This window comes from Dipodomys merriami, unplaced genomic scaffold, assembly GCF_024711535.1.
Source record: "Dipodomys merriami isolate MVZ:Mamm:240054 unplaced genomic scaffold, mDipMer1.0.p SCAF_57, whole genome shotgun sequence".
Taxonomy (NCBI): Eukaryota; Metazoa; Chordata; class Mammalia; order Rodentia; family Heteromyidae; genus Dipodomys; species Dipodomys merriami.
Genome location: NW_027206146.1, coordinates 6,774,614 through 6,846,702, shown reverse-complemented (window position 1 = coordinate 6,846,702; position 72,089 = coordinate 6,774,614). Strand labels below are relative to the sequence as shown.

Sequence of the window (72,089 nt, the reverse complement as noted above, 5' to 3'; positions counted from 1 at the left end):
TATTAACATGCCAAAACTAAACCAAGATGAGTTAAACCAGCATTGAAATAGAAACAGCAATAAGAGACCTCCCAGCTAAGAAAAGTCCAGGACCAGATGGTTTTACAGCGGAATTCTACAAGGCCTTCAAAGCAAAGCCCACACCAATACTCCTCCAACTCTTCAATGAAATTGAAAGAGAAAGTTCACTACCAAACGCATTCTATGAAGCCATCATAACCCTCATCCTAAACCAGGCAGGTACTCATCAAAGAAAGAAAACTATAGACCCATTTCTTTGATGAACATTGATTCAAAACTTCTCAACAAAATTTTGGCCAATCTGTTATTCAATATACTATGAACATAGAATAGATAATCCGGGCATGGTAGAAGATTTTTGTTGTATAGGAAGATACAAGCTGAGACTTATGTCTATTTGTAAAATACAAGATAGTCACTCCACTTCCAGGCTCTTCCTTCTACTCCATGTTTACTTTCATTGGTCTTCCCTTCCCTTTAGTAAAACGATATATTCTAGCATTCAAAGACATTATGCCAGTCAAATCAAGAAAAATTTGTTTTGATTGTAATTCATATTGAGAAGGCACTGTCTCTGATATTTGTAATTGTATAAAATAAAGACAATTTTCAGGGCTGGAATATGACTTATTGTTACAGTGATTGCCTAACACTGCATGAAGCTCTGGGTTCTATTCCTCAGTACCACATAAACAGAAAACGCACAATGTGGCACTGTGGCTCAAGTGGTACATGGCTAGCCTTGAGCAAATGAAGCTCAGGGACAGTGCCCAGGCCCTGAGTTCAAGCCCCAGGTCTGGAAAATAAAAGAATATTTGCAGAATTTAAAGAAATCAGTCTGCTTTTAAAGGTAACCTAGAAGTTGATAGGCAGGAAAGACAAAGTACTTCCTCTATGCCACAAATGTTATTCTAGGCTTGAGACTGGCACACTAGAAGAATGAGTCTGTTTCATCATTTAAACCCTGAAAGGAGAATGGTTCAAAAATTGAGTGTGCATCTGGTTTTCTTTTCAATTCCCTTACCTTGATATTTATTACTGGGTTAATAAATATTTTTCAAACTCATTTGAAAAAAAAAATTTTTGGTCAATCGACATCAACAATTCATCCAAAAAAATCATACACCAGGATCAAACAGGATTCATTTCAGGGATGCAAAACTGGTTCAATATACGCAAATCAATTAATATTATTCATCACATCAACAGGAGCAAGAATAAGAACCACATGGTTATCTCAATAGATGCACATAAAACATTCGACAAGATCCAACACCCCTTTATGATGAAGGTTTTGGAAAAATTAGGAATCCATGGAACATGCCTCAATACAACAAAGGCTGAATATGACAAAACTACAGCCAGCATTATACTTAATGGTGAAAAACTAAAGCCATTTCCTCTTAACTCAGGAACAAGACAAGGATGTCCACTCTCTCCACTTCTCTTCAATCTAGTATTAGAATGACTAGCTACAGTAATAAGACAAGATGCAGACATAAAGGCGATCCAAATAGGGAAAGAAGAAATAAAACTCTCCCTCTTTGCAGATGACATGATCTTGTATTTAAAGAATCCCATAGACTCCGCTCCCAATTTACTCAAGCTGATTCAAAACTTTGGCAATGTAGCAGGGTATAAAATTAACCCCCCCAAACCAATGGCTTTTCTGTATGCCAAAAATGAGAAAAGTGTGGCTGAAATTAGGAAAACAACTCCAGTTGTAATAGCCCCCCCAAAAATACCTAGGAATTAACTTAACCAAAGTGAAGGACCTCTATGATGAAAACTTTAAAAACTTGAAAAAGGAAATCAAAACAGAACTTAGAAAATGGCAAAACCTCCCATGCTCCTGGATTGGAAAGATTAACATCGTGCACATGGCAATACTTCCCAAGGCTATCTAAAAATTCAATGTGATACCTATCAAAATTCCAACCTCACTTCAAGGAAATAGAAGAGGCAATCCAAAAATCCATATTGAACAATAAAAACCCTGAATAGCAAAAACGCTCCTCAACAGAAAGAACACTGCTGGAGGAATATCAATACCAAATTTCAAATTCAACTATAAAGCCATAGTAATCAAAACAGATTGGTACTGGCACAAGAACAGACCTCAGGATCAATGGAATATAATTGAAAACCCAGAAATGAACCTACAGAACTCTAGCCATCTAATCTTCGATAAGGGAGCAAAAAAAATAGAATGGAAGAAAGGCAGCCTCTTCAGTAAATGGTGATGGTAAAATTGGTTAAGTACTTGTAGAAAACTAAAACTAGATCCTTATATATCACCCTGCACCGGAATCAACTCCAAATGCTTCAAAGACCTCGGAGTAAAAGCAGACACTCTGAAAACATTACAGGATGGAGTAGGAGAAACCCTAGGTCTCCTTGGCACGGGCCGAAATTTTCTTAATAGAGACCCAGAAACATAACAAATCAAAGAAAGATTGGACAAATGGGATTGCATGAAGTTGCAGAGCTTCTGCATGGCAATGGACATAGCTAGTAAGATCAATAGAAAGCCTATGGATTGGGAGAAGATCTTCACTAGCCATACAACGGACAAGGGTCTCATATCTAAAATATAATTGGAAATCAAAAAATTAAATGCCCCAACAACAAATCCTCAAAGAAACAACTGCCCAATAAATAAGTGGGATAAAGACTTAAAGAGAAACTTCTCTGAAGAAGAAAGAAGGATGGCCATTACACACATGAAGAAACGCTCAACCTCCATAGCCATAAAAGAAATGCAAATCAAAACAACATTAAGATACCACCTCACCCCAGTTAGAATGACAAATATCAAGAACTCTAATAACAACAGATGCTGGAGGGGATGTGGACAGAAGGGAACCTTACTTCATTGTGGGTGGGAGTGTAATCTTGTTCAACCACTTTGGAAAGTAGTATGGAGGTCCCTGAAAAGACTTCACATAGAGCTCCCCTATGACCCAGCAATCCCACTTTTGGGCATATACCCAAATGTTTACAAACAAGACCACACTAAACCTACCAGCACAACTATGTTTATTGCAGCATTATTTACCATAGCTAAGATATGGAACACACCCAGATGGCCCTCAGTAGATGAATGGATCAAGAAAATTTAGTATATATACACAGTGGAATTCTATGCCTCCATCAGAACAAATGACATTGCCCCATTTGTTAGGAATTGGAAAGACTTGGAAAAAATTATATTAAGTGAAGTAACCCAAGCCCAAAGAAACATAGGTCCCATGGTTTCCCTTATTCGCAATATCTAGTATATGTATGAGTCAAGCAGATAAGCAAGATAAGGTGAGGTTAGGAAAATGTATTTAAATGTTTTTTTTCTTTCATGCATTTGTTTCTAACACATTTATAAGATTATTTTTTTGTTGCTTTGTATATCCCTCCTCCATAGTATAACCCCTGCTTTCACTGTTTTTGATGTTGGTATAATTTGTGGAGGGGAAGGGGAAAAACAAGTCGTTTAAATAAGGATACAGGTGGACCCGTTGTAACAATGAGAAGTACAAGTTGCCATGTCAAAAACTAACTTTACAATTTTGGAGGGGGGGAGAATTGGGTGGGGAGGGCGGGGTGAGGTTGGGAAGGGATGCGAAGGGTAAACAAAGGAGGAGGCTAAAATGCTTGATAAGAAATGTACTCATTATCTTGCCCATGTAATTGTAACCCCTCTGTACAGTATGTTCACAACTTAAAAAAAAAGAAAAGAAAAAAAACATTGAAGTTTATACGTTCTATTCAGGAAACATTATTGCAACCGGTTTCAAATCACATGTACAGCAGGCAATGTTGTAAGGTTGGGGAAGAGGATAATGAAGTCTTCTTACTTTTTCCTACCTCATGTTCTTCTCAAGGCTGAGAGCTTCACAATGCTCATTCACAGGGCACAGCTTCCTGGAGGCAGTCTGGCATTGTGGATAGGCTGCCTGTGCTCAGCCTTGACTATGTACCATATCGGGGTGATGAGACTTCTCCCAGTGGTTGTCAATCAGTGTCACTTGCTGTCTGGACAGCCTTGTTTACAGGGCATCAATCTGATGTCCCCACAGGAGAGGCAATCAGTCTCCCAGGTGCTGAAGGAATGGTTTAGAGAACACATTATGTTTATGGATTAGGATAATACAAGTCAAACTCATCAGAAAGTAAACTTCAGGACGTAGCTGGTTATTAAAATTGGTTCCTACAGCCATGGGTGTATCCTGAGCTTGGAGCAGAACCCAGAATGCTCTCTGCCTTTCCCACTGGGCTTTGCCACCATGGATGACCCTGTGCCCTGGCTCTGCAGAGTACAGCACTTGGGACACCAGGGCTTCTGGGACTCCAGGACCCCACAGCACAGGGGTCATAAACTAGCACACAGGATATGCTAGAAAGTTTTCCTTTCTCAAAGTATCTGGATACACATTGAAAAACTAGTAACAAAATAAGAACAGAAAATATCTCCTGTCTCAACAGACAGAATCTCACCCACCTAACAGAGACTTGTAGAACTTGTAGCAGTCAGGATCCCAGAAGAATATCTCTAGACACATCAAAGTGAAACTTTTGCACTTGAAGAACAAGAAAATATTTTTGAAGAATTTTCTTACAATGAAAAGAAGATAGTATTACTGTAGATTTGTCCATACCAACTCTGAATACAATGAGTCCCTAACAGTATTGAAGGACAGTTATGGAAACCCAAACTGGGGCAACCAAGGAATGTAATAGTCACAATGGATGGTGTAAGGAAACTTTTCCATGAAAAACATAGACCAAGAATCCATGAACATCAAGCCAGCACTACAAACCGTAATAAAGAGAAGCTGACAATCTGAAAAGAATATTCAAAGGCAAGGAAACAAAGCACTGAGGAAAAAGCTCTTGAAGACGAATAAATACAAGAAAAAGAAGGAAGCATACTGCAGGAAAACAACAAAATCTCAGATGAGACTTTTTTTTTTGCCAGTCGTGGGGCTTGAACTCTGGGCTTGAGTGCTGTCCCTCAGCTCTTCAGCTCAAAGCTATCGGTCTACCCCTTGAGCAATAGCATCACTTCCGGTTTTCTGTTGGTTTATTGGAGATAAGAGTTTCATGGACTTTCATGAAAATGCATCTTGCAAGAACGGCCATGTAGCCATATTTTTTTTCTGACAAAATAGACTTCCCATTAAAATCCAGTATGAAGAGACATGGAAGGCCTTTACATATTAACAAAGGACATAATCCACAAAGAGGTAATCATAGTGTTTAATATTTCTATGCACTAAACAATGGAGGACATAAATACATTGGGGAAATACTCTTAGACTTACAGAACATGATAGACCCCAACACAACAATAATGGGAGTCTTTAACATCCCATTCTCACCAAAGGATATGTCAACCAAACAAAAGATTAGCAAAGAAGCTTCTGAATTAAATGACCACAGTACCCAAATAGACATCTACAGAGTATTTCAACCAACAACCACATAACTCACATTCTCAGTGGTGCATGGAACAATCTCCAAAACTGACCATATCCTAGGACACACAGCAAGCCTGATCAAAACCAAAAAGATGGAGATAACTCTTGGTATCCTATCTGATCACAGTGGAATGAAACTGCTCCTCAATAACAAAACACTGCGGAAACCTCTCACACATATGAACAACAGGTGGGTCACTGAAGAAATAAAAGAGGAAATCAGAAAGGTCTTAAGACTCAATGAAAATGAAAACATATCACAGCAGGGCCTTAAGGATACTACAAAAGCAGCATTGAGAGGAAACTTCATAGCACAAATTGTGCAAATAAAGAACAGAGAAACAGTACAAATGAATAACCTCATGAAGCAGCTAATGGTGCTTAAAAAACAGGAACAAACCAAACACCAAACTACCAGATGGAGAGAGACAGTAAAGAATAAGGGGTCTGGGAAGGTGGCTCAGTGGTAGAGGGCTTGCCTTGCTTGCATGAGGCCCTGGGTTGGATTCTCAGTACCATATAAGCAGAAAACGCCAAAACTGGTATTGTGACTCAAGTGATAGTGCCCCAACCTTGAGCTGAAGAGCTGAAGGACAGCACCCAGGCCCAGAGTTCAGACCCCATGATAAAAAAAAAAGAATAGAGGAGAACTAAATAAATTAGAGACTGAAAGGACTGTACATAGGGGCTGGGAATGTCACTTAGTGGTGGAGTGCTTGCCTAGCATGCATAAAACCCTGGGTTCAATTCCTCAGCACCACATAAACAAAGTGGGAAGTAGTGCTGTGGCTCAAGTGGTAGAGTGCTAGCATTGAGCAAAAAAAGCTTAGAGACAGTGCTCAGGCCCTGAGTACAAGCCCCAGGACTGGCAAATAAAGAACTCTTGTATAAATCAACAAACTAAAAGGTGACATTTGAAAAAAATCAATGAACTTAACAGACCACTACCGAAATAGTGAAGACGAGTTTCAAATTAACTAAATTAGAAATGCTAGTAGAAACATTGCAAAAAAACCCCAAAGTCCAAAAGATTATGAGGGAATACTTTCAAAACTTATATTCAAATAAGATGGAAAATCAAGTAGAAATGTATACAAATTGCTAAAGCTGAATCAGAAAATTATAAACCAGTCAAACAGGCCCATAATATGCAATGAGACTGAAGAAATAATGGGCAGTTTTCCAAAGAGGAAAATCCCAGGAATGAGGGGATTCATGGGTGAAATCTGCAAGAATTTTCAAGATTAATACTGGTACTCATCAAACTTCTCAGTGAAATAGAGGGAGAAAATCAAGTCCATATTCATAGCATCAGAGAGTGGAGATCGTTGAGTTCCCTTACCTTCCTTCCTTATGCAGACTCCTTTCAATTTTCCCCATTTAGGTCAGTGTGAACTATATATTTATTATACTTAATCTTTGTGAAGTTGAGGCATGTCCCACTCTCTTCCTAATCCCTTCAGAGCTCTTTAAATGAAGTCTTGTTGGACTGGGAAAGTGGCTGTGTGGTAGAGTGCTTGCCTCACATGCATGAGGCCCTGGTGTTTGATTCCTCAGCACTACATAAGGAGAAAAAACTGGAAGTGGCACAATGGCTCAAATTGAAGAGCTGAGGGACAGCGCCTCAGCCTAGGGTTCAGTCCCATGATGACAAAAGAAAAATGAAGTCTTGCTGAATTTTGCTAAAGGTTTTTTGTGCATGTATTGATATGATCATGTTCCTTCTGTTCTTTTTCAAAAGTGTTTTTGAGAGGTGTTGTTAATGTTAAGTTTTGATTTCAGATCTTATCTCTTTATGTGAAGTATTGTTGATTTGTACATATTTGTTTTATTTATTTAGTTTTATTTTTTAAATCTTTAAGTAGTTGTACAGAGGAGTTGCCTTTCCACAAAGCAGTATAAGAATACGTTGACACTTGATCAATGTCATCTTTCTTCCCCTTGTTTTGTAACATACTTGTCCCCTTTGTAGTTTGAGAAGCATTGCTGTTTGTTCCTTCTGAATGCTGGACAGTCTTCAGTTATGAATGTGTCTGACTTGTTTTTTGTTATGGGAAAGACTATTTTATTATTTTTAAAATTTTGCCTGTCCTAAGTCTTGAACTGAGGGCTTGGGCACTGTCCCTGAGCCTCTGTATGCCTAAGGCTCGAGCTGTACTACTTAAACCACAGTGCCACTTGCAGCTTTTTCTGTGTATGTGGTACTGAGGAATGGAACCCAGGGCTTCATGCATGCCAGGCAAGCACTCTATTACTAAGCAACATTCCCAGCATGTTTATTTTATTTTTTAAGTGACTGTAATTTAAAATAATTATTACAACAATGCTCAACAACAAATTTACATTACCTGACTCATGTAACCGTAACCCCTGTGTACAATAACTTTACAATAAAAAAATTTTTAAATTTTTATATAGGTCATGTGCAAAAGCTCAGGCACACAAACTTGGTCTCCCTTTCCAGTCCCAGGACCAACAGCACAACAAAGAAAACTCAAACAAAAACCCTCAAAACCTTAATGAAGTGGCTCCTCCAACAATTTCATAACAGAGAGGAGACTCTTGAGAACTCAGGTGATGAAAACAGAATTTCCCTAATATCCAAACATGGTAAGAACACTGTCAGTGTAAAAAATAATATAGAAAACAGTAAGGAAATGTAAAGATCACACATGATAATCAAATGGATTTCACTCCAAAGATGCAAATTGCCTAAACACACACAAACAGTAAATATTAAGGACTAAACTATAATCAAGGATTAATACATACTATCAGGAGGGCCAACTGTGTATAGCGACCGTGAACAGAAAGGATAACAGGGGGAGTAGACTTCAAACTATTTTGGGTGGCCGGGGGCAGGATAGGGGACTTGTGGAGCATCAGATGATGACTGAAAGCATCAGATACTGAGTTCCAGTCCTGGTCTCTGACCAAAAAATAGAATAGAATAAAATACCCAACGTCCATTGGGCCCCAGCCTGAACAGCACCCCTTTTCCTCATAACACTTCTCCAGAAAATCCAGTGGTGATGGACGATGGGACCGTCAGGGACTCACTCTCTCCACAGCCCTATCTTGGATGGTTTCCTTTGTTGTCTAAATCAGAACACTGATCTCCATTTTGCTTTTGCCACACTGTTTGTCACAGAGTAGAGTCATGGAGATCACAAGACGGAAGAATATGTGTCATTGCATAAACGCATCTCTGCGATAACTGCATCCTGATTATCATTGGTTGCCTCCTGCTTTGTTACTGGCTACAATTTTCTTTGTCATTGGCTGCAAGATCCACTTTTTTTTTGCCTGACCTGGGGCTTGAACTCAGGGCCTGGGCATTGTTCCTGGGCTTCTTTTGCTCAAGGCTAGCACTCTACCACTTGAGCCGTAGCACTATTTCTGGCTTTTCCTGTGATTAGTAGATGTAAGGGTCTCACTAAGTTTTCTTCCCAGAGTGTTTAAGAACCGAGGTGGCTTCTGACTAGCTAGGATTATGGGCATGAGCCACCTTTGTCTGGCTCTGGCTGTGTCCTTTGGTCACATGCTGTTTCCTCGGTGGCTAGATGCTGCTCTGTCATTGGAGAATCAGCATTCTTAGAGTGATTTAATAAAATTTCATATAACAAACAGCACTGTTATTAGGAAGGGAAAGCAAGGTAGACATAGACTGTCTAGCTGCTGTCTTTATTAAAAACTGAAATTATTTTTAATTTTAATAGTGTACAGGAAATGTATTTCTTTTATCCCACCAATAATCTTTTTTTTGTGGGGGGGGTAGTTCTGTGTCTTGGACTCAGGGCCTGGACACTGTTCCTAAGCTCTTCAGCTCACAGCAAGCACTCTACCACTTGAGCCACAGTGCCACTGATGATTTTCTGAGTGTTTTATTGGAGGTGAGTCTCATGGAGTTTCCTGCCTGGGCTGGCTTTGAACTTCGATCCCTAGATCTCAGTCTCTACAGTAGGAAGGATTATAGGTGTGTGGCACCAACCCCTGGCTTGTTCCTGAGCTTCTTTGGCTTAAGGCTAGCACTGTACCACTTTAGCCACTACACCACTTCTGGCTTTTTCTATGTATGTGGTTCTGAGGAAATGAGCCTGGCTTACCTGATCAAGAAATGGAGCACCATGAATATTCCTGCCTGTGGGACTCACAGTATTGTCTAGAGCTTTCTCACCTTCCTGACTGTGCAGCACTCTTGCTTTGATTCTCAGCAACACACACATATACACACACACACACACACACACTCTCTCTCTCTCTCTCACACACACACACACACACATACATGTGCACACACAACCACATGCTGAAGCACATTAATACAGTATTGTACACATTCTCACAATAAAACTCACACACTCACACACACACACACACACACACACACACACACACACACACACACAATGACAGCCATGGCAGGCGACACCGTGTTCAGGCTCCTCCTTGTGTCTACGGTGTGTCTGGGCATCCGGGGGAACTGTATCCTCTTCCTGCTTTATGCGTTAAGCTCCATGTGCAAGCCCCGGCTCTGGAAGCCCATTGCCTTGGTTTTCATGCACCTGACCATTGATCAACGTCTTGACCATCACACTCCAGTCCATGCCCTACATCATCACCAGCGCCTGGCTTAGTTTCTGTAGGTTTGACAGTTTTCCCCCTGTATCATTCTCACTCATTAGTATTCTTGTGCTTTCTCTCACATCACATAGAATCCTTTGTTCCTTAATAAACTTGCACTGAATTAAATTAGTATCCCATTTTTCCTGACCAAGTCTGTAAGAACATTCTCCTGAACAATCTGTATGGGTAGCATGCTGATAGAATACAAACCATCATCTCCAGGGTAGGGATTTTCTCTGCTGTGTAAAAGTAATAGAAGTTGGTGATGTTGTTGAAGCAATAGAAACACATGAAACAGCTGATCAACAGCAGGTTGGTGTGGGTGGCCTTGCTCTTGGGTGCTGGCTGGGTGGCAAGACTAAAACTATGTAGGTGCTGAGCTATCTGGTGGTGTTGGTAGAGAAACCTCACCTTTTAGAGGCTGGTGATGATCATGAGGATTACAAACACAAGATCTTGAAATAATAAGATAGAGATATAATACCCTGATCTATTGTCTTCAAGCTGTGGAGTATAACAATATACATTGGAAAACCCAAAACCAACAAGAGTAAAATTGATTTTGGCTTTCATAACTTTAATGACTGGGACATAGATGAGCATATTGCCAACCCAAAATAACAAGAAAGAAGGGAAAATCCACACTGAAGACTTAAATTTAAACCACACGCACTGGGCAAAAATCTCCATGAGAAAGGGCAAAATGTTACACAATCTTGCTGCAAGGCTTCGTTCTTGGGTGGTCACCAGCTGGTCGCCTGATCTTGTTTTTGGATGACGAGTTATGATGATAGGCACTTGTTTTCGGCTTTACCTCTATTTTTAACCATTAACCAGGGCATATGGGCAAGGTGTTGAACAGAAAGGCATGAACTCTAGTACTTTATAGTTACTTTTGTTTAGTTTTGTACTTTATACATTTCAATCTTTTCTCAGCAATTGTGCTTCTTTGCTATTCTTTAGAGGGTCCCCAATTTGTGGCCCCAAATTATGATATTCAGTATACTTAGTTAAATCTGGCCATATATCATATTTAAGCTCATAATGTCTTTTTTGTAACCCTTTCACAAAATCGTTTACTCTTTTCCATAGAGGTCTTAACTGTCTCATAAGATGTTTTTTGTTCTTTCTTTGATAGTAAGCACCAAGGAGGCCTAGATCTAGCAAGTCTCTCAGTAAGTGGAAGAGTGTAATTGGAAGTTCTTTTAATTGGAAGTTCTATTTCCTAAGTAGTTTACCCAACGGTTGCCATCCTTATTATACATGCCTGTAAAAGGCTATGGATCTGGGGGAAGTCTTTGGGGTCCTCTAGATAATGGAGGATCCCACCATTTTCCTCTGATAAGCCATTGCCACCTTCCATCTACCAACTTTTTTAGGAATCGTATTTAACTTTTGGTGTAAATTTCCCTCTACGTCTTTCTTATCTACAGGATATCTATATGAGTCTATTGTATATGCTTTAGGATTAAAGGGAAGTCTCCAATAGCCATACACTCTTTCTGCTCTAGCCGTGTCTACAGCTTCTTGTAAATCTCTTACAAACAATTCCTTCTGCTGAAGTGACGTCATGAAACCCCCAATACTTTTATATTTACTTATGACTTGTCTACTAGTGTCCATAAGAGGGGCTTTTAGGGTAGCTCTTAACTCTGGTGAGTTAGTCATATTGTCAGGACACTTTTCAGATGTTGGAGTCGTCAACACTTCCAAGAAAGAGCCCTGAATAAGGGAATGTTGAGCATGAGTAAGTAGAACAAGCAGCAGGAGCACCAAAAGATTAATAGGCACTCCTATACAGCGAAGAAAAGAAAAACAGGAACAGAAACACATCTTTCCCAGGGGCTTGCCAGCCTTTCCAGGAGGTAGGCCTCTTTGAAGCCCCATTCTCTGAGGTAGACTTCGGTGAAGTCCCATTCTCAGAGACAGGCTTCTTTGAAGCCCCATTCTCAGGTCTGAAAGTTCCATGCTAAGGTTCCATGCTAAGCATACTCCAACAGAGTAGGTGTGGCAGAGTTCCCTCTCTTTTATGAAATCGTTGCAGGAGCATTTTCATTAAGGATTTGTTTTTAGTTGTTGTTGCTTTTGTTTCTTTGGTTTTGTGCTGGTTCAGGGGCTTGAACTCAGGACATGGACACATTTCCTGAACTGTTCTTGCCATGGCTGGAACCACAGCTCCTATCTGGGATTTTTGTTGGTTAATTGGAGATGAGAGTCTCACAGTCTTTCCTGCCCAGGCTGGCTTTGAACTGTGATCCTTCTATTTCATACTTCAAATTATCTGGGACTGCAGGCCTGAGTCACCAGTGTCCAGCTCCAATAAATTTTGTAGACATACTAGAATCTACCAAAAATGAGCAAGGGGTATACAAGTGACTTATGCAGAAGTGTAATGTGTGAGAAGACAGAGGAAGTGATAGTCTCCCCAAAGTGCAGAATGAATTATGAACAAAAACAGCAGTGATATTCACTGCTATGTGGTGCTTCAAGACTCATTTTCATCATGTACAATTTTTGTTTGGTCAGTCGTGGGTCTTGAACTTTGGGCCTGGGTGATGTCCCTCAGCTTTTCAGCTCAAGGCGAGCACTCTGCCACTTGAGCCACAGTGCCACTTCAGGTTTTCTAGTGGTTACCTGGAGATAAGAGTCTCATGACTTTCCTTGCCTGGCTGTCTTTGAACTGTGATACTCAGATCTCAGCCTCCTGAGTAGCTGGGATTACAGGCCTGAGCCACTGGTGCTCAGCCATGTACAACTTTTTTGAACAACAACTCCTCTGCACAACCACTTAAGGGTTGAAAAATAAATAAGATAAAACAAAATAAATATACACAAAACTATAATATAGCTCTAAAAGAGACATATTCTGAAATCAAGCCTTAGCATCAACTGCACATCTCAAGAGCATTTATAAAAGAGAACAGAAATAACATCATCATATCAATGCATGCACAAAAGCCTTTGGACAAGAAACTAGGAACAGAAGGGAGGGCATGCTTCAACATCACAAAGGCTCTGTGTGATCATCTATAGTTCACCCTGTACTAAATGAGGAAAACTGAAAACATCTGTATAAGGGAGAAAGGAGGCCATGTAGGCTCTCCATCTCTGATGCTATTTACTTAGTGCCTGGACCTTTAACCAAAGCAATGTCAAAAAAACCGAAAGGACCAAAATAGACTAAAAAGAGAAATTAATCCTATTTGCAGATGCTATGATCCTGTACATAAAATGTGAAAAACTCCAGTTGAATGACGCTTTTGTGCTACATGAATTCTAATGGCAAAGCAGCAGGAAACAAGCTAAATATATACTTATTGGAAGCTTTTCTATGCACAAAGAACAAACACTGAGTAGCAGTGATTATAACAATGTCACTGAAACTGCTTTCCAAGCTGATATCATGATCATCAGCACCGTGCCAGTGGCTCACACTAGTCACCCTAGCTATTCAGGTTTCTGAGATCTAAGAATCAAGGTTCAAAGGCAGCCCATGCAGGCTTATATCCAATAAGCCACCAAAAAGCCAGAATTGGAACTGTTGCTCAAGTGGTAGGAGACCAGCTTTGAGCACAAATACTCAGAGAGAGCACACACACACACAGACACACACACACACAGACACACACACACACACATACATAGGTTTCATACAAATGCATGTTAATTACATCTCTCTCTAAGTCTCTCTCTCTCTCTCTCTCTCTCTCTCTCTCTCTCTCTCTCTCTCTCTCTCTCTCTCTCTCTCTCTCTCTCTCTCTCTCTCTCTCTCTCTCTCTCGTCAGTCATGGGTCTTGAACCCTGACCCTGGGTACTCTTCCTCAGCTCTTCAGCTCAAGGCGAGAACTCTACCACTTGAACCACAGCACCACTCCCGGTTTTCTCCTGTTTTATTGGAGATAAGAGTCTCACAGATTTTCCTGCCTGGGCGGGCTTTGCACCACGATCCTCAGATCTCAGCCTCCTGAGTAGCTAGGATGACAGGCATGAGCCACTGGGTCCCTGCAATCTCATTTCTCCTTAAAGACAGCGTCTTCCAGTGATAAGTTAACACTTAACACAGTTCTAGTTCATTTTCTATCTTTCTTTCTTTTTGGAGGGCAGCAGAGGGTTCAGGTCATGGGGTCTAAACTCTGGGCTGGGGCGCTGTCCCTCAGCTCTGCAGCTCAAGGCTAGTGATCTACCAGTAGAGCCACAGTGCCACTTTTGGCTTTTTTCTTTTTGCTTATGTGGTGCTCAGGAATCGAACCCAAATCCTCATGCACACAAGGCCAGCACTCTACCACTGAGCCACCTTCCCAGCCCCCATTTTCTATCTTTTTGTGTTGGTCGCCATTTTATACAAAGAAGAACGCATTGTGATCACGACATCCCAACTTTGGATGATCAATCAGTGAGCCAAGACGGAGACACCATGGAGCTCAGTGCCAAGCCATGAATGCTGGGGGCTCAGTACTTCCCAGTGGAGGGCACAGTGCTCTCTGAACTCTGCCCTGTGGTGCTCAGGTTATTTCCTACCAGTGGTGTGAGAAGTAACTTTGAATGAGCTCTTAGCATCTCCATTTGACTTTTTTGACTGCACTGGGACTGGAAGCACAGAAAGACCTACATCAGGAGACATGCTGTGCATGTGGGACAGGGCACCTGACTGCTCTGGTCTACCACGATGACAAGAAATAAACAGGGTCAGAGTGACAGCAGCAGGGGACAAGGTGAGAAAACACTGTGGGGAACCCCTCCATTCTCTTCTGGCTGATATGGGCACGCATGATCAAGCCAGGCTTCCAAAGACACTCTGTGTGTCTGCAGTCCAGACAGCCAGAGGAAGGATTCTGCAACTCTGAACCTTGGTTCAGAGCCAGGGGTGGGGTGAAGGCCCAACACTGCCCATCCCAGGATGAGCTGTGGTTTGCAGATTCACTTCTTTCCCTATTCCTTTTTGGTACCAGTCCTAGGGCTTGAAGACAAGCCTTTGGTGCTCAGATGTTTTTAGCTGATTTGCCCAAGATTAGTTCTCTACCACTTGAGCCACAGCTCCAAATTGTGGGTTTTTTTTAAAACTTATTTAGTTTTTGTAACGGTAAGCATCTCCTGGACTTTTCCTGCTCTTGCTAGCTTTGATCCCCAATCCTCACATCTCAGATTCCTTAGTAGCTAGGATAGCAGGTGTGCATCACTGGCCTATCTTCATTTCTCTCACTTGTGTTTGCGGTTGAATACACATGTCTTGTTTCTCTCAATGCTACCACTTTAGTTCAGGTATTTTCTTGCTTTTTATTCTTTTGGGTGTGCACACCTCAGCCGCTGTGGCACAATACATCTCGGTTCCCTCCAGACAAGTCCTGCACAACTGCCAACTCACCCGTGGTAAGTTCCATCTTCTAGGCAGATTAGAAGTAATTTCAAATGTATTTACAAGGGGAATAAAAAAATCATGGTGTGTGTGTGTGTGTGTGTGTGTGTGTGTGTGTGTGTGTGTGTGTGTGTGTGTGTGTGTGTGTGTATGATTATGTGCCAATCCTGGGGCTAGGACACTGTCACTGAATACTTTTGGTCAAGCCTAACACTGTACCATGTGAGCTCTAGCTCTGCTTCCAGCTTTTGGTGAATCTGTGGAGACACAAATCTCAATAACTTTCCTTGCTTGAGCTGGCTTTGAACTGGGATCCTCAGATATCCTTAGATCAGCCACCTGAATAACAGGTGAGCCACAAAAATCTTCTTACCACAAGGGCTTGCATTTTCTCTATTGCTATCTCTAAAATTCCCATCTTAAATTAGCTTGCCAGCTACTACTTTGATAGTGAATATTTCCCCTTCTTATTAGACACTGAGTGGTGGGTGTGTGAAACGTGGGCTTGTTCACAAGGAGCTGACTTGTTCTGCTCTCCTTGTTTTCATCCAGGACCCAGTCTGTAATGTTCGGGCTCCTTTCTGACATTGTTCTCTTGATGTTTGTGTCTGAATCATCTCTTTGATTTCTGTGGCAGAAATTTCATAGTGCATCTTCATAGTAGCAAGTTTTCACAGCAGATTTTTATCTTTCAATGTGTGGAGATATCGTTTTTCTGGGGCAGTTTTAATTCCATTTGTAAAGCACAATAATTGTGTTGGGAAATGTTGTTCAGCTGAAACAATTATGCACCCTTGTGGCTTTTCAGAGCAGTGGATTTGCTTCATCAGTGTCTGAGAGAGAACAAATGGAATTTTATTCTGACTGGGTGAAAGATGGCATTTAAGAAAGACTATGTGTCCAGTTTCTCAGGACACATTGTTCAAGAGTATGAACTGCCTTGATCAGGTTTATTATATCATTAAAATCTTTCCTTTTCTTCCCTGTTATTTCTGCTAATTACTAAAGTCTTTGTGTAAAATAATGCACTGCAACGGTTGATCCAAGTAACCTGAGTCCTAAAATTGCCCAGTGGGTCATGGATGAGAATCAGAGCAGAGAGTCTTATGGGAAATATGCAGCCCAAGTCAGTTCTTTGTGAGTGAGCTGCGTTTAATATTCTCACTTCACACTGCTCTTCCGTCCAATAAGAAGGGAAAATATAAAATAACAAAGTTCACTAGAATGTTCTAGAGGTCATGCTAAATAACATGAAAAGTTTAAAGATAGCCAAAGAGAAAAGGCAAGCAATTGTTAAAAGATGATTTTGGTGTGTGTGGTTTACACCTGTAGTCCTAACTACTCAGGAAACTGAGATCTGAAGATACCAGTTCAAAGCCACCATAGGCAAGAAAGTCCATAAGACACTGATCTCCAATTATGGACCAAAAAGCCAGACACGGAGCTATGGCTCAAATCATAGAGTACTGGTCTTGAGGAAAAATTTTCAGGGACCATGATCAGACCAACAATCAAGCCCCACAAGCAACACACATAGAAAAAGACAATCTGGAAAGATCCTGATTACATAGGAAAGATAACACATATTACCAATATGAGAATATGATAAATATTTTTGAACCATAGCCAATGTCACAATTCCTCAGAATTCTAATTCATAAAAGTTAAACTCTCTCTGGAAGGCACAATGGATGCTGAGGAGAGCAACACACAGAGTTGTCATGCTCAACAATTTGGCTGTTGCTTCTGGCCAGGAAACAGTGAGAATACTTCGGTGTAGCAGAAATGAGGGCCAGAGTGAAACTTTGTTCTGCAGGAGATTGTTCAGGACAATGGGTTGAAAATGTTCTTACAAACTTGGTCAGGAAAAATGGGATACTAATTTAATTCAGGGCAAGGTTATTCAGGAACAAAGGAGTCTATGTGATGTGAGAGAAAACACAAGAACAGTAATGAGTGAGAATGATACAGGGGGAAAACTCTCAAACGTACAGAAAATACGCCAGGCGCTGGTGGCTCACACCTGTAATCCCAGCTACTCAGGAGGCTGAGATCTTAGGGTCATGGTTCAAGGCCAACGTAGACAGAAAAGACTGGAAGACTCTTGTCTGTAAGAAACAACTACAAAACCGGAAGTGGTGCTATGGCTCAAGTGGTAGAGTGCTTGCCTTGAGCTGAAGAGCTCACGTCAGCACACAGACCCTGAGTTCAAGCCCCACGACTAACCAAAAAAAATGTACAGAAAATATTCGTTAGATATTTACCTTCTAGTATGTCTATACACCAAGAAAAATGTCGTATTGTGCTGGGTACCGCTGGCTCAGGCCTGTAATATTAGCTATTCAGCAGGCTGAGGTCTAAGGATTGAGGTTCAAAGCCAACCCGGGCAGGAAAGTCCATGAGACTTTCATCTCCAATGAACCGCAGAAAACCAGAAGTGGTTCTGTGGCTCAAATGCTATAGTGTTGGCCTTGAGCTAATGAATGGAGACAGGGCCCAGGCCCAGAGTTCATCCCATGACCAACCAAAAAAACAAAAGTCATGTTGTAGCCATCCCCACAGGGATTTTACATGGATGTGCTATTTGTGCAACAGGTGTTCAAAAAATGAAGATTTTACAAATAGTGAAGCCAAACAGATACACAGGCTCCTGGTGCTCTTTGTACAGTCCACTGCTGACCATGATGGAGCCCCAGGGACCTCGGGAAGAGACAGCCAGTGATCTTCCTTCCTAACACCCCAGCCCAGTGTGGTGCCCTTAAATTCCCTCCTGATTCTAACATCTGTCTCCCCAGGTCTTTCAAGGCCCTATATCCCAGATTCAAAGGTCACAGCATATTCATGTCTGAAATACTGAGGTCAGAACATTTACAACCCTCCAGAACTGGCAAATGGAACATTTTTCCCAGACTCCACTTAAAACAATATTATGGGCCAGACCCTGGTGGCTCACGCCTGTAATCCCAACTCCTCAGGAAGAAAAGAGCTGAGGATCCAGGTTCAAAGTCAGACCAGAAAGGGAAGTCCTTGAGACTCTGATCTCCAGTGATCCACCAACAAGCCAGAAATGGAGCTGTGGTTCAACTGGGATAGCACCAGCTTTGAGTAAAAAAGCTCAGGGACAGTACCCGGGCCCTGAGTTCCAATTTCATAAGCGGTATGACCCACCCTCCAAAAAAGAAATTTTTTTTAAAATCCTTGCTTAACACCTATGTTTTGGCTTTTATTCTAAGCCTGGCTTACCTGATGAATAAATGGAACACCATGAAGATTCCCGCCTGCGGGATTCATAGTATTTTCTAGAGCTTTCTCACCTTCCTTACTGGGCAGCACTCTTGCATGGATTCTCAGCAACACACACATACTCTCTCTCTCTCTCGCGCTCTCTCTCTCTCTCTCTCTCTCTCTCTCTCTCTCTGTCTCTCTCTCTCTCTCTCTCTCTCACACACACACACACACACACACACACACACAACAAACACACACACAATGACAGCCACCGCAGGCGACACTGTGTTCAGGCTCCTCTTTGTCTCTAAGGTGTGTCTAGGCTTCCTGGGGAACTGTGTCCTCTTCCTGCTGTACACATACAGCTCCATGTGCAAACCCTGGCTCTGGAAGCCCATTGCCATAGTTTCCATGTACCTGACCCTGGACAATGGCTTGACCATCATTTTTGATGCCCTTCCTTGTCTCCTCGTATGGAGTCCTGTGTTTCTGGGATGATGCCATGTGTAAGGCAGTGCTGTTCCTGTTCAGTGTCTTGCGGGGACTGTACACCTGCACTACCGCCATCCTGAGTGCCTTCCAGGCCCTCACCATCAGCCCAACCCCTGCCCAGTGGGCTTGGCTGAAAAGCCGATCCTCCGCCTTCATCCTCCCCTCCCTGCTCTCCTTCTGGATCTTGAATTCCATCATGTATTTCAACATCATCACAAATGTGGAATCCAACTGCAATTCCACCTTCATGAACCTCGGATTTTCTCATCCCTACTGTAAAATGAAGTTTGGAAGGGACAACCCAACACCCATTATCAGCTCCATTGTCCTGGGAGATGCTCCATTCCTGGTCCTCATGGTGGCCCCCAGCCTCTACATGGTGACGCTCCTCTACCGACACCGCCGCAGAGCCTGGCACCTCCACAGTCCCAGCCTTGCCTCCTCACCGGCGCCCGAGAACACAGCCACCCACAGCATCCTGCTGCTGGTCAGCTGCTTCGTGTTCTTCCATTGCTCCAACAACATCGTGATTGTGTATTCCTTTTACACGCTGGAGAAACTGAACAAATCCAAGGGTATGATTGTGATGTTGTCCTTCAGCTACCCCACTCTATGCCCAAAATGATCCATTGTAAGAGGAAGTGAAGACCAGACTATGTTGGTGATCCAACTCTGCTTGCCTCATCCTTGCTGTTTGTAGGATGATAGAAACACTACAGAGGCCAGGAGCAGTGTCTCCAGCTTGTCATTCTACTATTCAGGATGCTAACATCTGAGGATACAGGTTCAAAGCTAGCCCAGGTAGGATATCTACTTGACCACCAAAGGACCTAGAGTGGAGCTATAGGAATTGTGCACTTGACAAGTTACTCAAATTCAGATATGCTGCAATTTTAAAACATTGAGGTTTTGAGGTCTTATTGAATGTGCCTTTCTTTGTGTGTGTGTGTGTGTGTGTGTGTGTGTGTGTGTGTGTGTGTGTGTGTGTGTGTATTTCCATCAAAGTTTTTTTTGGATTTTGTTGCTTAAAATATAATTGTTGGGATAAAGAACGTATTTTCTGGTCTGGGAAGGTGGTTCAGTAGTACAGTGCTTGCCTTGTATGCATGAGGCCCTGAGTTCAATTCCTCAGCACCACATAAGCAGAAAAAGCCCGAAGTGGTGCTATGGCTCAAGTGGTGGGGGGCTTGCCTTGAGCAAAAGAGCTGAGGGACAATGCCCAGACCCAGATTTCAAACCCCATGACCGAAAAAATTTTTTGTCTGTATAGTATTAAAATGAACAACTGGTTCCTATTTTTATGAAGACAGTGGCTAGACATTTCATTTTACCCTTACATTTGATTTCTACTAACAGTGCTGTTTGTTAAAAGAAATTTTACTAAATCTTCCTATGAATACTTGTCAGCCAATGAAGATTCAGGATCTAGTCAATGACAAGTCAGTAGACAGCCAATGAGGGAGCAGGATACAGCCAATTACAAAGCAGGATTCAGCCAATGAGAAAGGGTACAGCCAAGGAGAAACCAACATAGAGGCCACGACACCTGTATTTAGATCCTACAGCCTCCATGATTCTACACTGTGACAAGCAGCATGGTACTGGGACACAATGGAGAACATCAGTGTTCAGGATTCAGGCAACAAATTGGATAGCACTGTGGAGAGACTATGGCTCTGGGTATACAGTTGTAACCATGGGACTTTCTGGAGAGTGTCCTAAGAGATGGGGCCTACTTCTCTACTTTAGAGGCCATTCATTGCACATTGGTTAGTTCTTTTTCCTTTTTTTGCTCAGAGACCAGGACTCCAACTTGGTATGTGACACACTTGCTCATTGGCTGATGCACTGCGAGCCTAGAATCCCACCACTGGACATTGGGCCTAACTGGAAGTGTATTTCCATTTCTATTTCCTCTTTATAAAGCTCTATACTGGCAGGGAAATGGCTTAGTAGTAGAGTGTTTGCCTAGCATGCATGAAGCCCTGGGTTTGATTCCTCAATACCACATACACAGAAAAAGCCAGAAGTGGCACTGTGGCTCAAGTGGTAGAGCACTAGCCTTGAGCAAAAGAAGCTCAGGGACAGTACCCAGGCCCTGAGTTCAAGCCCCAGCTTAAGCTTGGACTTTGTAAATCCTGTGCAGATCACAGTGTGGTGGTGGGATGTCCCATTCTGGTTTTGTCTGTTTGGGGATCTAAAGGCTTCTTGTATCTGAGTGGACCTATCATTTGGATGTTCAGGAATTTCTCTGCTATGATTCTGCTATGAATCTGATATATTTCCTATTCTTTTAGCTTCCTTTTCTAGGCCCATCTAGGCCTTTGGATTGTGTCTTGTATCCCTTGTAGGATTTATCTTGTTCCCTGGATTTGATTTGAATGTTTGGTGGTTCCTGCTCTCTAAAGTCTTTACTGTCTTCAAGTTCTGAGATTCTACTTCTGCATCATCTAGTCTAAGGTCAAGACTTTCTGCTTTGTTTTTTTATTTCCCTTCCTTCTAATCAATCAGGTTTGATGGCTTCCATTTCTTTGATGAAGCTTTGTTTTAGATCTTGTTCAGACTTTGTTACCTCCTTGATATGGTTTTCAGTGTTCTCCTCAAATCCTTTAGCTGAGTTGCTATACTTTCATTGGACTTCCATTCATTCGTTGGAAGTACGTTTTTTTGGGGGGGGGGTTGTTTTTTTGCTGGTCTTGGGGTCTGAAGTCTAGGCTGTTTTGGTAGGGGGGGTTGTTTTTTTTCTAGTCTTGGGGTCTGAAGTCTAGGCTGTTTTTTTAGGTTTTTTTTTTTCTGGTCTTGGGGTCTGAACTCTATGCTGGACAAGGTCCCTAAGCTCTTCAGCTCAAGGCTAACGCTATACCACTTGAGCCACAGCACCACTTCCGGCTTTTTTCTTTTTGTTTACGCGGTGTTGAGGAATTGAACTAAGGGCCTCATGCATGCTATACAAGTACCCTACCATTGAGCCACCTTCCCAGCCCCTATAGTTGGAATTAATACAGCCTTTTGTTTGTGGATTCCATGAATACCTCTATTAAACTTTGATTAGCTTCATCATGCTCAAGTATAGCCTCATGCAGGCTTTCAGTCTTTTCATTAAGCATGTTTACAAGTAGTGTTTGTAGAGCTTGAGAACTATCCTCTAGGTTTTTCATTGATTGCTCTGTTGCCTATTTATTTTGAGTAGGGGTTGAGGTTTCTTGACTTGCCATTTTTCTTGTGTTTCTATGGCTAGCTCTGCCCATTTAAAATGAGAGCTAATCCAGTACCATACCAGGAAACATTTTTAAGACAACAACCAACCCAGAACCTATAGCTGCACAGATGTTAAGGATTAACAATCATAGGCAGGTATTTTAACTCTATATTTCCTTTTAGGATATGACAGCAATTCCAGTACCACCATAGAACACACTTTTAAGACAAAAACCAACCCCAATCCCTGTATTTGGACAGGTTTTAAAGGTTCAAATCAGGAGATAGGTATTCTCCTATTGACCTCTCCTTTTCTTTGTTAAGGGAGGTGTATTGTTCTTCCAGAGTGGGGAATATAGATATAGATATAGATATAGATGTATATATAAATATAGATATAGATATATAGTTGAAATCAGTGAATAAATATGTCATGAGCTTCAAAGCAGTCTGAACCAAAAGGATGACACAATAGTCCACTTTGACACTGTCAAACAACAATCAAATAGGGATCAGTGGACTAAAGCAAAGGAATAAGTAGTGAAGGACCAGAAATAAAGGAAAATGAGTTGAGGTGAATTAGAAGATTGAGAGATATAATGAAAAATTTAGGAGGAGAAAATAAGAGTAGAAGGATTTAGTGAGGAAAGGAACAGACAGAAGAAAGCCAAGACCTAATTTCAAAAAAGCAAAACAATAAGGAAAAACAAGGACGAAATAAAGATATGTTAAATTGTATATATATTTTCTTTCTCTGTCCTTTCCCAACTATCTGAGCTCTTTTTCCAGCTCTCTCTTTCCCTGATCTCTGTCCCAGCTTTCTCTGTTTCCCACCTATTTTTTTTTTTTTTTGGGTCCGGTCGTGGGGCCTGAACTCTGGGTCTGGGCGCTGTTCCTCAGCTCTTCAGCTCAAGGCTAGCACTCTACCTCTTGAGCCACAGCGCCATTTCCGGCTTTTTTCTTTTTGCTTATGTGGTGCTGAGGAATCGAACCCAGGGCCTCATGCATGCAAGGCAAGCACTCTACCACTGAGCCACCTTCCCAGCCCACTCCCACCTCTTTACAGCTCTTTCCCACCTCTTTTCCCAGCTCTCTCTCTTAGGTCTTTCCCAGGTGTTTCTCATCAGTGAGGAATGCCAACCTGGCCTGGGCCCAGCAGGTCTACTGAATATACATACCACTTACCTGAAAAAATGTATATATGTGTAAAGTAATAAATCTAAAAATAAAAATCATAAAATTGAGCAATAAATATTTGATCAAAATATAGCCTGAATTAATTATACAAACAATTAAGGACGAAGCCTAGTAATCACCATAGGCTGTGTAGAATGCAATGAAGAAGAAAAATGGGGCAAAATATATAAACAAAATAAAAATAGAAAAAGTAAAAATTACATTTAGAAAACAATTCTTCACTTTATTTGTGTCTCCCCTATGTCTGCTACCCTGTCTCTTGATGAAGCCTTTGATTTCCATGCACTGATTGGTTTTCCTTATGGCTTAGTTGTTTCCTCAAATCAGTTTGAGCAGACAGAAAAATGTTCTGCCTTGCAACCTTGGGAGTCTTGTGTCTCTCCTCTCAGACTAACTCAGTGAGAGTGGGGATCAGCTTTGTGTAGAATGCAGGAAGGAGGTGGTTGGTTTCTGCAGGTTGGAGTCTCTGCAAGTGAGCTTGTGTGTGGGTGGGGCTATGGCATGTCTGGAATCAGTGGCTTTTTCCAGTTTGTCTAGCTCTTGAGACCCTTTTTTGGCTTAGCTTGGAGCCACTCTCACTTTTGCCATCTATTCAGTGAGATTTTACAGCCTTTTGAATTTTCAATTCCTACAGGGCTAAGCTCTGAGCGTAGCTGCTATATGACTGGAATGTCTTTGTTCACTGCCAAGGGCCGAGGCTGACCCTCTCTGCCAACCCTGGCAAAGTTGTCCCTTCCTGGGAAGAGCTACCTCCTCCTGGGTGGGGCAACCTTCCCCTAGGTGGAGCTTACTATATCACTGATCAGATTCCTTTGTCCTGTTGAAAAATGATACCACAGTTGCAGCTTCTCTGGCCCAAGTTATCTACTAGCTGCTTTGGCAGGCTCTATTGCAGTATCAAAGATGGTGTTCTTTTGGAGTGTTGGGGGAGAGCTACTTTCAAGACGCTGTTTTGTGAGATGGTGTGATGATGTTTTTTAGGTGTATACATGCTTACCCGGTTTTCTATACGGTCTGTGAGCAGTGGCATCAGGGTGTGGCTTTTCACTCCTAGTAATCCAGTTTGCACTGGAGAAGAGTGAAAAGCCACACCCACTCCGTCTCTGGTGTCACCAACCTGTGATCAATTGGGCTTTCTTAAGCAGGCTGCCTGAATTTTTCCTCTCTGGCAAAAATCTCTGCATAGGTTTTGAAAGTAGTCCTTTTGGATTCCTTGGCTGTTCAGGATATAGCCAATAGCAAAGCAAGATAAAAATCAATGAGGCAGTAGGATGCAGACAATGGGAAAGGACACAAACAGTGACAAATCAGGATACAGTCCATGAGGAAGCAGGATGCAGCCACTGACAGGTTAGGATGTAGCCAATAATGAAGGATGAAGCCAAGGACATAGCAGGATGCAGTGGACAAAAGATACAGCCAATCATAAATCAGTATGAAGCCAATGACCAAGCAGCATATAGGCAATGGCACATATTATTAGGTCCTTCAAATTCAATGACTCTTTCTGAGAACAAGCAGTATGGCAAAGGCACTCAAGGGAGAAGATCAGTGTTCCTACTTCAAAAAACAGTGTGAAACTCTAGGACAGGGCTGTGTAGAGAATATGCACATGCATGTCCAGATCTCATCACTGCCCTTTCTGGAAAGATGTCCTGAGCAAAAGTGTCTTATCTTTCTACTCTGTTGGCCATTGCACATTGGTTAGTTCTTTTATTATTTTCTTTATATTTGATTGGATACCTGCACTGGAACAGAGCATGTCACATTCTGCTCATTGGCTGAGGATCCATAAGCCTCCATTCTTACCACTAGACATTGGATGTGCTTTGAGGTCTATTTCCTATTATCTTTCCTCTTTGTAATTCTGTATGCCCCAGTAGTTCCTTTGTTAATAAGTTTGAATCCTCAACTCTATTTGTGGACTTTCACATCTACTTTTGGTATGTGTTGAGCCAATTTGCATCAACTTGACCAATTTGTATGATTGGTTTCTAGCAAACTTGTTTGTGAGAAATGTGGCCCTTGTCCTTGACCCCTGGCCTGCCACATGCTGGGCTCTGCAATTCCAGGGTACTTGGTCACCCTTGTTGCCAGGCTCCCAGTGGGGAAGGCAAAGAATCTCTGCATCTCAGGATGTGCCTAGGGCTAAGAGAACCAACCTTTAATAACCAGCTGGGTCTTGAAGTTTACTTTCTGATGACTTTGACTTTGAAAAAACACACATCTTGAAATAGTAATTCTGTTCATTTAATTAATAAACGTAGCATATTCTCTAAGAGATTCCATTGGCACCTGGGAGAGTGGTTTGTGTCTCCTGTGGAGGCATCACCCTAATGCCCAGTAAACAAGGCCATCCAGGCAGCAGGTGACAGTGACTGATGTCCACTGGGAGAAGCCTTGTCACCCCAAGCATGCTATACATTGGTGGCTGGGCACTGGCAGCCTATCCACGATGCCAGACTGCCTCTGGGAAGCTGTTCCCTGTGAGCAGGATTACGAAGGTCTCAACCTTGACAAGAATGTGAAGTAAGAAGAGGTCAAAAGTCTTCCTTATCCTCTTTACCCCAGCTTTACAGTAGTTCCTGCTACACATGTTGTGATTTGAAATGGAGTTGCAATAATGCTTTCATCAGGGACCATAGAAACCTAAATGTTTCCTAGAAAGACTTAATCTACTGTACCCTGGTTGGTCATGAGGCTTGAACTCTGGGCCTCGGCACTGTCCCTTATCTCTGAAGCTCAAGCTAGTGCTCTACCAATTGAGCCACAGAACCATTTCTGGTTTTGTAGTGGTTCATTGGAGATGAGAATCTCATAGATTTGCAGCCTAGGCTGGTTTTGAACCATGACCCTCACATCTCAGCCTCCTGTGTAGCTAGGTTTACAGGCGTGAGCCACCAGCACCCAGCTACCCTAACATTCTTTACTGATAATTTAAAGAGAGATCTACAGATATCTTTTATTTATCTATGTACTTTAGTCTGTCTTGTGTCTTGAGTCAAGGCCAGGCCATTGTCCCTGATCATTTGTGCCCAAGGCTAAGACTCTATGTCATGATATAATCTCCACTTCCACCTTTTCCGGTAGTTTATGAGATAAAAGTCTCATATACTTTCCTACTCAGGTTGCATACTGACCCTAATCATGCTTGGGAGTAGCTTCCTGAGTAGCTAGAATTGTAGATGAGAACCACTGGCACAACCTACAGATGTCTTTTTTTTTTTGACAGACAATAGAGAGGTTTTTATTTAGATTTATTTTAATTGTGAAAATACCATATAGAGTGGTTACAATTAAATGGAAAAGATAAAAATGAGTACATTTCTTTTCTTAAATTTTTTTATTTCTGATGATTTATTTATTTATTTTAGTTTTTCTTTTTTTTAAATTTAGTTTTATTTTATTTGTGAACATACTGTACAGAGGGGTTACAATTACATGGGCAGGATAATGCGTACATTTCTTACCAAGCATTGCTGCCTCCTCCTTTGTTTACCCTTCACATCCCTTCCCAGCCTCCCCCCTTCCCCCCATCCCAATCCTTCTCCTTCCCCCCCCCCCCCCACCCTGCACCAACGTTATTAAGCTCGTTTTGGACATGACAACTTGTACTTCTCATTGTTGCAATAGGTCCACGTGTATCCTTAAACAACTGGTTTTTCCCCATCTCCTCCACACGTTATACTGACATCAAATATAGTGAAAGCAGGGGTTATACTGTGGGGGAGGAACATACAAAGCAACAAAGAGATAATCTTATAAATGCATTAGAAACACATGCATGAAAGAAAAAAAAACATTAAAATACATATCTAAGGGTTCATTTTCCTGACATCACATTATCTGACCTTTTCCGCTTGACTCATCCAGTGACAAAGGATACAGCCAGAGCTAGGCACTGGTGGCTCATATCTGTAATCCTAGCTACTCAGGAGGGTGAGAGCTGAGGATTGCAATTCAAAGCCTGGCAGGGCAGGAAAGTTTGGAGAGTCTTATCTCCAATTATTCACAGATAATGCTAGTAGTACCATTGTGGATCAAGTGGTAGAATGCTAGTCTTGAGCAAAAGATGCTTAGGGAGACTACTGAGGCCCAGAGTTCAAGCCCCAGAACTGGCCAAAAAAAAAGTCAATGGTTACAGCCAATGATATAGCAAGATTTAGTGAATGAAGAAGGATGCAGCCAATGGCAAAGCAGGATATAATCAATGGAAAGGAATCCACAAATGGCAAAGCAGGATATAGACAATGATAGAACAGGATCTAGGCAATGACATATACTCCTGGGTCCTCCCACTTCCGGAGGAGCTACTCTGTGACAGGCAGCATAACACTGGGACACAATTGGGAAGATCAGTGCTCCTGATTCAGAGAACAAAATGGACCTTCCAGGGTTGTGCTGTGGAGAGAGTAAGCCCCTGAATGTCCAGTTGTATCCCCTTTCTGTAGAAGTATCGTAAGGAACAGGGGTCCTGTCTAGTCTGGAGACCACTAGGGGCTGGTTATTTAATCTGTATTTTGGTCAGAGAATATAATTCTAACTCAGTACCAGACCCTTTTGCTCACTGGCTGATGCTTCTCAAGCCTTCTGTCCTACCACTGGACATTGGACCTTGTTTGAAGTCTATTTCCCTTTATTTTCCTGTTATAAGTCTGTATATTCTTTGGCTCCCCTGTGAGTATTTTTCAATCCTTGGTTGTCTTCATGGACTTTAATATTTCCTGTTTGTGTGTGTTGAGCCAATTTGCATCCTTTGAGTGAAATCAACTTGCCCATCATGTGTGAAGTCTCTAATATGTCATCACACACATTTCTGAACATTTTGTATATGTGTTATATCAAGTCCATTCATTAATCATTTTCTGATACTGATAGTCACCTACCATGTTTTGGTAGCATGTTTTACTTCTATAGGCTGAGTTCTCAAGAGTTCCCTCTCTTTTATGAAATTGTTGGAGGAGCATTTTCATTAAGGATTTGTTTTTAGTTGTTGTGGCTTTTGTTTCTTTGGTTTTGTGCTGGTTCTGGGGCTAGAACTCAGGACATGGAGGCTTTTCCTGAACTGTTTTTCCCATGGTTGGAAATACAGCTCCTTATTTGGGATTTTTGCTGGTTAATTGGAGATGAGAGTCTCACAGCCTTTTCTGCCCAGGCTGGCTTTGAACTGTGATCCTTCTATTTCATCCTTCGAAGTATGTGGGACTGCAGGCATGCCTCACCAGTGTCCAGCTCCAATAAATTTTGTAGACATACTAGAATCTACCAAAAATTTGCAAGGAATATACAAGTGACTTATGCAGAAGTGTAATGTGTGAGAAGACAGAGGTAGCAATAGTCTCCCCAAATTGCAGAATGAATTATGAATAAAAGCAGCAGTGATATTCACTGCTATGTGGAAAATGAACTGTACAACTAATCGGGTGCTTCAAGACTCATTTTCATCATGTACAATTATTGTTTGGTCAGTCGTGGGTCTTGAACTCTGGGTCTGGGTGATGTCCCTCAGCTTTTCCGCTCAAGGTGAGCACTCTGCCACTTTAGCCACAGCACAACTTCAGGTTTTCTAGTGTTTAACTGGAGATAAGAGTCTCACCACTTTCCTTCTCTGGCTGGCTTTAAACCGTGATCCACAGTTCTCAGCCTCCTGAATAGCTGGGATTACAGGCCTGAGCCACTGGTGCTCGGCCATGTACAACTTTTTTGAACAACAACTCCTCTGCATAACCACTTAAGCATTAAAAAATAAATAAGAGGGTCCGGGAAGATGGCGGAGGAGAAGCTGGAGTCTGAACAAACTCTCGCATAGAAAGCAGTTTTAGAGTTCCAGTGAACAGTCCTAAGCCAGAGAATCACACCAAGTGTGCCATCACAGGACAGAGAGTTAGACAAGAGAGGGGAAGCCAAGGCAAGGAGACACATCTGAGCGCTTGCCAGCAGCTGCCCCGGCGGCGGCAGGGTCGGGGCACTGACCGCAGGGCTCCCAAACCTGAGCCACAGAGAGTCCGGGACGAAGGAGCCAGATGCAGCGGTCGAGCAGATTCTACTCAACACCAGCAAGAACCGACAAGGAGCGGACATCTTCATCCTGCAGTTTGCAGACCAGAGACGACCCAGGATCCAAGACTCGGCATGAGTAGAAGCCTGACGTCCTCACTCCTTCTCAGGGAGCAGAGGAGGGAAAGCCACCCCTCCCCCCCCAGCACCGCTGATCTCCATCTTGGATACCAACAAAGCTCGGAGGAGCTGCTAGTTCCAACTCAGGCCATGGAATAAAACGAGTCATTTAGCAGGTCACAAGAACTTAATGGTGAAGTGACCTGCCAGACTCAGCTCCATCCAGGGAAAAGTAACCCAGCTCGGGAGCCAACCATTGGTGTGGCTTTCCTCACTGGGTAACCAGAGCCAGAGGCTGCCCCTCCCTCTAGCAGCCTCAACAATCAATTGAAAAACAGAACCCCTGAGAATGGCTCCAGGCTGGGCTCTGTGAGTTTTTCACAAAATAGCCCCAGAGAAAAGCTACTGATTGTTGAAAGGCCTCAACTCTACCCAGAACTTAGCAGCATCACTGCATCCCCCTCTTTTGTGATTCTCAAAGCAGATCACCCTTCCATTAAACTAACCTGGGAGGGGGATCTCAAAATCTTGAGTAAAGCAGAGCATTTTCTGCCTGTTCGAACAAACTGATTTAAGAAACCAATCAAGCCACAGGACCTCAAGCTGACCAGAGACTCCAACAAGAGGCTGTTTACAAACAAAAGGGAGATACAGGATTCTTCCCACCCCTCCCAAAAAAATCAAAAAAAAAATCAAAGAACTTTTTTTTTCTTTTTTCTTCTTCTCCTTTTCTTCTTTTTTTTTTTTAGGTACCTTATATATATATATATCAATTTTTTTTCCTTTTCTAAAACTTTTATTATTCTTTAATTTTTGCCTTTTTTGAAAAAAAATTGTTTTCCAGTAACTTTTTCTTCCCTCTTATAATTTTTATTTTAGGAATACGTGAAAGTGCGTTTTCCTTTCTTTTCTTGTCTTCTTTCTCTTTTTCTTTCTTTCTTAATTATCTTTTAATTTTTTGTCTAGCTCTGCTGAACTTCTGATCTTTTTTTCTCCCTTTCTTATCCTTTTCACCTTTTCCTCTCTTTTGTTCTTCTTTATGTGACTTAACTCTTGTCCTGCACATCCTCAGATATACCCGTAGTTAACTAGTAGACCCTATCCCCCATTGTGTACACACTTAATCCACAAATTTATTAATCAATTCAAAACCTCTGAGACTTAAATTTCTTAATAGCAGTGCTACCTCTTTATACCTATATAATATTTTAAGCATATTTCTAAGTTTTTCACATCTCCTCTATATCCCTCCCCTTCTCTCAATATATTCACATTCCTCTCTAAATAGATGGTCTTTTAATCTCCGTAATTATATTAACTTTTACATTTCTATTTTTTTGGTTTCTTTTCATTTCCCTTTCCCTTTCTTCTTTTTCTATCTCTCTCTCTACTTGAATCCTACCCCACCTATTTCCTGCATTGAGATTAAGACATAGTTAACTCTCCCTGTGCCTCACCACACAATCTATTCCTATTTTTTACCCACATCTCTCCCTAACCCTAAAAATTTCTGGTTTTCCAAATTCTTCTCTGCAATTCCAAGGCCCTTAACATATAGTTGTTTGATGTTGAATAGATGTATCTGTTGAACTAGATTGTATCTGTAGACTATTGACTGTACAAATGCAAACTTTGGTTGATGGTTGCCTTAAGATAGTGTTCTAGCACAAAACTGGTGCTATTTTAATCTCAAATGGGCAGAGTAAGCCGGAAAAACACAAGAAAAATGGCAAATCCGGGTATCTCAATTCCCAATCTTGATAATCAGGGGTCAGAACAGATAATGAACAATCCAGAGGAGAGTTCCCAAATAGCTCTACAAACACTGCTGGCAAACATGATAAATGAGAAGTTTGACAACTTACAAAGGACTCTGTATGAGCGTGATAGGGAGAGAGAGGAGGCATCCCAAAAATTTACACAGGAATATCATAAGCATGAGGAAGCTACTCAAAAACTGATACAGGATTTGCATGAACAACTTGAGAATACTCAAAGAGAAAGGGAGGAATGGCATGAGCAGGCAGAGAACACTCAAAGAGAACTGCAGGAATCCCATGAATGGGAGGAAAGAGAACTGCAGGAATCCCATGAATGGGAGGAAGCTAATCAAAGAGTAATACAGGAATTGAGAGACCAGGTAGAGAATACACAAAGATCACTAAAGGCATTCATGGAATCCATTACCAAAGAGCTGAAGGAAGTCAGGGAGACCACAAAGGGAATGCTGAATGGAACCCAACAGAAGGAATGGGAGTCCAAAGACACCACAACCAATCAACTAAGTGATTTGAGAAGAAACACTGAACACCAAATTAAGGAAGTAAAGAAATTCATACAAAACCTAAAACAGAGCTTCAACAAAGAACTTGAAGCCATCAAAGCTGACCAATTAGAAGGAAAAGAGATAAAAAACAAAGTAGAAAGCCTTGACAGCAGGTTAGACCATGCAGAAGATCGAATCTCCGGGATTGAAGACAGCCTAGATATTATAGAGAAAGAACATACAACCATCCAAGACAAGTCCAAGAAATATAGATCTATCCAACACCTGGAAAACACCATCAGAAGGCCTAATCTAAGGATAATGGGTGTAGAGGAGCACCTAGAAACAGAAGTTAATGGTCTAGGAAATTTATTTAACAGGATCCTAGCAGAGAACTTCCAAAACATGCAAAAAGATAGGCCTATTCAGATACAAGAAGCTTTTAGAACTCCAAACAGAACAGACCAAAATAGGACATCCCACAGTCACATTATAATCCACACAGGATCATCTCAGACCAAAGAAAAGATCCTTAAAGCTATCAAGGAGGAAAGGTTAATCACCTATAAAGGGAAACCAATTAGAATCACCTCAGATTTCTCAGCAGAGACAATCAAAGCAAGAAGAGCCTGGAATGATGTATGCCATGCCCTAAAAACAAACAACTATCAACCAAGAATACTGTACCCAGCTAAACTCTCCTTCATAACTGAAGGCCAAATAAAAACCTTCCATAGCAAAGAAAAATTGAAACAATACATCTCCACCAAACCAGCCCTACAAAAGATTCTTAAAGATGTCCTACACATAGAAAACCAACAAGACCGCAATAAAGGCCAAGAAACTGCACCCAAACTGAGAATCCAAGAACCATAGGAAGAACCCAGTTTTCACAGCCCCCAAGAAGGTGGATAACATGGCAGGAACTCCCAAATACCTCTCAGTCCTATCTCTTAACGTTAACAGACTGAACTCTCCAATTAAGCAACATAGACTGTCTAGTTGGATTAAAAAACAAGACCCTTCTATCTGCGGCCTGCAGGACTCACATCTTGTCCATAAAAAAAAAAACACATTTTCAATGTTAAAGGCTGGAACAAAATCTACCAAGCAAATGGCCCCCACAAACAGGCGAGAGTTGCAATCCTAATATCAGATAAAATAGACTTCAAATTAAAATTCGTGAGAAGAGATAAAGAAGGTCGCTACATATTAATTAAACGATCTCTCCTTCAGGAAGATATTACAATTCTAAATATCTATTCGCCAAACAATGGAGCACCCAAATTTATCAAAGAAACACTACTTTCCCTCAAATCCCATATAGATCCAAGACATTCATTGTTGGGGATTTTAACACACAACTCTCCCCACTAGATATATCAACTCAGCAAAAACTCAACAGAGAAACCGCAGATCTAAACAGCTGCATAGATCAACTACACTTAACAGACATCTACCGAATATTTCACCCAGCAGCATCAGAATACACGTTTTCCTCAGCAGCACATGGAATGTTTTCTAAAATAGACCACATTTTAGGCCACAAAGCAAACTTGTCCAAATTCAGAAAATTGAAGTTATACCTTGCATTCTCTCTGACCACAAGAGAATAAAATTACAACTCAACACCAAAAGCCACCAAAGAAAGTCTGGTATCACATGGAGGCTGAAAAACACACTGCTGAATCATGAGTGGGTCATGGAAGAGATAAGAAAGGAAATTAAAATGTTCATCCTATTCAACAAAAATGAACACACAAATTACCAGCTCCTCTGGGACACAGCAAAGGCAGTACTCAGAGGCAAGTTTATAGCTCTGAGCTCCTACATCAACAAATTGGAGAGATCTGAAACTAGCAATTTAATGACACATCAAAACCTCCTTGAAAAAGAGCAGCAAGATAAACCCCAATCCAGTAGACAGAAAGAAATAATCAAAATTAAATCAGAATTAAATGAATTAGAATCCAAAAAACTATAGAAAGAATCAACAAAACAAAGAGTTGGTTCTTCGAAAAACTTAACAAAATTGACAGACCCTTAGCAAATCTTATCAGAAAAAGAAGAGAACACACCCAAATTAATAAACTCAGAGATGAGAATGGAAACATCACCAAGGAAACAACCAAGATTCAGAACATTATAAGGGAATACTCCTCAAAACTTTATGCTAATAAGTTTGAGAACTTGACAGAAATGCAACTTTTCCTAGCAAATATTGACATGCCAAAACCAAACCAAGATGAGTTAAACCAGCTTAACAGGCCCATATCAAGCATTGAAATAGAAACAGCAATAAGAGACCTCCCAGCTAAGAAAAGTCCAGGACCAGATGGTTTTACAGCGGAATTTTACAAGGCCTTCAAAGCAGAGCTCACACCAATACTCCTCCAACTCTTCAATGAAATTGAAAGAGAAAGCTCACTACCGAACACATTCTATGAAGCCAGCATAACCCTCATCCCAAAACCAGGCAGGGACTCATCAAAGGAAGAGAAATATAGACCCATTTCTTTGATGAACATTGATGCAAAACTTCTCAACAAAATTTTGGCCAATTGACTTCAACAATTCATCCAAAAAATCATACACCACGATCAAACAGGATTCATTTCAGGGATGCAAAGCTGGTTCAATATACGCAAATCAATTAGTATTATTCATCACATCAACAGGAGCAAGAATAAGAACCACATGGTTATCTCAATAGATGCAGTAAAAGCATTCGACAAAATCCAACTCCCCTTTATGATGAAGGTTTTGGAAAAATCAGGAATCCATGGAACATTCCTCATATACAACATTTGTTGTATATGACAAACCTACAGCCAGCATTATACTCAATGGTGAAAAACTAAAGCCATTTCCTCTTAACTCAGGAACAAGACAAGGATGCCCATTCTCTCCACTTCTCTTCAATGTAGTATTAGAATGCCTAGCTACAGCAATAAGACAAGATGCAGACATAAAGGGGATCCAAATAGGGAAAGAAGAAAACTCCACTCACAGATTACTCAAGCTGATTCAAAACTTTGGCAATATAGCAGGTTATAAAATTAACACCCAAAAATCAATGGCTTTTTTGTATGCCAACAATGAGAAAAATGTGGCTGAAATTAGGAAAGTAACTCCATTTGTAATAGCCCCACAAAAAATAAAAGTCCTAGGAATTAACTTAACTAAAGAAGTGAAGGACCTCTATGATGAAAACTTTAAAATCTTAAAAAAGGAAATCAACACAGAACTTAAAAAATGGCAAAACCTCCCATGCTCCTGGATTGGAAAGATTAACATCGTGAAAATGGCAATAGTTCCCAAGGCTATCTACAAATTCAATGCAATACCTATCAAAATTCCAACCTCATTCTTCAAGGAAATAGAAGTGGCAATCCAAAAATTCATATGGAACAATAAAAGACCCCGAATAGCAAAAACGCTCCTCAACGGAAAGAACACTGCTGGAGGAATATCAATACCAAATTTCAAACTCTACTATAAAGCCATAGTAATCAAAACAGCTTGGTATTGGCATAAGAACAGACCTCAGGACCAATGGAATAGAATTGAAAACCCAGAAATGAACCTACAGACCTATAGCCATCTAATCTTCGATAAGGAAGCTAAAACAATAGAATGGAAGAAAGACAGCCTCTTCAGTAAATGGTGCTGGCAAAATTGGCTAACTACATATAGAAAACTAAAGCTAGATCCTTATATATCACCCTGCACCAGAATCAACTCCAAATGGATCAAAGACCTTGAACTCAAAGCAGACACTCTGAAAACATTACAGGATGGAATAGAGAAACCCTAGGTATCCTTGGCTCAGGCCGGAATTTTCTGAATAGAGACCCAGAAACACAACAAATCAAAGAAAGGTGGACAAATGGGATGCATAAAGTTGCAGAGCTTCTGCAGGGCAATGACATAGCTAGCAAGATCAATAGAAAGCCCATGGATTGGGAGAAGATCTTTACTAGCCATACAACGGACAAGGGTCTCATATCTAAAATATACTTGGAACTCAAAAAATTAAACCCCCCAACAACAAATCCTCCAAGAATCAACTGCCCAATAAATAATTGGGTGAAAGACTTAAAGAGAAACTTCTCTGAAGAAGAAAGATGGCCAATAGACACATGAAGAAATGTTCAACATCCCTAGCCATAAAAGAAATGCAAATCAAAACAACATTGAGATATCACCTCACTCCAGTTAGAACAGCAAAAATCAAGAACTCTAACAACAACAGATGCTGGAGGGGATGTGGACAGAAAGGAACCTTACTTCATTGTTGGTGGGGATGTAAACTTGTTCAACCACTTGTGAAAGCAGTATGGAGGTTCTTCAAAGGCTTCACATAGAACTCCCCTATGACCCAGCAATCCCACTTTTGGGCATTTACCCAAATGTTTACAAACAAGTCCACACTAAAGCTACCAGCACAACTATGTTTATTGCAGCATTATTTACCACAGCTAAGATATGGAACCAACCCAGATGCCCCTCAATAGATGAATGGATGAAGAAAATGTGGTATATATACACAATGGAATTCTATGCCTCCATCAGAAAGAATGACATTGCCCCATTTGTTAGGAAATGGAAAAACTTGGAAAAATTATATTAAGTGAAGTAAGCCAGGCCCAAAGAAACATAGGTCCCATGGTTTCCCTTATTTGAAATATCTATTATATGTATGAGTCAAGCGGAAAAGGTCAGATAATGTGATGTCAGGAAAATGAACCCTTAGATGTGTATTTTAATGTTTTTTTTTCTTTCATGCATGTGTTTCTAAGGCATTTATAAGATTATCTCTTTGTTGCTTTGTATGTCCCTCCCCCAAAGTATAACCCCTGCTTTCACTATATTTGATGTCAGTATAACTTGTGGAGGAGATGGGGAAAAACCAGTTGTTTAAGGATACTGGTGGACCTGTTGCATCAATGAGAAGTACAAGTTGTCATATCCAAAACGAGCTTTACAACGTCGGTGTTGGGGGGGATGAAGGGGGGGGAAGGAGAAAGATTGGGATTGGGGGGTGGGGGGAGGCTGGGAAGGGATGTGAAGGGTAAACAAAGGAGGAGGCAGCAATGCTTGGTAAGAAATGTACGCATTATCCTGTCCATGTAATTGTAACTCCTCTGTACAGTATGTTCACAAATAAAATAAAATTAAATTAAAAAATAAGATAAAACAAAATAAATATACATAAATCTATAATATAGCTCTTCAACAGACATAGTCTGAAATCAAACCTTAGCATCAACTCAAGACCATTTATAAAAGAGAACAGAAATTACATGATCATATCAATGTATGCACAAAAGCCTTTGGACAAAAGTCAATATCATTTAATAATAAAAGCACCAAAGGAACTAGGAAGAGAAGGGAGGGTGTGCTTCAACATCACAAAGGCTCTGTGTGATCATCTATAGTTCACCCTGTACTAAATGAGGAAAACTGAAAAAGTCTGCATAACGGAGAATGCTGGCAATGTAGGCTCTCTATCTCTGATGCTATTTACTTAGTGCCTTGTCATTTAACCAAAGCAATGTAAAAGAAACCAAAAGGACAAAAATAGATTCAAAAGAGAAATTAATCTCTGAACTATGCCCTGCGGTGCTCAGTGGTGTGAGAAGTAACTTTGAATGAGCTCTTAGCATCTCCATTAGACTTTCTTGACACCACTGGGACTGGGAGCACAGACAGACCTGCATCAGGAGACATGCTGTGCACATGGGACAGGACACCTGATTGCTCTGGTCCATCATGATGACAAGAAATATATAGGGTCAGAGTGACAACAACAGGGGACGAGGTAAGCAAACACCCTGGGGAACCGCCCCCCCCCCACCGTCCTCCTCTGGCTAATATGGGCACTCATGATCAAGCCAGGCTTTCAAAGACACTCTGTGTGTCTGCAGTCCACAAAGCCAGAGGAAGGATTCTGCAACTCTGAGCCTTGGTTCAGAGCCAGGGGTGGGGCAAAACTGCCCAACCCAGGAAGAGCTGTGGTTTGCAGATTCACTTCTCTCCATAATTCTTTTTAGTGCCAGTCCTATGGCTTGAAGACAAGCCCTTGGTGCTCAGATTTTTTTTATAGCTGTTTTGCCCAAGATTAGTTCTCTACCACTTGAGCCACAGATCCAATTGTGGGTTTTTTTAAACTTATTTAGTTTTTGTAAAGATAAGGATCTCTGGACTTTTCCTGCTTTCACTAGCTCTGATCCCCAACTCTCACATCTCAGATTCCTGAGTAGCTAGGATTGCAGGTGTGCATCACTGGCCCGTCTTCATTTCTCTCGTTTGTGTTTGCGGATGAACACACATCTTTCTTGTTTCTCTCAATGCTACCCTTTCCATTCAGGTATTTGCTTGAATTTTATTCTTTCGGGTGTGCATACCTGAGCCACAGTGGCACAACACAGCTCAGTTACCTCCAGATGAGTCCTGCACAACTGCCAACTCACCTGTGGTAAGTTCCATCTTTTAGGCATATTAGGACTACTTTCAAATGTATTTACAAGAGATTCACAAAATCATGTGGTGTGTGTGTGTGTGTGTGTGTGTGTGTGTGTGTGTGTGTGTGTGTGTGTGTGTGTGTGTGTGTGTGTGTGTGTGTGTGCATGATTATGTGCCAGTCCTGGGGCTAGGACACTGTCACTAAATACTTTTCCTCAAAGTTAACACTGTACCATGTGAGCTCTGCTCTGCTCCCAAATTTGGTAATTCTGTGGAGACATAAATCTCACAAACTTTCCTTGCTTGTGCTGGCTTTGAACTGGGATCCTCAGATATCCTCAGATATCAGCCACCTGAGTAGCAGGTGAGCCACAAAATCTTCTTTCCACAATGGCTTGCATTTTCTCTATTGCTATCTCTAAAATTCCCATCTTACATTAGCTTGCCAGCTATGAATTTATTGTTGCACATTTCCCAATCCTATTGGACACTTAATGGTGAGTGTGTGAAAGGTGGGATTGTTCACAAGCAGCTGACTTGTTCTGTGTTATCTCCCATAAGGGCTGTCTGCTCTCCTTGTCCTCATCCCAGGACCCTGTCTGTAATGGTTGGGCTCTGTTCTGACATTGTTCTCTTGATTTTCGTGTCTGAGTCATCTCTTTGAATTATGTGGCAGAAATTTCACAGCACATCTTCATAGTAGCAAGTTTTCACAGCAGATTTTTATCTTTCAAGTGTGTGGAGATATTGTTTTTCTGGGGCAGTTTTCATTCCATTTGTAAAGCACAATAATTGTGTTGGGAAATGTTGTTCAGCTGAAACAACTCTGCACCCTTGTGGCTGCTCAGGGCAGTAGATTGGCTTCATTAGTGTCTGAGAGAGAAAAAATGGAATTTTATTCTCTCTGGGTCAAAGATGGCATTTAAGAAAGACTGGGTGTACAGTTTCTCATGGCACATTTGTCAAGAGTATGAACTTCCTTGATCAGGTTTATTTGTATCATTTCCAGCTTTCCTTTTATCCCCCTGTTATTTCTGCTAATTACTAAAGTCTTTGTGCAAAATAATCCATTGCAATGGTTGATCCTATAAACTTGAGTCATAAAATTGCCCAGAGGATCATGGAATGAGAATCAGATCAGAGAGCCTTATGGAAAATACACAGCCCAAGTCAGTTCTTTGTGAGTGAGCTACATTTAATACTTTCACTTCACAATGCTCTTCTGTCCAATAATTGGGGAAAATATAAAATAACAAACTTCACTCGAAAGTTCTGGAGGTCATGATAAATAACATGAAAAGTTTAGAGATAGCAGAAGAGAAAAGACAAGCATTTGTTAAAAGATGATTTTGGTGTGTGTGGTTTATGCCTGTAGTCCTAACTACTCAGGAAACTGTGATCTGAGGATACCAGTTCAAAGCCACCATAAAAAGGAAAGTAAATAAGACACTGATCTCCAATTATGCACGAAAAAACCAGACACGGATCCGTGGCACAAGTCATAGAGTACTGGTCTTGAGGAAAAATTTTCAGGGACCCTCAGACCAACAATCAAGCCCCACAAGCAACACCTAGAAAAAGAAAATCTGGAAAGATCCTGATTACATAGGAAAGATAACACATATTACCAATATGAGAATATGATGAACATTTGTGAACCATAGCAAATATCACAACTCCTAAGAATTCTAATTCATAAAAGTTAAACTGTCTCTGGAAGGCACAATGGATGCTGAGGAGGGCAACACACAGAGTTGTCATGCTCAACAATTTGGCTGTTGATTCTTGCAGGGAAATGGTGAGAATACTTACGTGTAGCAGCAAAGAGGGCCAGAGTGAAACTTTGTAATGCAGGAGATTGTTCAGGAAAATCGGTTGAAAATGTTCTTGCAAACTTGGTCAGGAAAAATGGGATACTAATTTAATTCAGTGTAAGTTTATTAAGGAACAAAGGATTCTATGGGATGTGAGAGAAAACTCAAGAACAGTAATGAGTGAGAATGATACAGGGGGAAAACTCTCAAACGTACAGAAAATAAGCAAGGCGCTGGTGGCTCATGCCTATTATCCCAGCTACTCAGGCGGCTGAGATCTGAGGGTCACGGTTCAAAGCCAACCTAGGCTGAAAAGTCCGTGAGATTCTTATCTCCAAGAAACCACTACAAAACCGGAAGTGGTGCTGTGGCTCCAGCGGTAGAGTGCTTGCCTTGAGCTGAAGAGCTCAGGGTCAGCAACCAGACCCTGAGTTCAAGCCCCACGACTGACCAAAATATGTACAGAAAATATTGGTTAGATATTTACCTTCTAGTATCTCTATACACCATGAAAAAAGTCATATTGTGCTGGGTACCGGTGGCTCAGGCCTATAATATTAGCTCTTCAGGAGGCTGAGCTCTAAGGATTGAGGTTCAAAGCCAACCCGGGCAGGAAAGTCCATGAGACTTTTATCTCCAGTGAACCACAGAAAACCAGAAGTGGTTCTGTGGCTCAAGTGGTTAGAGTGTGCGCCTTGAGCTGATGAATGGAGACAGCGCCCAGGCCCAGAGTTCATCCCATGACCAACCAAAAAATCAAAATTCATGTTGTAGCCATCCCCACAGGGATTTTACATGGATGTGCTATTTGGGCAACAGGTGTACAAAAATTAACATTTTACAAAAAGTGAAGCTAATCAGATGCATGTGCTCCCCGCGTTCCTTGTACCATCCACTGCCGACCATGATGGAGCTCCAGGGACCACAGGAACAGACAGCAAGTGGTCTTCCTTCCTAACACCCCAGCCCAGTGTGGTGTCCTTGAATTCCCTCTTGATTCTTACATGTGTCTCCCCAGGTCATTCCAGGCCCTACATCCCAGATTCAAAGGTCAAGGAACATTCATGTCTGAAATACCGAAGTCGAACACTTCCAACCCTCCAGAACTGGCAAATGGAACATTTTTCCCAGACTCCACTTAAAACAATTATATGGGCCAGGCCCAGGTGGCTCACACCTGTAATCCCAACTGCTCAGGAGGCAAAGATCTGAGAATTCAGGTTCAAAGTCAGACCAGAAATTGAAGTCCTTGAGACTCTGCTCTCCAGTGATCCATCAACAAGCCAGAAATGGAGCAGTGGTTCATCTTGGATAGCACCAGCTTTGAGTAAAAAAGCTCAGGGACAATACCCGGGCCCGAGTTCTAATTTCTTAAGCGGTATGACCAATCCCCAAAAAAGAAAATATTTTTAAATCTTTGCTTAACACTCTATCTTTTGGCATTCATTTTAAGCCTGGCTTACCTGGTCAAGAAATGGTGCACCATGAAGATTCCCGCCTGTGGGACTCACAGTGTTGTCTAGAGCTTTCTCACCTTCCTGGCTGGGCAGCACTCTTGCTTTGATTCTCAGCAACTCACACATACTCTCTCTGTCTCTCTGTCTCTCTGTCTCTCTGTCTCTCTCTCTCTCTCTCTCTCTCTCTCTCTCTCTCACACACACACACACACAATGACAGCCACTGCAGCTGACACTGTGTTCAGGCTCTTCTTTGTGTCTAAGGTGTGTCTGGGAGTCCTGGGGAACTGTGTACTCTTCCTGCTGTACGCGTACAGCTCCGTGTGCAAACCTCGGCTCCGGAAGCCCATTGCCATAGTTTTCATGCACCTGAGCCTAGTCAACGCCTTGACAATCATTTTTGAGTCCATACCCTTCATCGTCTCCTCATATGGAGTCCTGTGTTTCTGGGATGATGCCATGTGTAAGGCAGTGCTGTTCCTGTTCAGGATCACCCGGGGACTATCCACCTGCACTACCACCTTCCTGAGTGCCTTCCAGGCCCTCACCATCAGCCCAACCCCTGCCCAGTGGGCTTGGCTGAAAAGCCGATCCTCCGCCTTCATCCTTCCCTCGTTGCTCTCCTTCTGGATCTTGAATCCCATTATGTATTTCAACATCATCACAAATGTGGAATCCAATTGCAATTCCACAGTCATGAGCCTGGGATTTTCTCATCCCTACTGCCAAACGAAGTTTGGAAGGGACAACCCAACACCCATTATCAGCTCCATTGTGTTGCGAGATGCTCTGTTCCTGGTCCTCATGGTGGCCCCCAGCCTCTACATGGTGATGCTCCTCTACCGACACCGCCGCAGAGTCCGGCACCTCCACAGTTCAAGCCTTGCATCCCAGCCGGCACCTGAGAACACAGCCACCCACACCATCCTGCTGCTGGTCTGCTGCTTCGTGTTCTTCTATTGCTCCAACAACATCGTGACTGTGTATTCTTTGTACACGCTGGAGAAATTGAACAAATCCAAGGGTGTGCTTGTGATGTTATCCTTCAGCTACCCCACCCTCTGCCCGTTCTTGCTCATGAAGAATAACAGAATGGTTCCAGGATGGTTCACTCACTCATGTTATACCAAGAATAATCCATTGTAAGAGGAAGTGAAGACCAGACCATGATGGTGATCCAACTCTGCTAACCTCATCCTTGCTGTGTGTAGGATAATAGACACACCACCGAGGCTAGGAGCAGTGTATCAGTCCTGTCATTCTACTATTCAGGATGCTGAAATCTGAGGATACAGGTTCAAACCTAGCCCAGGCAGGAATGTCCATGAGACGATAATAACTAATTGACCACCAAAGAACCTAGAGTGGAGCTGTAGGGATTGAGCAGTAGACAAGTTACTCAAATTCAGACATGCTGCAATTTTAAAATATTGAGTTTTTGAAGTCTTAGTGAAAGTGCCTTTCTGTGTGTATGTGTGTGTGTGTGTGTGTGTCTGTATGTGTGTGTGTGTGTGTGTGTGTCTGTATGTGTGTGTGTGTGTGTGTCTGTATTTCCATAAAAGTTTTTTGGTTTTTGTTGCTTAAAATGTAATTGTTGGGTCTATAGTTCTCTTTCTTTGATGAGTCCCTGCCTGAGTTTGGCATGAGGGTTATGATGGCTTCATAGAATGTGTTCGGTAGTGAATTTTCTCTTTCAATTTCATTGAAGAGTTGGAGGAGTATTGGTTTTATCTCTGTTTTGAAGGCCTTGTAGAATTCCGCTGTAAAACCATCTGGTCCTGGACTTTTCTTAGCTGGGAGGTCTCTTATTGCTGTTTCTATTTCAATGCTTGATATGGGCCTGTTAAGCTGGTTTAACTCATCTTGGTTTGGTTTTGGCATGTCAATATTTGCTAGGAAAAGTTGCATTTCTGTCAAGTTCTCAAACTTATTAGCATAAAGTTTTGAGGAGTATTCCCTTATAATGTTCTGAATCTTGGTTGTTTCCTTGGTGATGTTTCCATTCTCATCTCTGAGTTTATTAATTTGGGTGTGTTCTCTTCTTTTTCTGATAAGATTTGCTAAGGGTCTGTCAATTTTGTTAAGTTTTTCGAAGAACCAACTCTTTGTTTTGTTGATTCTTTCTATAGTTTTTTGGATTCTAATTCATTTAATTCTGATTTAATTTTGATTATTTCTTTCTGTCTACTGGATTGGGGTTTATCTTGCTGCTCTTTTTCAAGGAGGTTTTGATGTGTCATTAAATTGCTAGTTTCAGATCTCTCCAATTTGTTGATGTAGGAGCTCAGAGCTATAAACTTGCCTCTGAGTACTGCCTTTGCTGTGTCCCAGAGGAGCTGGTAATTTGTGTGTTCATTTTTGTTGAATAGGATGAACATTTTAATTTCCTTTCTTATCTCTTCCATGACCCACTCATGATTCAGCAGTGTGTTTTTCAGCCTCCATGTGATACCAGACTTTCTTTGGTGGCTTTTGGTGTTGAGTTGTAATTTTATTCCCTTGTGGTCAGAGAGAATGCAAGGTATAACTTCAATTTTCTGAATTTGGACAAGTTTGCTTTGTGGCCTAAAATGTGGCCAACCTGCAGAAACCAGCCACCTCCTTCCTGCATTCTCCACAAAGCCGATCCCCTCTCCCACTGAGTTAGTCTGAGAGGAGGGACAGAAGGCTCCCAAGGTTGCAAAGCAGAACTTTTTTCTGTCTGCTCAAACTGATTTGAGAAAACAAGTAAGCCATAAGGAAAACCAATCACTGCAAGGAAATCAAAGGCTCGATCAAGGGTCAAGGTAGCAGACATAGGGGAGCCACAAATCAATTGAAGAATTGTTTTCTAAATGTAATTTTTATTATTTCTAATGTTATTTCATTTATATATTTTGCCCCATTTTTCTTCTTCATTGCTGTTTATTCCTACACAGCCTATGGTGATTACTATGCTTCCTCCTTATTTGTGTGTATAAATAATTCAGGCTATATTTTGAGCAAATATCTATTGCTCCATTTTATGATTTTTATTTTTAGAATTTTTACTTTGTACAAATATACATTTGTTTTTCAGGTAAGGGGTAGGTTTCTTCAGTAGACCTTCTGGGACCAGGCCAGGTTCACATTCCTCATGGATGAGAAAGGCCTGGGAAAGACCTAAAAGAGAGAGCTGGAAAAGAAGTGGGAAAGAGCTGGGACAGAGGTGGGAAAGAGAGAGAGCTGGGAAAGAGAGCAAGGAAAGAGAGAGAGCTGGGAAAAAGAGCTTAGAGAGCTGGGAAATGGATGAGAAGGAAAACATAAATACATTTTAAAATATCTTTATTTCTTCCTTTGTTTTTTCTTATATTTTTCCTTTTTTATTTATTTTTATTTTTTTATTTTTTGTGAACATATTGTACAGAGGACTTACAATTACATGGGCAAGATAATGAGTACATTTCTTATCAAGCATTGCAGCCTCCTCCTTTGTTTACTCTTCACATTCCTTCCCAGCCTCCCCCCACCCCCCCATCCAATCCTCACCCACCCCCACCCTCCCACCAAAGTTGTAAAGTTCCTTTTCCACATAACAACTTGTACTTCTCATTCTTGCAACTGGTCCACCAGTATCCTTAAATGACTTTTTTTCCCCCATCTCCTCCACAAATTATACCAACATCAAATATAGTGAAAGCACGGGTTATACTGTGGGGGAATGACATACAAAGCAACAAAGAAAAAATCTTATCAATGCATTAGAAACAAATGCATGAAGGAAAATACATACATAAATACATATCTAAGGGTTCATTTTCCTAACAACACATTATCTGACATTTTTTGCTTGACTCATACATATACTAGATATTGCAAATAAGCAAAACCATGGGACCTATGTTTCTTTGGGCTTGGCTTACTTCACTTAATATAATTTTTTCCAAGTCTTTCCATTTCCTAACAAATGGGGCAATGTCATTCTTTCTGATGGAGGCATAGAATTCCATTGTGTATATATACCACATTTTCTGGATCCATTCATCTACTGAGGGGCATCTGGGTTGGATCCATATCTTAGCTATGGTAATTAATGCTGCAATAAACATAGTTGTGCTGGTAGCTTTAGTGTGGTCTTGTTTGTAAACATTTGGGTAAATGCCCAAAAGTGGGATTGCTGGGTCATAGGGGAACTCTGTGTGAAGTCTTTTGAGGAACCTCTCTCCATAGTGATTTCCAAAGTGTTTGAACAAGTTTACACTCCCACCCACAATGAAGTAAGGTTCCCTTCTGTCCACATTCCCTCCAGCACCTGTTGTTGTTAGAGTTCTTGATTTTTGCCATTCTAACTGGGGTGAAGTGGTATCTCAATGTTGTTTTGATTTGCATTTCTTTTTTTTGATTTTTTTATTATTATATTTTATTTGTGAACATACTGTACAGAGGGGTTATAATTACATGGGCAGGATAATGCATACATTTCTTACCAAGCATTGCAACCTCCTCCTTTGTTTACCCTTCACCTCCCTTCCCAGACTCCCCGCTCCCCCCCACCCAATTCTTCCCCCCCCACCGACATTGTAAAGCTCATTTTTGACATGACAATTTGTACTTCTCATTGTTGCAACAGGTCCACCTGAATCCTTAAACTACTTGTTTTTCTCTGTCTCCTTCACAAGTTATACTGACATCAAATATAGTGAAAGCAGGGGTTATACTGTGGGGGAGGGACATACAAAGCAACAAAGAAATAACCTTATAAATGCATTAGAAACACAAGCATGAAAGAAAAAAACATTAAAGTACATATCTAAGGGTTCATTTTTCTAACATCAGATTATCTGTCCTTTTCCGCTTGACTCATACATATACTAGATATTGCAAATAAAGGAAACCATGGGACCTGTGTTTCTTTGGGCCTGGCTTACTTCACTTAATATAATTTTTTCAAGTTTTTCCATTTCCTAACAAATGGGGCAGTGTCATTCTTTCTGATGGAGGCATGAAATTCATCTGCTCAGGAAAAAGTTTGTAAACCTGAGAGAGTGTTTCTATTGATATCTGTCTCAAGGCCTGCAAAGGTAATTTAGGCATTGTTGGGATCATTAGAGATCACATTCCTAAGCCATCTAAAAAGATGCTTTTACAAACCAGAGTGCTAAACAAGCTACACTGCTGTAGCTGGAGAAAAGGTCTGTGCAGTTGTCAAAAGTTAAATATTGTTCTTAATGACATCTAACCCTGATGGCCTCTTTGTAAAATAGGCTAAGGTTATAGGTTCCTGGCTAGATAAGATCAACGCCCCTAAAGTCAGCTTGAAGAAGTTACAGAAGATGGACCTTCGCCCTTCTACCCCCAATTTAAGATCAAGGGTCCAGAGTCAGTTTTGGAGAAATGAGACAAAATAGATTAAAAGAAAGAAAGAAAGAAAGAAAAAGGCATAAAGTATAGTGTTAACACTTGTCGGTGTGCAAGTGTAAAAACTACATCTGTCAGAGATGGCTACGAGGCTAAGCCTTCTGAGTCTTCTGTGTCTATTTACAAAAATATCTGGTTAGTAAAAAAGTTGTGATTTTGGTAAATTGTCCTGGGCTATTGTTTAAAGATCTTAAAAACCAGCAGGATCAAAGCCTGCCAAGCCTATGCAATGTATCCTTAACCAGTCTGTGTAGGAATTTACAGCCCAGCATGAGGTGTGACAGTCCCTTTGAGCCACTGAGAGACGCTGCTGCTGCTGCTGCTGCTGCTGCATACCCTAATGGGTAAAGTTCAACTACGGCCTGACAGCCACCTGGAAAAACTCCTGCCTGATTCCATCACTTGAGTCTGCTTCCTGGTTGACTGCTGCTAAACCTAAGATCTTGTGGGACATTCATTTGGGTGATATCCAGAAACCCTCTCTTCCCACAGTGGATATTGGGGACAAGGATATCACTGGCTTGCTTGCCTTAGGCACTTCAGTGCATAGTGACTGGAAATCCACTCTATGGTCACAGCCTAGTTTGGCTCTGGTATGGTAATAACCTGAGTGTGTTATCAATGGAGGTAATACTCTTAGCCTTAAAATCTAGCAAGCTTCTAGATCACAGTGGTACCTTAAGGCTGTTCTAAGATAAAGTTTCTGCAAGCCAAAGGAAAATCGGGCAGTTTTAAACTACAGCCACAAAGATGGTCAAGGGATTGTAACGAAAGAGGGTGGTAAAGAAAGCCTTGGGAAAGGAATTGTAAAAAAAAGAAGGAAGTAGAGAAAGCCTTGGAAAAAGAATTGGGTAAATTTGAAAAGTAAGGATTGTCTTTAAGACAAACCTCACAAAGTTGAAGTATGTAGCAAATGGTATGAGTATGTTGCAAATGATATGAGTATGTCGCAAATGGTATGAGTATGTCTTAAAATTGGAGCTTACAAGTACACCTGGTATAAAATTGAGTTAACTGTGATACACTGAGTCAGGACTGGTGAAAAAAAAATAAAAAAGGGGCAAATGCCACGCCTACTCCAGTGGAGTCTGCTTAGCATGGGAAACCAGCTTTCAGACCTGAGAATGGGGCTTCAGAGACCTATCTCTGAGTATTGGGACTTCACCGAAGTCTACCTCGGAGAATAGGGCTTCAAAGAGGCCTACTCCTGGAAAGGCTGGCAAACCCCTGGGAAAGATGTGTTTCTGTTCTTGCTTTTCTTTTCTTCACTGTGTAAGAGTGCCTATTAATCTTTTACTGTTTCTACTGCTCTTTGTACTTACTCATTGTCAACGTTCCCTTATTCAAAGCTCTTTCTTAAGAGTGTTGACGACTCCAATATCTGATGAGTGTCTTAAAAATATGACTAACTCACCAGAGTTAAATGCTACCCTGAAACCCCTCTTATGGAGGCTAGTAGACAAATATAAGTAAGTATAAAAGTATTGGGGGTTTCACGAAGTCACTTCAGCAGAAGGAATTGTTTGTAAGAGAGTTGCAAGAAGCTGTAGGCTCGGCTAGAACAGAAAGAATGTATGGCAATTGCTGAGATAACTATTTAGGAGAAAGAATTTCCTGCTACTCTCTTTTATTTACTAAGAGACTTGCTAGATCTAGGTCTCCTTGAAGTTTACTATTAAAGAAGAAACAGGAAAGATCTTATGGGACAGTTAAGGCCTCTATAAAAATAGGTAATGGTTAATTGGTGACACACATCATAACCCGTTGTATTTCTTAGAGATAAGCCGGAAACAAGTACCTATCAGGTGACCAGCTGGTGACCATCCAAAAATGAAGCCATGCAGCAAGATTGTGTAACCTTTTGTCCTTTCTCATGAAGACTTCTGTTATAAAAGTTTGTTATCCTCTGCATTAAATCGCACTCAGCATCCACTCCTCTTGTGTGTGGGTTGTCTGTTTGCCATCTCCCCCCCATTCCAGGTTCCTCCCCTAGGTGTCCTCCCTTGTCCCCACAGAGCTAGTCCGTGGCACTCATTCACTGGGCACAGCTTCCTGGACGCTGTCTGGCATTGTGGATAGGCTGCCAGTGCCCAGCCTCGACTATATACCATATCAGGGTGATGAGGCTTCTCCCAGTGGCCATCAATCAGTGTCACCTGCTGTCTGGACTGCCTTGTTTACAGGGCATCAATCTGATGTCTCCACAGGAGAGGCAATCAATCTCCCAGGTGCTAAAGGAATCGGTTAGAGAACACAGTATATTTATGGATTAGAATAATACAAGTCAAACTCATCAGAAAGTAAACTTCAGGATGTAGCTGGTAATTAAAAGTTAGTTCCTACAGCCCTGGATGCATCCTGAGCTTGGAGCAGAACCCAGAATGCTCTCTGCCCTTCCCACTGGGCTTCGCCACAATGGGTGACCCTGTGCCCTGGCTCTGCAGAGTACAGCATCTAGTGCACCAGAGCTGGGGGATTCCAGGACCCCACCGCACAAGGGTCCTAAACTAGCACATAAGATATGCTAGAAAGTTTTCTTTTCTCAAAGTCTCTGAATACACATTGAAAAATTAGATAACAAAATAAGAACATAAAACATCTCCTCTTTCAACAGACAGAATCTCACCCACCTAACAGAGACTTGTAGAACTTGTAGCAGTCAGGATCCCAGAAGAATATCTCTAGACACATCAAAGTGAAACCTTTGCACTTCAAGAACAAGGAACTATTTTTAAATGAAGCAAAAGCCAAAGGAAGAACTTTATTACAATGGAAAGAATATAGTATTAATGTTGATTCCTCCACACCAACTCTGAATGCAAGGAGAGCCTCTAGCAGTTTTGAAGGACAGTAATGGAAACCCAAACTGGGGTAACCCTGAGTTCAATTCCTCAGTATCACAAAAACAAACAATGTAGGAAGTGGTGCTGTGGCTCAAATGATAGAGTGCTAGCCTTGAGCAAAATAAGCTCAGGGACAGTGCTCAGGCCCTGAGGACAAGTCAGAGGACTGGCAAAAAAAAGAACTCTTGCATAAAATCAGCAAAGCAAAAGGTGATATTTAAAAAAATTCAATAAACTTAACAGACCACTACTTATATCAGTGAAGACGAGTCTCAAATTAACAAAATTAGAAATGCTAATAGAAACAATACAAAAAACTCCTAAGAAATCAAAAAGATTATGAGGGAATACTTTCAAAACCTATATTCAAATAAGATGGAAAATCAAGTAGAAATGTATACAAATTGCTAAAGCTGAACCAGGAAATTATAAACCAGTTAACCAGTCCCAAAATATGCAATGAAACTGAAGAAATAATCAGCAGTTTTCCAAAACGGAAAAGCCCAGGAACGAGGGGATTCATGTCTGAAATCTGCAAGACTTTTCAAGTTTAATACTGGTACTCATCAAACTTCTCAGTGAAATAGAGGGAGAAAGATCAAGTCCATATTCATAGCATCAGAGAGTGGAGATCACTGAGTTCCCTACCTTCCTTCCTTATGCAGACTTCTTTCAATTTTCCCCATTTAGGACAGTGTGAACTATAGATTTATTATACATAAGCTTTGTGAAGTTGAGGCATGTCCCACTGTCTTCCTAATCCATTCAGAGGTTTGTAAATGAAGTCTTGCTGGGCTGGGAAGGTGGCTCAGTGATAGGGTGCTTGCCTCACATGCATGAGACCATGGTGTTTGATTTCTCCGCACTACATAAGGAGATAATACTGGAAGTGGCACTATGGCTCAAGTGGTAGGGCACTAGCCTTGAGCTGAAGTATTGTGGGACAGTGTCCCAGCCTAGAGTTCAGACCCATGATGACAAAAAAATGAATTCTTGTTGAATTTTCTTAAAGGTTATTTGTGCATGGTATTGATATGATCATGTTCCTTCTGTTCTTTTTCAAAAGTGTTTTTGAGGGGTGCAGTTAATATTAAGGTTTGATTTCAGATCTTATCTCTTTATGTGAAGTATTGTTGATTTGTGCATATTTGTTTTATTTATTTAGTTAAATTTTTTTAATCTTTAAGTAGTTGTACAGAGGAGTTGCCTTTCCACTAAGAAGTATAAGAATATGGTGACTCTTGTTCAATGTCATCTTTCTTCCCCTCCTGTCGTAACATATTTTGGAAGTGTTTCCCTCTGTAGTTTGAGAAACATTGGTATTTGTGCATTCTGAAAGCTTGGATGATCTTCAGTTATGAATGTGTCTGGCTTTGGTTTTTGTTATGGGAAAAACTATTTTATTATTTTTAAATTTTTTGCCTGTCCTAGGTCTTGAACTCAGGGCTTGGGCACTGTCCCCGAGCCTCTGTATGCCCAAGGCTAGAGCTGTAGTACTTGAGCCACAATGCCACTTGCAGCTTTTTCTGTGTATGTGGTACTGAGGAATGGAACCCAGGGCTTTATGCACGCCAGGCAAGCACTCTACCACAAAGCCACATTCCCAGCCTGTTTATTTTATTTTTTAAGTGACTATAATTTAAAGTAATTATTACAACAATGCTCAACAAGAAATTTCCTCATTACCTTACTCATGTAACTGTAACCACTGTGTACAACATCTTTATAATAAAATATAAATAAAAGCTCAGGCACACAAACTTGGTCTTCCCTTCCAGCCCCAGGTCCAGCACAATGACAAAGGAAACTCAAACAAAAACCCTCAAACTTTTAATGAAGAGGCTCCTCCAACAATTTCATAGCAGAGAGGAGACTCTTGAGAACTCAGGTGATGAAACCAGAATTTCCTTGCTATCAAAGCATGGTAAGAACACTGTCAGTGTCAAGTATAATAGAAAACAGTAAGGAAATGTAAAGCTCACACATGATAATCAAATGGATTTCACTCCAAAGATGCAAATTGGCTAAACACACACAAACAGTAAATATTAATGTCTAAACTGTAATCAAGGATTAATACATCCTATCAGGGGAGCCAACTGTGTATAGCGACCATGAACAGCAAGGATAACCGGGGGAGTAGACTTCAAACTAGGTTGAGTGTCCAGAGGTGGGATAGGGGACTTGTGGAGTATCAGATAATGACTGAAAGCATCAGATACTGAGTTCCAATCCTGGTCTCTGACCAAAAAATAGAATAGAATAAAATACCCAATGTCCCATGAGCTCAACACTAAACAGCACCCCTCTTCCTCATGACATTTCTCTAAAAAGTCCAGTGGTGATGGACAACGGGACGGGAGCTGCAGGAATTTACTCTCTTCACAGCCCTATCTTGGAAGGTTTTCTATGTTGTCTAAATCAGAACACTGATCTCCATTGTGCCATTGCCACACTGCTTGTCACAGAGTAGAGTCATTGAGATCACTGGATGGAAGAAAATGTGTCATGGTGTATACATATCTCTGCGTTGACTGCATCTTGATTGTCATTGGTTGCAACCTGCTTTGTCACTGGCTACAATTTTCTTTGTCATTGGCTGCAATATCCACTTTTTTTCTGTCTGACCTGGGGCTTGAACTCAGGGCCTAGGCACTGTTCCTAGGCTTCTTTTGCTCAAGGCTAGCATTCTACCACTTGAGCCATAGCACTATTTCTGGCTTTTCCTGTGATTAGTTGAAGTAAGGGTCTCACTAAGTTTTCTTCCCAGGGTGCCTGAGAGCCGATGTGGCTTCTGACTAGCTAGGATTATGGGCATGAGCCACCTGTGCTCGGGCTGAGGGCTTTGGCCACATGCTGTTTCCTCGGTGGCAAGATGCTTCTCTGTCATTGGAGAACCAGCATTCTTAGAGTGATTTAATAAAATTCCATATAACAAACAGCACTGTTATTAGGAAGGGAAAGCAAGGTAGAAATAGACTGTCTAGCTGCTGTCTTTATTAAAAAATAGAAATTACTTTTAATTATAATAGTGTACAGGAAATGTATTTCTTTTATCACACCTATAATTTCTTTTTTTTGGGAGCAGTTCTGGGTCTTGAACTCAGGGCCTGGACAGTGTTCTCAGCTCTTCAGCTCACAGCAAGCACTCTACCACTTGAGCCACAGCACCACTTATGATTTTCTTAGTGGGAGTCTCACGGAGATTCCTGCCTTGGCTGGTTTTGAACTTTGATCCTTAGATCTCAGCCTCCTGAGTATGAAGGGTTACGGCATGAGCCACCAACGCCTGGCTTGTTCCTGAACATCTTTGGCTCAAGGCTAGCACTCTACTACTTGAGCCACTACACCACTTCTGGCTTTTTCTGTGTATGTGGTTCTGAGGAATTGAACTCAGGGCTTCATGCATGCTAGGCAAGCACTCTATCACTAAGCCACATGTACAGCCTCCCCCACCCCCCAAAATAGTTTAAGCAAGTAAGCAATATGAACCTTTTTTTTTTTTTGAGTTGGGCACTGGTGGCTCACCACTGTATCCCTAGCTACTCAGGAGGCTGAGATCTGAGGATCAAGGTTCAAAGCCAGCCCAGGCAGGAAAGGCTGTGAGACTCTAATCTCCAATTAACCACCAGAAAACCAGAAGTAGCCCTGTGGCTCAAGTGGTATAGTGCTCGCCTTGAGCTGAAGAGCTGAGGGCCAGCGTCCAGGGTCAGAGTTCAAGCCCCATGAAATGACAATAACGAGAAAAAAACCATAAAAAATATTGTCAAGGACTCGGAACGTGGCTTAGTTGTAGAGTGCTTGCCTTGCATGCATGAGGTCCAGAGTATGATTCCTCAGCACCACATAAGCAGAAAATGCAGGAAGTAGCACTGTGGTTCAAGTAGTAGAGCACTAGCCTTGAGCTGAAGAGCTAAAGGACAGCACCCAGGCCCAGAGTTCAGGCCCCATGACCGACAAAAAAAAAAAAAAAAGAAATGTATATATTTTTTCAAGGTAATATACAGAGTGGTTACAGTTACATCAGTAAGGTAATAAATACATGCTTTGACAAACTTGTTACACTTTCCCTCCTTTATCTCCTACTTTTTTAAAAAAGTTTAATTTTATTTTATTTTTTTTGTGAATATACTGTACAGAGGGGTTACAATTACATGGGCAGGATAATGCATACATTTCTTACCAAGCACTGCAGCCTCCTCCTTTGTTTACCCTTCACATCCCTTCCCTACCTCCCCCCACCTCCCCTCCACCCAATCCTCCCCCCTCCACTCCCCCACCCCCCGCACCAATGTTGTAAAGCTCGTTTTTGACATAACCTTGTACTTCTCATTGTTGTAACAGGTCCACCTGTATCCTTCCACGACTTGTTTTTCCCCATCTCCTCCACAATTTATACTGACATCAAATATAGTGAACTGTGGGGGAGGGACATACAAAGCAACAAAGAGATAATCTTATGAATGCATTAGAAACAAATGCATGAAATAAAAAAGCATTAAAATACATATATAAGGGTTCATTTTCCTAACATCACATTATCTGACCTTTTCCGCTTGACTCATACATATACTAGATATTGCAAGTAAGGGAAACCATGGGACCTATGTTTCTTTGGGCTTGGCTTACTTCACTTAATATATATATTTTTCCAAGTCTTTCCATTTCCTAACAAATGGGACAGTGTCATTCTTTCTGATGGAGGCATAGAATTCCATTGTGTATATATACCACATTTTCTTGATCCATTGATCCACTGAGGGACATCTGGGTTGTTTCCATATCTTAGCTATGGTAAATAATGCTGCAATAAACATAGTTGTGCTGGTAGCTTTAGTGTGGTCTTGTTTGTAAACATTTGGGTAAATGCCCAAATGTGGGATTGCTGGGTCATAGGGGAGCTCTATGTGAAGTCTTTTCAGGAACCTCCATACTGTTTTCCAAAGTGGTTGAACAAGTTACACTCCCACCAACAATGAAGTAAGGTTCCCTTCTGTCCACATCCCCTCCAGCATCTGTTGTTAGAGTTCTTGATTATAGCCATTCTAACTGGGGTGAGGTGGTATCTCAATGTTGTTTTGATTTGCATTTCTTTTATGGCTCCGGAGGTTGAGAATTGCTTCACGTGTCTATTGGCCATCCTTCTTTCTTCTTCAGAGAAGTTTCCCTTCAAGTTTTTAGCCCACTTATTTATTGGGCAGTTGTTTCTTTGAGGATTTGTTGTTGGGGGATTTAATTTTTTGAGTTCCAAGTATATTTTAGATATCAAACTCTTGTCTGTTGTATGGCTCGTGAAGATCTTCTCCCAATCTGTGGGCTTTCTATTGATCTTGCTAGCTATGTGCTTTGCCATGCAGAAGCTCTGCAACTTCATGCAACCCCATTTGTCCAAACTTTCTTTGATTTGTTGTTTCTGGGTCTCTATTCAGAAAATTTCGGCCGGAGCCAAGGAGACCTAGGGTTTCTCCGATTCCATCCTGTAATGTTTTCAGAGTGTCTGCTTTGACTTCGAGGTCTTTGATCCATTTGGAGTTGATTCTGGTGCAGGGTGATATGTAAGGATCTAGCTTTAGTTTTCTACAAGTAGTTAACCAAATTTTGCCAGCACCATTTACTGAAGAGGCTGTCTTTCTTCCATTCTATTGTTTTAGCTCCCTTATCGAAGATTAGATGGCTATAGGTCTGTGGGTTCATTTCTGGATTTTCACCTCTATTCCCTTGGTCCTGAGGTCTGTTCTTATGCCAATACCAAGCTGTTTTGATTAGTATGGCTTTAGAGTAGAGTTTGAAATTTGGTTTTAATATTCCTCCAGCAGTGTTCTTTCCATTAAGGAGCGTTTTTGCTATTCGGGGTCTTTTATTGTTCCATATGAATTTTTGGATTGCCTCTTCTATTTCCTTGAAGAATGAGGTTGGAATTTTGATAGGTATCGCGTTGAATTTGTAGATAGCCTTGGGAAGTATTGCCATTTTGACGATGTTAATCTTTCCAATCCAGGAGCATGGGAGTTTTTGCCATTTTCTAAGTTCTGTTTTGATTTCCTTTTCCAAGATTTTAAAGTTTTCATCATAGAGGTCCTTCACTTCTTTAGTTAATTCCTAGTTATTTTGTTTTTGTGGGGCTATTACAAATGGAGTTGCTTTCCTAATTTCAGCCACACTTTTCTCATTGTTGGCATACAGAAAAGCCATTGATTTTGGGGTGTTAACTTTATACCCTGCTACTTTGCCAAAGTTTTGAATCAGCTTGAGTAATTGGGGAGTGGAGTCTATGGGATTCTTTAAGTATAAGATTATGTCATCTGCAAAGAGGGAGAGTTTTATTTCTTCTTTCCCTATTTGGATCCCCTTTATGTCTGCATCTTGTCTTATTGCTGTAGCTAGACATTCTAATACTAGATTGAAGAGAAGTGGAGAGAGTGGACATCCTTGACTTGTTCCTGAGTTAAGAGGAAATGGCTTTAGTTTTTCACCATTAAGTATAATGCTGGCTGTAGGTTTGTCATATACAGCCAAAACCTTCATCATAAAGGGGTGTTGGATCTTGTCAAATGCTTTTTCTGCATCTATTGAGATAACCATGTGGTTCTTATTCTTGCTCCTGTTGATGTGATGAATAATATTAATTGATTTGCGTATATTGAACCAGCTTTGCATCCCTGAAATGAATCCTGTTTGATCATGGTGTATGATTTTTTGGATGAATTGTTGAAGTCGATTGGCCAAAATTTGTTGAGAAGTTTTGCATCAATGTTCATCAAAGAAATGGGTCTATAGTTCTCTTTCTTTGATGAGTCCCTGCCTGGTTTTGGGATGAGGGTTATGCTGGCTTCATAGAATGTGCTCGGTAGTGAACTTTCTCTTTCAATTTCATTGAAGAGTTGGAGGAGTATTGGTGTGAGCTCTGCTTTGAAGGCCTTGTAAAATTCCGCTGTGAAACCATCTGGTTTTGGACTTTTCTTAGCTGGGAGGACTCTTATTGCTATTTCTATTTCAATGCTTGGTATGGGCCTGTTAAGCTGGTTTAACTCATCTTGGTTTAGTTTTGGCATGTCAATATTTGCTAGGAAAAGGTCCATTTCTGTCAAGTTGTCAAACTTATTAGCATAAAGTTTTGAGGAGTATTCCCTTATAATGTTCTGAATCTTGGTTGTTTCCGTGGTGATGTTTCCATTCTCATCTCTGAGTTTATTTATTTGGGTGTTTTCTCTTCTTTTTCTGATAAGATTTGCTAAGGGTCTGTCCATTTTGTTAAGTTTTTCGAAGAACCAACTCTTTGTTTTCTTGATTCTTTGTATAGTTTTTTTTGGATTCTAATTCATTTAATTCTGATTTAATTTTAATTATTTCTTTCCATCAACTGGATTGGGGTTTATCTTGCTGCTCTTTTTCAAGGAGGTTTAGCTGTGTCATTAAATTGTTGGTTTCAGATCTCTCCTATTTGTTGATATAGGAGCTCAGAGCTATAAACTTGCCTCTGAGTACTGCCTTTGCTGAGTCCCAGAGGAGCTGGTAATTTGTGTGTTCATTATTGTTGAACAGCATGAAAATTTGAATTTCCTTTCTAATCTCTTCCATGACCCACTCGTGATTCAGCAGTGTGTTGTTTAGCCTCCATGTGATACCGGACTTTCTTTGGTGGCTTTTGGTGTTGAGTTCTAATTTTAATCCCTTGTGGTCAGAGAGAATGCAAGGTATAACTTCAATGTTTCTCAGTTTGGACAAGTTTCCTTTGTGGCCTAAAATGTGGTCTATTTTAGAAAATGTTCCATGTGTTGCTGAGAAAAACGTGTATTCTTATGCTGCTGGGTGGAATGTTCGGTAGATGTCAGTAAAATCTAGTTGATCCATGCTGCTGTTTAGATCTGCGTTTTCTCTGTTGAGTTTTTGCCGGGTTTGATCTATCTAGTGGGGAGAGTGGTGTGTTAAAATCCCCAACAATTATTGTCTTTGGATCTATATGGGATTTGAGGGAAAGTAGTGTTTCTTGGATAAATTTGGGTGCTCCATTGTTTGGCGAATAGATATTTAGTATTGTAATATCCTCCTGAAGGAGAGAACCCTTAATTAGTATGTAGCGACCTTCTTTATCTCTTCTCACAAATTTTAATTTCCTGCCTTTCTCTTTGAGTATTCTCAAGCTGCTCACGCAAATCCTGTATCAGTTTTTGAGTAGCTTCCTCACGCTTATGATATTCCTGTATAAACTTTTGGATTGCCTCCTCTCTCTCCCTATCTCGCTCATACAGAGTCCTTTGTATGTTTTCCATCTTTTCATTTATCATGTTTGCCAGCATTGTTTGTAGAACTATTTGGGAACTCTCCTCTGGATTATTCATTATCTGTTCTGTCCCCTGATTATCAAGATTGGGAATTGAGATACCCGGATTTGCCATTTTTCTTGTGTTTTTCCGGCTTACTCTGCCCATTTGAGATGAAAATAGCACCAGTTTTGTGCTAGAACACTATCTTAAGGCAAGCATCAACCAAAGTCTGAATTTGCAAGTCAATAGTCAACAGATACAATCTAGTTCAACCAATACCTCTATTGAACATCAAACAACTATATGTTAATGGGCTACGAACCGCAAAGAAGAATTTTGAAGACCAGAAATTATTAAGGTTAGGGAGAGATGTGGGTAAAAAAATAGGAATAGATTGATGTGGGGAGGCTCTGGGAGAGTTAACTAAGTCTTAATCTCAAAGCAGGAAATAGCTTTTGTAGGTTGGAAGTAGAGAGAGAGAGAGAGAAAAAAAGAAGGGGAATGGGAAAAGAAAAGAGACCAGAAAAAAGAGAAAGGTAGAAATTAATAAAATTATGTAGAGTTGATAACAATCTATTTAGATAAGAGTGTGAATTTATTGAGAGAAGGGGGAAGGGATATAAAGGAGATTTGAAAAACTTAAAAATAAGAATGCTTAGAATATTATATAGGTATAAAGAGGTAGTACTGCTATTAAGGAATTTAAGTCTTAGAGGTTTTGACTTGAGTGGATTAAGTGTGTACACTTGGGGGATAGGGTCTAATAGTCAACTACGATTTATCTGAGGATGTGCAGGCCAAGAATTAAGTCACATAAAGAAGAATGAAAGAGAGGAGAAGGGGAAAAGGATAAGAAAGGAAGAAGAAAAATATGAGAAGTTCAGTAGAGCTAAACAAAAAACAAAAAGATAATTTAAAAAGAAAGAAAAAAAAGAGAGAAAGAAGACCAGAATATTGATGCAAAACTCCTCAATAAAATATTGGCCAACCGACTTCAACAATTCATCCAAAAAATCATACACCATGATAAAACAGGATTCATTTCAGGGATGCAAAACTGGTTCAATATATGCAAATCAATTAATATTATTCATCACATCAACAGGAGCAAGAATAAGAACCACATGGTTATCTCAATAGATGCAGAAAAAGCATTTGACAAGATCCAACACCCCTTTATGATGAAGGTACTGGAAAAATTAGGAATCCATGGAACATTCCTCAATACAATAAAGGCTGTATATGACAAACCTATAGTGAGCATTATACTTAATGTTGAAAAACTAAAGCCATTTCCTCTTAACTCAGGAACAAGTCAAGGATGTCCACTCTCTCCACTTCTCTTCAATCTAGTATTAGAATGCCTAGCTACAGCAATAAGACAAGATGCAGACATAAAGGGGATCCAAATAGGGAAAGAAGAAATAAAACTCTCCCTCTTTGCAGATGACATGATCTTGTATTTAAAGAATCCCATAGACTCCACTCCCAAATTACTCAAGCTGATTCAAAACATTGGCAAAGTAGCATGGTATAAAATTAACCCCCCAAAATCAATGGCTTTTCTGTATGCCAACAATGAGAAAAGTGTGGCTGAAATTAGGAAAGGAACTCCATTTTTAATAGCCCCACAAAAAATAAAATACCTAGGATTTAACTTAACCAAAGAAGTGAAGGACCTCTATGATGAAAACTTTAAAATCTTGAAAAAGGAAATCAACACATAACTTAAAAAATGGCAAAAAGTCCCATGCTCCTGGATTGGAAAGATCAACATCGTGAAAATGGGAATACTTCCCAAGTCTATCTAAAATTCAACGCAATACCTATCAAAATTCCAATGTCATTCTTCAAGGAAATTGAAGAGGTAATCCAAAAATTCATATGGAACAATGAAAGACCCCGAATAGCAAAAACACTCCTCAACGGAAAGAACACTGCTGGAGGAATATCAATACCAAATTTCAAACTCTACTATAAAGCCATAGTAATCAAAACAGCTTGGTATTGGCATAAGAACAGACCTCAGGACCAATGGAATAGAATTGAAAACCCAGAAATGAACCTACAGACCTATAGCCATCTAATCTTCGATAAGGGAGCTAAAACATTAGAATGGAAGAAAGACAGCCTCTTCAGTAAATGGTGCTGGCAAAATTGGTTAACTACTTGTAGAAAACTAAAGCTAGACCCTTATATATCAACCTGCACCAGAATCAGCTCCAAATGGATCAAAGACCTCGAAGTTAAAGCAGACACTCTGAAAACATTACAGGATGGAATAGGAGAAACCCTGGGTCTCCTTGGCTCAGGCCGGAATTTTCTGAATAGAGACCCGGAAACACAACAAATCAAAGAAAGGTTGGACAAATGGGATTGCATAAAGTTGCAGAGCTTCTGCATGGCAAAGGACATAGCATGCAAGATCAATAGAAAGCCCACCGATTGGGAGAAGATCTTTACTAGCCATACAACGGACAAGGGTCTCATATCTAAAATATACTTGGAAATCAAAAAATTAAATGCCCCAACAACAAATCCTCAAAGAAACAACTGCCAAATAAACAAGTGGGGGAAAACTTAAAGAGAAACTTCTCTGAAGAAGAAAGGATGGCCAATAGACACATGAAGAAATGCTCAACATCCCTAGCCATAAAAGAAATGCAAATCAAAACAACATTGAGATACCACCTCACTCCAATTAGAATGGCAAAAATCAAGAACTCTAACAACAACAGATGCTGGAGGGGATGTGGACAGAAGGGAACCTTACTTCATTGTTTGTGGGAATGTAAATTTGTTCAACCACTTTGGAAAGCAGTATGGAGGTTCCTCAAAAGACACCACATAGAACTCCCCTAGCAATCCCACTTTTGTGCATTTACCCAAATGTTTACAAATAAGACCACACTAAAGCTACCAGCACAACTATGTTTATTGCAGCATTATTTACCATAGCTAAGATATGGAACCAACTCAGATGCCCCTCAGTACATGAAGTGATGAAGAAAATGTGGTATATATACACAATGGAATTCTATGCCTCCATCAGAAAGAATGACATTGCCCCATTTGTTAGGAAATGGAAAGACTTGGAAAAAATTATATTAAGTGAATTAAGCCAGGCCCAAAGAAACATAGGTCCCATGGTTTCCTTTGTTTGCAATATCTAGTATATGTATGAGTCAAGCGGAAAAGGTCAGATAATGTGATGTTAAGAAAATGAACCCTTATATATGTATTTTAATGTTTTTTTCTTTCATGCATGTGTTCCTAATGCATTTATAAGATTATTTCTTTGTTGCTTTGTATGTCCCTCCCCCACAGTATAACCCCTGCTTTCACTATATTTGATGTCAGTATAACATGTGGAGGAGATGGGGAAGAACAAGTCGTTTAAGGATACAGGTGGACCTGTTGCAACAATGAGAAGTACAAGTTGTCATGTCCAAAATGAGCTTTACAATGTCGGTGTGGGTGGGGGGAAGGGGGCAGAAGGATTGGGACTGGGGGGGGAGGGGGGAAGCTGGGAAGGGATGTGAAGGGTAAACATAGGAGGAGGCTGCAATGCTTGGTAAGAAATGTACGCATTATCCTGCCCATGTAATTGTAAACCCTCTCTACAGTATGTTCACAAATAAAATAAAATAAATAGATAAAATATAATTGTTGGGATAAAGAATGTATTTTCTGGTCTGGGAAGGTGGCTCAGTTGTAGAGTGCTTGCCTTGCATGCATGAGACCCTGAGTTCAATTCCTCATAACCACATAAGTAGAAAAAGCCCGAAGTGTTTGTATGACAAAAGTGCTTGCCTGGAGCTGAAGAGCTGATGGACCATGAGCAGGCCTAGAGTTCAAGCCCCGTGGCTGACCAAAAAAAAAAAAGTATTTTCTGAACACTACTAAATTAACAACTTGTCCCTATTTTTATGAAGACAGTGGCTAGACATTTCATTTCACTCTTACATTCTATTTCTAACAGAGCTGTTTTTTAAAAGAAATTTTATTAAATCATCCTATGAATACTTGTCAGCCAATGAAGAAGCAGGATCTAGTCAATGACAAGTCAGTAGACAGCCAATGAGGGAGCAGGATACAGCCAATTACAAAGCAGGATGCAGCCAATGAGAAAGGGTACAGCCAAGGACAAAGCAACATATGGGCCATGACACCTGTATTTACATCCTACAGGCTCCATGATTCTACACTGTGACAAGAACATGGCTCTGGGACACAATGGAGAACATCAGTGTTCAGGATTCAGGCAACAAATTGGATAGCACTGGGGAGAGACAATGGCTCTGGGTATACAGCTGTAACCATGGGACTTTCTGGAGAGTGTCCTATAAGACAGGGACTACTTCTCTACTTTAGAGGCCGTTGTACATTGGTTAGTTCTTTTTCCGTTTTTTTGCTCAGAGACCAGGACTCCAACTTGGTATGTGACACGCTTGCTCATTGGCTGATGCACTGCGAGACTAGAATCCCACAACTGGACATTGGGCCTAACTGGAAGTGTATTTCCATTGCCCAGGCCATGTGTTCAAGCCCCAGCTTAAGCTTGGTCTTTATGAATGCTGTGCAGATCACAGTGTGGTGGTGGGATGTCCCATTCTGGTTTTGTCGGTTTGGGGATCTAAAAGCTTCTTGTATCTGAGTGGACCTATCATTTGGATGTTCAGGAATTTCTCTGCTATGATTCTGATATGAATGTGATATATTTCCTATTCTTTTAGCTTCCTTTTCTAGGTCTGCCTCAATACAAATTATCCTTGAATTAGGCCTTCGGGTTGTGTCTTGTATCCCTTGTAGGATTTATCTTTTTCCCTGGATTTGATTTGAATGTTTGGTGGTTCCTGCTCTCAAGTTCTGAGATTCTGCTTCTGCATCATCTAGTCTACTGTCAAGACTTTCTGATTTTTTTTATTTCCCTTCCTTCTAATCAATCAGTTTTGATGGCTTCAATTTCTTTGATGAAGCTTTGTTTTAGATCTTGTACAGATTTTGTGACCTCCTTGATATGGTTTTCAGTGTTCTCCTCAAATCCTTTAGCTGAATCACTATATTTCTTTGGACTTCATTTCATTTGGTTGGAATTATGTTTTGTTTTTTGGGTTTTGTTTTTTTGTTTGTTTGTTTGCTGGTCTTGGGGCCTGCACTCTAGGCTGGAAATTGTCCTTCCGCTCTTCAGCTCAAGGCTAGTCTCTACCACTTGAACCAGAACACCACTTCCAGCTTTTTTCTTTTTGCTTATGCGGTGTTGAGGAATCAAACACAGTGCCTCATGCATGTTACGCAAGTACTCTACCAAAGAGGCACCTTCCCAACCCCTTTGGTTGGAATTAATACAGCTTTTTGTTTGTGGATTCCATGAATTCCTCTATTAATCTTTGGTTAACCTCATCATGCTCAAGTATAGCCTCATTCAGGCTTTCAGTCTTTTCATTCAGCATGTTTACAAGTTGTGTTTGTAGAGCTTGAGAACTGTCCTCTAGGTTTTTCATTGATTGCTCTGTTGCCTATTTATTTTGAGTAGGAGTTGAGGTTCCTTGAATTGCCATTTTTCTTTTGTTGCTATAGCTAGTTCTGCCCATTTAGAAATGAGAGCAAATCCAGTACCATACCAAGAAACATTTTTAAGACAACAACCAACCCAGAACCTATAGCTGCACAGACTTTAAGGGTTAACAATCACAGGCAGGTATTTTAACTCTATCTTTCCTTTTAGTATATGAAAGCAATTCCAGTACCACCACAGAACACATTTTTAAGACAAAAACCAACCCCAATACCTGTATTTACACAGTTTTTTGAGTTTCGAAATAGGAGATAGGTATTCTCCTATTGACCTCTCCATTTCTTTGTTAAGGGAGGGGCATTGTTCGTCTAGAGTGGGGAATACAGATATAGATATAGATATAGATATATAGTTGAAATAAGTGAACACATCTGTCATGAGCTTTAAATCATTCTGCACCAAAAGGATGACACAATAGTCCATTTTGACACTGTCAAACAACAATCAAATAGGGATCAGTGGACTAAAGCAAAGGAATAAGTAGTGAAGGACCAGATATAAAGGAAAATGAGTTGAGGTAAATTAGAAGATTGAGAAATATAATGTAAAATATAGGAGGAGAAAATAAGAGTAGAGGGGTGTAGTGAAGGAAAGGAACAGACAGAAGAAAGTTAAGACCTAATTTCAGAAAAGAAAAACAATAAGGAAAAACAAAGGAAGAAAAGATATTTTAAAATGTATATATGTTTTCCTTCTCAGTCCTTTTCCAGCTCTCTCAGCTCTTTTTCCCAGCTCTCTCTCTTTCCCTGCTCTCTTTCTCAGCTCGCTCTTTCCCAGCTCTCTCACTTTCTCAGCTCTTTCCCACTTCTTTTCCCAGCTCTCTCTCTTAGGTCTTTCCCAGGCCTTTCTCATCCATGAGGAATGCCAACCTGGCCTGGGCCCAGCAGGTCTATTGAATAAACCTACCACTTACTTGAAAAACAATGTATATATGTATAAAGTAATAATTCTAAAATTAAAAATCATAAAATTGAGCAATAAATATTTGCTCAAAATATAGCCTGAATTAAGTATACACACAATTAAGGACAAAGCCTAGTAATCACCATAGGCTGTGTAGGAATAAAGAGTGATGAAGAAGAAAAATGGGGTAAAATATAAAAATAAAATAAAAATGGAAAAAATAAAAATTACATTTAGAAAACAATTCTTCAATTTATTTGTGTCTCCCCTATGTCTGCTACCCGGACAATTGATGGAGCCTTGATTTCCTTGCAGTGATTGGTTTTCCTAATGGCTTAGTTGTTTTCTCAAATCAGTTTGAGCAAACAGGAAAAAGTTCTGCCTTGCAATCTTGGGAGTCCTTGTGTCCCTCCTCTCAGACTACCTCAGTGGGAAAGGGGATCAGATTTGCATAGATTGCAGGAAGGAGGTGGCTGGTTTCTTCAGGTTGGAGTCTCTGCAAGTGAGCTTGTGTGTGGGTGGGGTTGTGGCATGTCTGGAATCAGTGGCTTTTCCCAGTTTGTCTAGCTCTTGAGACCCTTTTTTGTCCCAGCTTGTAGCCACTCTCAGTTTTGCAGTCTATCCAGTGAGATTTTACAGCCTTTTGGATTTTTAATTCCTGCAGGGGCTTAGCTCTGAGGGTAGCTGCTATATGACTGAAATGTCTTTGTTCACTGTCAAGGGGCAGTCCCGACCCTATCTGCCAAACCTGGTAAAGTTGTCCCTTCCTGGGAAGAACTATCTCCTCCTGGGAGGGGCAACCTTCCCCTAGGTGGAGGTTACTATCACTGATCAGATTCCTTTGTCATGTTGAAACATTATACCACAGTTGCAGCTTCTCTGGCCCAAGTTATCTACTAGCTGCTCTGGCAGGCTTTATTGCAGTATCAAAGATGGTGTTCTTTTGGAGTGTTGGGGGAGAGCTACTTTCCAGACGCTGTTCTGTGAGATGGCGTGAAGATGTTTTTGGGTGTATACATACTTTCCCTGTTTTTTGGACCATCTAAGATCCGTGGCAGCCAGATGTGGATTTTCACTCCTAGTAATTCAGTTTGCACTGGAGATGAGTGAAAAGTCACACACACTCTTTCTCTGGGGTCGCCAACATGTGCTCAAATGGGCTTTCTTAAGCAGGTTGCCTGAATTTTTCCTCTCTGGCCTAAATCTCTATATAGGTTTTGAAAGTAGTCCTTTTGGATTCCTTGGATGTTCAGGATATAGCCAATAGCAAAGCAAGATAAAAATCAATGAGGCCGTATGATGCAGGTAATGAGAAAGGACACAGGCAGTGACAAATCAGGATACAGTCCATGAGGAAGCTGGATGCAGCCACTGACAGGTTAGGATGTAGCCAATGATCAAGGATGAAGCCAATGACATAGCAGGATGCAGTCGACAAAAGATACAGCCAATCATAAAGCAGGATGAAGCCAATGACCAAGCAACATACAGGCAATGGCATGTATTCTTATGTCCTCCAAATTCCATGACTCTTCTCTGTGAACAAGCAGCAAGGCAAAGGCACTCAAGGGAGAAGATCAGTGCTCCTACTTCAAAAAACAATGTGAAACGCTAGGACAGCACTGGGTAGAGAGCATGCCCCATGCATGTCCAGCTGTCACCAGTGCACTTTCTGGAAAGATGTCCTGAGCAAAAGTGTCTTATCTGTCTACTCTGTTGGCCACTGCACATTGGTTAGTTCTTCTATTATTTTCTTTATCTTTGATTGGAGACCTGCACTGGAACAGAGCATGTCATATTCTGCTCATTGGCTGATGATCCATAAACCTCCATTCCTACCACTAGACATCGGATGCGCTTTGAGGTCTATTTACTATTATCTTTCCTCTTTATAATACTCTATGCCCCAGTAGTTCCTTTGTTCATAAGTTTAATGCTCAACTCTTTTTGTGGACTTTCACCTCTACCCTTGGTATGTGTTGAGCCAATTTGCATCAACTTGACCATCATGTATGATTGGTTTCTAGCAAACTTGTGTGTTAAAAGTGTGACCCTTGTACTTGATCCCTGGCCCACCACATGCTGTGCTCTGCAATTCCAGGGTTCATGGTAACCCCTGTTGTCAGGCTCCCAGTGGGGAAGGCAAAGAATCTCTGCATCTCATGATGTACCCAGAGCTAAGAGAACCAACATTTAATAACCAGCTGGGTCTTGAAGTTTACTTTCTGATGACTTGGACGTTGAAAAAACACACATCTTGAAATAGTAATTCTGTTCATTTAATTTATAAACGTAGCATATTCTCTAAGAGATTCCATTGGCACCTGGGAGAGTCTCCTGTGGAGGCATCACACTAATGCCCAGTAAACATGGCCGTCCAGACAGTAGGTGACAGTGACTGATGTCTACTGGGAGAAGTCTCGTCACCCCAAGCCTGCTATACTTTGGTTGCTGGGCACCAGCAGCCTATCCAAGATGCCAGACTGCCTCAGGGAAGCTGTTCCCTGTGAGCAGGATTACGAATCTCTCAACATTGACAAGCATGTGAGGAACGAAGAGGTAGGAAGGCTTCATTATCCTCTTTACCCCAGCTTTACAGTATTTTCACCAACACATGCTGTGATTTGAAATGGAGTTGCAACAATGATTTCATCAGGGAACATAGAAACCTAAATGTTTCCTCAAAAGACATTATCTACAGTACCCTAGTTGGTCATGAGGCTTGAACTCTGGGCCTGGGCATTGTCCCTTAGCTCTTAAGCTAAAGCTATCTCTTTAACAATTGAGCCACAGCACCACTTCTGGTGTTCTAGTGGTTCATTGGAGATGAGAATCTCATACTGTTTGCAGCCTAGGCTGGCTTTGAACCAGGACCCTCACATCTCAGCCTCCTGAGTAGCTAGGATTACAGGCCTAATCCACCAGCACCCAGCTACCCTAACATTCTTTACTGATAATTTAGAGAGAGATCTACAGATATCTTTTATTTGTCTATGTACTTTTGTCCATCCTGTGCCTTGAATCAAGAACAGGCCATTTCCCTGATCATTTGTGCCCAAGTATAAGACCCTATGTCATGAGCCAAACTCTACTTCCACCTTTATGGGTAGTTTATGAGAGATAAAAATCTCATAATCTTTCCTACTCAGATTGGATACTGACCCTAATCATGCTTGGGAGTAGCTTCCTGAGTAGCTAGAATTCTAGGTGAGAACCACTGGCACAACCTACAGATGTCTTTTTTTTTTTTTAATAGACAATAGAGAGGATTTTATTTAGATTTTTTTTTAATTTGAAAATACCATATAGAGGGGTTACAATTAAATGGGCAAGATAATGAGTACATTTCTTTCAAGCATTGTTGCCTCTTCCATTGTTTCCCCTTCCCATCCCTTCCGATCTCCCAACCCCCCACCTCACCTGCCCCCACTCCACCCCCCCCGCCAAAGTTTATAATTTCGTTTTTTGACATAACAACTTGTACAGCTCATTGTTGCAATGGGTCCAACTATATCCCTATTTAAACGATTTGTTTTATCGCTTACGCTCCACAAATTATACCAACATCACATACAGTGAAAGCAGAGGTTATACCGTGGGGGGTGAGGGGACATACAAAGCAACAAATAACTCATCTTATAAATATGTAAGAAACAATAGCATGAAAGAAAAAAACTGTTGAATACTTATCTTGGGGTTCATTTCACCTAACATCAACTTACCTGACCTTTTCTGCTAGTCACAGACATATGCTAGTTATTGCAAATAAAGGAAACCATGGGACCTATGTTTCTTTGGGCCTGGATTATTTCACTTCATATAATTTTTCCCAAGTCTTTCCATTTCCTAACAAATATGGCAATGTCATTTTTTCTGATGGAGGCATAGAATTCCATTGTGTGTATGTACATTTTCTTCATCCATTCATCTACTGAGGTGCATATGGGTTGGTTCCATATCTTATATCCTATCAGTTTTTTGAAATGAAAGGAGTTAGTGTTGCAGTCTTCCCTGACATCATTTTAATTGCCATTATAGTATTCATTGTTGTGATAGAGGTGATGTAGAGGGGATTACCATTGCATAAGTTAAGCCATGTGTACAGTTTTGCTTTGTCACTTGTGAGGTTCTGTCCCTGAGATGTGGGGCTCAAGGGTAGGACTCTACCAGTTTTTCCACAGCGCCACCTCCTTCAATATATTTCTTTGAGTACAATGTCACCCCTTGTCTTTCCCAGTTTTCTCATCCTGTCACCACACATAAGTTGGATACTTCCTATCCACATAATGTCTACTGCGTACCACTGCTGCATTGGTTCATCCATAATTGTCATAATTGACAAACTGTCCAGACAGCAGATGATTTTGCTCATCCAACCTCAATGGAAAAATTTCAGTACTGCAAGATATGATGCTCTGGACATCATAGATACATTTTGAACATGGTAATGGTTACTTTAAAATTTCTCCATGATAAAAACACTCATCATTTACTTATACTGAATCTGTTGCATAGTGGAGTTTCTGGGTCTATTGAAGTGCTCCAGTGTTTTCCTCACTTCTACTCCTGTGATCACTGCATAGGGGAAATGGGTGATATGAAGCCTCTTTTGAATCTTAGTCTCCTGTTCTATTGCCCCAGTGTTTTATCCTAGTGCAAGATTAATTTCTGCAGTTATTTTGTGGGGCTTTTTGATTTGTCCCCCAAAACACACTTGTATTCCACTCTTTTGATCACACTATATTGATCCCATTTGATTTCAAAGCCAGGTTAAGATAATAGCAGGCTACATACAATGCTTAATCAAGTTTGTAGAATGTGTGTGAATATATTTTCACATCTTATATATTTGCCACACTCCTCCTTTGAAACTTATTTTGATTCTTTACCCAGTAATTTCTCCCTGTTTGGAATTTCTTTCCCAGAAGAGTTGAAATTGAAAACTTAATACGGTGTTAAGGAAATTTTTTCTGGTACTTGAGTTTGAACTACCTTTCCTTTCTAGTGAACTATGGATAAAATGTGTTTTAAATAGGGTTTTTGTACTGAGAAGTGTTGGCTCATGTCTGCAGTCCTACCTACTCAGGTATTTGAGATCTGAGGATGGCAATTAAAAGCAAGCCATGGCAGGAAAGTCTGCAAGACTTAATTCTCAAATAAATCAGCAGGAAGATGGAAGTATAGCTGTTAGCCTTGAACAACAACGAAAAGGAAACCTCAGGGATAGCTTTTAGGATGTGAAATGAAGCCCCAGGGATTCCTGAACACACACTCACACAGGCATGCACACAAACACACACACACACATACATACACATACTACAATCTTCTAACCTAGAAAACTCCTTATACCGTACAAATTTCTGTGTACCACAGGCCCATACATCTCCTAGCAAAGGCACTAGGACCCAGCGTGTGAGCCAGGATTTTCCTTTTATAATCTCATCCATTTCTGTCCTCTAAGATCCTCAGGAACACTTGGGAGTCCATTCCGCAAGAGCCAACACTGGGCCTGTAGCTGATTTACATCTTCTTCATATTCTTCCTGAAGAACAACTTAGAATGGATCAATAATCTAATGCACTGATTTTTCATTCTGGTATATTCTGTCTGGCTGCTCTATGCATACATTACAATGCCATTCACAATGTTCTCGGGTAAAGCGAAATGAGGGCTTTTCCTCATAGCCCAGCTGTGCATCAGTGGCATCGGTAACTCCCTGCTCTCCATGCTCTATCTGGACATGTTTTGATTCCAAAGTCTTCTGAAGAGGCCCATCTTAATGCACCTGACTGTGGTCAACAACCTGAAACTCACCTTCACAATGTTGCCAGACATCATGGCATCCTTCCAAGTTCATCATTTTCTGATGATTTGGGCTGCAAGGGGGTGGTGCTCCTCTTCAGAGTCACCCAGGCACTTTTCATCCCCACAACCTTGCTCCAGTGTGTGTGGCTTAAATCTAAGACTTAAATGTGGATTTTCCCTTCTTTCCTCTTCTTCTGGGTTGTCAATAACACTCATCTATGTCCTGGTTATTAAGGTTATGCAAGCCAAAATCAGTTTTACTCTTGCAGGTTCTGGATTTTCCAATGTATATTGTCATACTCAGCAGATAGAAGACAATAGATTATTGTATTGCATCTCTATCTTCTTATTTTGAGATATTGTGTTTGTAATCCTCATGATCATCACCAGCCTCTATATGGTGACCCTCCTGTACCGACACCACAAGACAGCCGGGCACCTCCATAGTCCCAGGCTTGTCTCACAGCCAGCACCCGAGAACAAAGCCACCCACATCATCCTGCTGTTGGTCAGCCGTTTCATGTTCTTCTATTGCACCAACAACATCATGGACTTTTATTACTTTTACACAGCAGTCAAAATTCCAACACTGGAAGTAATCATTTGTATTTTATCATCAGGCTACCTAGCCATGTCTCTTTTTTACCTTACTAAGAATACTAAAAGTCTTTCCAAATGTACACTCTCCTTTCCATTGATGGGAAATACCAGGTGTCATAAAGCAAACAATGGCTAATTAGACAACCAAAACTTTTGCTCAAAAGCAGTGAAGTTCCTAGTAATGTACATGTGGAATAAAAGTGTGTGTATTTTTAAACATTGAGTATGTTTTCCCAAACATTTTGTATTTATATCCCCTGTTGTTGCTGTATTTGAGTTTGGTGCCATAGTAATGCATACACATTTATTTAATTTGGGAAGGAAAGAAGAACAACAAAATGGTGAAATAAAAGACAAGAGCTGAGCCAATGCAACAGCAATATACAGAAGACAATGTGTTGGAAATGATCTGTACAAATTTTGGGGGTGAGGAGGTACGAGGGACGGGGATAGAAATTAGGAGAAAAAGGAGGGAATGTGTAATAATTTTGTCAAAAAATGTATCTATTACCTGACTAATGTAACTGTAACCACTCTGTATATTACCTTGAAAAATATATATATTTCTTTTTTGTTGTTGTTGGTTGTCGGTCCTGAACTCTAGGCCTGGGCAGTGTCTCTCAGCTCTTCACCTCAAGGCTAGTGCTCTACTACTTGAGCCACAGCGCCACTTCTGGCTTTTTCTGCTTATGTGGTGCTGAGGAATCAAACTCTGGACCTCATGCATGCAAGGCAAGCACTCTACCACTTGAGCCACAGCGCTACTCATGGTTTTCTGGTGATTAATTGGAGATTAGAGTCTCACACCCTTTCCTGCCTGGGCTGGCTTTGAACCTTGATCCTCAGATCTCAGCCTCCTGAGTACCTAGGGTTACAGGCCTGAGCCACCACTGCCCAGCTCAAAAAAAAGTTTCATATTGCTTAGTTACTTAAACTGTTCTTGGTGGGGGACTGGAAATGTGGCTTAGTGGTTGAGTGCTTGCTAAAATACATGAACCCCTGGGCT

General features: G+C 40.9%; 2 protein-coding genes across 2 annotated transcripts; both read left to right on the top strand.

Annotated features, from left to right (window-relative positions):
• The first annotated feature begins 19,204 nt into the window (after positions 1-19,204).
• On the top strand, positions 19,205-19,819 carry LOC138812485 (vomeronasal type-1 receptor 90-like). The gene has a single exon (XM_070000419.1). The coding sequence runs from the start codon at positions 19,205-19,207 to the stop codon at positions 19,817-19,819; it is 615 nt and encodes a 204-aa protein (XP_069856520.1).
• Positions 19,820-41,924: 22,105 nt separating this feature from the next.
• LOC138812483 (olfactory receptor class A-like protein 1) lies at positions 41,925-42,857 on the top strand. The gene has a single exon (XM_070000418.1). It carries the CDS (start codon positions 41,925-41,927, stop codon positions 42,855-42,857), a length of 933 nt encoding a protein of 310 aa, XP_069856519.1.
• The last annotated feature ends 29,232 nt before the right edge of the window (positions 42,858-72,089 follow it).

What these genes read in the sequence shown, in the direction of transcription:
- LOC138812483 (XM_070000418.1), top strand. Translation starts at nt 41,925, where the DNA reads ATGACAGCCACTGCAGCTGACACTGTGTTCAGGCTCTTCTTTGTGTCT.
- LOC138812485 (XM_070000419.1), top strand. Translation starts at nt 19,205, where the DNA reads ATGTGTAAGGCAGTGCTGTTCCTGTTCAGTGTCTTGCGGGGACTGTAC.